Source organism: Rhinopithecus roxellana, chromosome 6 (assembly GCF_007565055.1).
Source record: "Rhinopithecus roxellana isolate Shanxi Qingling chromosome 6, ASM756505v1, whole genome shotgun sequence".
NCBI lineage: Eukaryota > Metazoa > Chordata > Mammalia > Primates > Cercopithecidae > Rhinopithecus > Rhinopithecus roxellana.
Window position 1 is genome coordinate 147,209,371 of NC_044554.1, and position 72,089 is coordinate 147,281,459.

Consider the following 72,089-nt stretch of genomic DNA (forward strand, 5'->3'; position numbering starts at 1 on the left):
TCTCTTGCCCAGATTGGAGTGCAGTGGCACGATCTCGGCTCACTGCAACCTCTGCCTCCTGGGTTCAAGCAATTCTCCTGCCTCAGCTTCCTGAGTAGCTGGGATTACAGATGTACGCCACCACATCCAGCTAATTTTTGTATTTTTAGTAAAGACAGGGTTTCACCATGTTGGCCAAGTTGGTCTTGAATTCCCAACCTCAAGTGATCCGCCTGTGTCGGTCTCCCAAAGTGCTGGGATTACAGGCATGAGCCACGGTTTCCGGCCGATCAATACATTTTTTCTTTTGTACTCCAAAGCAATGTATACTCATTGTTGAAAACTTGCAGTTTAAAAATAAGCAAAAGAAAGAAAATAAAAATCATTCAATAAATGTTTTTCTACTTGCTTATCTATATTTTAAAATTTTCAACATTGAATAGATATATTTTTATAAGAAAAAAGTTATACTTAATTTTACAAAATTTCAGAAATATATACTTCAAAATGTTTATAGTCTTTTTAGCTTTTTTCCCCTTAATTTTGTATAATGATAACTATATTACTTTTATAATTGAGAAAAATAATTTCACAATAAATATTAGTATTAATTCATATAAATACTATTAAAAATTAATTCCACCACTCAGAAAGAAGTATTGCCAATATTTTGGTGTATATCTTTCAAGTCTTCTTAGGAAAGAAGACTCTATGTCTAGCTAGAGTTTTATTTTATTTATTGGCCGGGCGCGGTGGCTCAAGCCTGTAATCCCAGCACTTGGGAGGCCGAGACGGGCGGATCACGAGGTCAGGAGATTGAGACCATCCTGGCTAATACGGTGAAACCCCGTCTCTACTAAAAAAATACAAAAAACTAGCCGGGCGCGGTGGCGGGCGCCTGTAGTCCCAGCTACTCCGGAGGCTGAGGCAGGAGAATGGCGGGAACCCGGGAGGCGGAGCTTGCAGTGAGCTGAGATCCGGCCACTGCACTCCAGCCTGGGCGACAGAGCGAGACTCCCTCTCAAAAAAAAAAAAAAAAAAAAAAAAAAAAACATGTACTCAGTGTTACGATCAGACTGCTAAAATAACCTGCCACAAATACAGTCCTTGAGCTTTTTGGGCGTACACATGAGCATTGTCTAAAACATATCTTCTTTGTAGCAGCTGGGCACTGCCACCACTGTGCTTGGCTGAGTCCACAAATCTGTTGTAACTGGTAGCTGCCCTGTCACCTCTTTGGCTCTCCTCACCTGCCAAGCTTTGTTGGTGTCAGTAATTAAAATCTTCTGCCATTGACATAGTGACTGCTGCTACTAGCAGCACCATACCCACCTTGGTTTCATGATTTGGCAAAGTATTGGCCTCCACCACCATAGGGGCCAAAGCTTCTGCCTCCAAAGTTTCTTCCCTTCATGGGTCCAAATCTGGAGATTGATTATTGTAATTGCCAAAATCACTGTAGCTTCCACCACCTCCAAAATTGCTCCTATCATTACCAAATTCCTTATAGCCATCTCCACTGCCACCATATCCACCACCAGCACGGCTGCTACCAAAGCTACCACAACCACTAATGTTTCCTCCATGACCAAAGTTGCCATGACCACCAAAACCATCTCCACGACCACCACCAAAGTTTCCAGAATGACTTCAACCTCTTTGGCTGGATGAGGCACCAGCCATTTCTTGCTCCAACAGGGCTTTCCTAACATCACAGTGTGGCCACTCCCAGGATAGTATTTCTGAACGACAGTCTTATCTGTGCAGTCATGGTTGTCAAAGGTTACACACACAAAGCCCCTTTTCTTTCCACTGCCTTGGTCAGCCATGATTTCAATATTTCAATTTTCCCATACTGTTCAACATAATCTCTTAGGTGACGCTCTTCAGTGTCTTCTTTAACGCCACCAACAAAGATCTTTTTCACAGTTAAGTGGGCACCTGGTCTTTGAGAACTTTTTCTTGAGACAGCTGTCTTTGGTTCCACAGCTCTTCCATCCACGTTGCGTGATCTTGCATTCATGGCTGCATCCACCTCCTCCACAGTGGCATATGGGACAACCCACAGCCCCTGGAGTGCTTGGTGTTTGGGTCTTTCATTAGCACACGGACTCTGAGTGTTTCCAGTTGCTCAGAATGGCTCCTCATACTCTCATTGGTTGTTCCAAAGATCTTCCCCCACATGAAGAACTTCCATAGCTGTTCAAGCTCTTTAAAGGACTCTGACTTAGACAGGACAGCAGTGGGAAGAGACTTTAGCCATGCTTCCTCGGCTCCTCTGTTACTTAGGGGAGCCCTTGGTTCTCAATCTTTTGTTCAAGTCCTGATTTCGCATTTCACATAAATCCCCAATACTATTCTCATTCATTTGAGAAGGTTGGTGCTGTTAAGAATGCAGTAGAAGGGATTTATGTCCTGGATGGAAGTTTGCACAACATAGTTTTTTAAAACTCAAACTATGTAGGTTTCCAAGTCTTTTTTCATTTAGCGTGGGGACTAGCTGGAATCAGAAGCAGTAAATATAACTGATTGTAGAATACATTAAATATAGAAAAAAGACCCAACTACCTGGTGTGCAATCCAACCATCTCAAATACTAAAACTTTATGTTCAGTCATAATATTTTCCTCTTGGAATGAAAACATCTGAGTGTAATAGTAAAGCAACAGGGACTCACCAAAGAGTGAAGTTATCACTTGCCTGCAAAAGAGGAGACATTTAAAAGCACTCGATTCCCTGTGGCCCTCTGTATTATAAAAGTTTCATGATAAATCCATCCCCAGCTAATGCCTAGGGTGATTTAAATATATAGTAGCAGAGTCTCCAGTGGTCAATTGAGGGATAACGAGTTCTGGAACTGCCAAAGTGAACAGAAATCCTCCTGGTTCAAGCTTTTTGTTCTTTTCTTTTTGAAGTGATGCACTGATCAACAGTAAGAGAGAGGAATACATGAAAAGAAAGGGAGGCTGAGAGGCAGAAGAAAGACAGAGGCTAGGCTTTTGTGATTATGTAATCCAAATATATACCAAGTGGCATGCTGAAAAATCCCTCTCAGCAGGCAGCACGCTCCCATGCTGAACATCCAAATGGAACATTTCTAATATCATCACAGTGTTGTTCACAAACACAGAAGTATATTTGGTATAAGCAAATCCTTGGATACATTTGTAGAAGTGGATAATAGAAAATTCGAAACTAAAATCTGTCTGTTCCAACACACACACACACACACACACACACACACACTCACACTCACACTGTGATGACTTTCCATCTCTCCACACTTGTACGTTTAAAAATATCAAAAGCCTTGTGTTTGGAAATCTTCCTTCCCTTCAGTTTCAGATGTCCCTTCTCCTTCCCTCTTTGAATACAATTACCAACTACAATCAGCTTCAGAACTCCTTTCCCTTCAAAACAGGTTCATAATGAATAAAAAATTATTTTTCACTTGTGAAACTTTATCTGTAAGCAACTTTAAACATGCTATATTTAGGCGTGCTTAGTAATAGGCACCTTCAAGAAAAATAAAATGTAAGTCTAAAAGCTTACATACTAAGTAGTTTTACTAATTTCTAGACTATAACTTTCTTCAAGGCAAGGAGGGCATTTGATTTATGAAAAAGTTATTTGACTAGCATACATCTTTGGAGTTCAAAGAACCAAGGGTCCAAGGTAAAAACATATGTAGCATCTCCTAGACCTCCTAGTCTGAAGGAAAGAAAGAAAAAGAAAAAGAAAAAGAAAGGAAAGGAAAGGAAAAGAAAAATATTTTGAGCACTGGACCATAGTAGGTTCTTTTTTTTTTTTTTTTTTTTTTTTTGAGACGGAGTCCTCACTCTGTTGCCCAGGCCAGAATGCAGTGGCTTGATCTTGGCTCACTGCAACCTCCACCTCCCAGGTTCAAGTGATTCTCCTACCTCAGCCTCCCGAGTAGCTGGGATTACAGGCACACGTCACCACGCCCTGCTAATTTTGGTATTTTTAGTAGAGACGGGGTTTCACCATGTTGGTCAGGCTGGTCTTGAACTCCTGACCTCGGGATCCGCCTGCCTCGGCCTCCCAAAGTGCTGGGATTACAGGCATGAGCCACTGCACCTGGCTCATAGTAGGTTCTTAGTAAATGTCCTGTATATTTACCCATATTTTCTGAATAAGTTGAACATTTTTCTCTTTATTTTAGTATTTTACTTTATCACTGATTTTATGCAATTTGATTGTGATATGACTTAGTGTAGTGTTTTTCACGTTTCTTGTGCTTTGGGTTCATTGAACTTCTTGGATCTGTGGGTAATGAAATTTGAAAAAAAATTTTATCACTTCTTCAAATATTTTTTCAGCCCTCCCTTCTTTCTTCAGAAACTCCAGTTACATGTATATTAGGCTCTTGAAGATGTCATAAAATTCACTGATGCTCTTTTCTTTTAGTTTTTAAAATCTTGGTATTTTATTTCTAATTTTTTTTTTTTTTTTTAAATTTGAGATGGAGTCTTGCTCTTATCACCCAGACTGGAATGCAATGGCACGATCTCGGCTCACTGCAACCTCTGCCTCCTGGGTTCAAGCAACTCTCCTGCCTCAGCCTCCCGAGTACCTGGGTGCATACCACCATGCCAAGTTAATTTTTGTATTTTTAGTAGAGACAGGTTTTCACTATGTCAGGCTGGTCTCGAACTCCTGATCTCAGGTGATCCACCCACCTCAGCCTCTCAAAGTGCTGAGGTTACTGGCGTGAACCACTGCTCCCAGCTCAAATCTTTGTATTTTATTTTAAAGACTGCTGTGTCTTTAAGTTCATGAATTCTTTCTTCAGCAATTACTGTTAATCCCATTCAGCATATTTTTCATGTCAGATATTGCAGTTTTTATTTCTAGAAATTTGATTTAGATATTCTTTTCTTGGCACATGATGCTTTGTTTTGTCACTTTACAAAATTTATTTTGAAATGATTTTAAATTTACAAAAATACAAAGAGCTGAAAAGATAGTAATGAGTGTTCCCAGTTCCCACTCTGTACCCAATTTACTTAAAAGTTAACTTCTTATATTATCATGATGTATTTATCAAAATTAAGAAATTAGCATTGGTATAGTACTATTAAGTACAGACTTTATTCAGACATCCTGGTTTGCAGCTTAAAAAAAAAATCTTTCAAATATATTAGTCTTTCATGCACAGTCTTTCTTCTAGTTTCTTGAACATATGTAATTCAATTATGATACCTTTTTAACTCCTTGTTTACTAATTCTATCAACTGTGTCATTTCTGGGTCAGTTTCAATTGGTTGATCTTTCTCTTCAGTATGGGTCATATTTTCCTGCTTCTTTGTGTGTCTAGTAATCTTTATTTGGATGCCAGGCATTATGAATTTTATCTTATTGGGTGCTAGATATTTTTGTATTCCTATACATGTTCTTCAGCTTTGTTCTGGGAGGGAGTTAAGTCACTTGGAACAGTCTGATTCTTTCAGGTCTTGTTTTTAATTTTTTTTAAGGCAAGACCAGAGCTTTTGCCTCACCACTGACCTTGCCCCACTACTGAGGAAAACTTCTCTTGACAACTCTACCAAATTTCCTTTGAATTATGAGGTTCTTCACTCTGGCTGGTGGAACAGAAACGATTCCTGGCCCCAAATGATTTCTGGAGATTGTTTCCTCGAATCCTCTCAGGTGCTTCTTTTCCTGGCCTCAGGTGATTTCCTCACCTACATGCACTAATCAGTACTTTGCTGAAAACTTGGGGGCAGTTCCTCCGCAAATCTGTGAAGTTCTTCGTGCAGTTTTTTCTTCTCTGGCACTCTGCCCTGTGTTCTTTAGCCACCTTGACCTCCCTGTATTCCAGGCTCTCCCTAGCCTGGGGAGATTTTTGGGCATTTCCTGGGTTTCCCCTCCCTATGCCACAGCCTGGAAACTCTCTGCAGGTAGTAGACTAAGGTAATTGAAAGGCTCGTCTTGTACATTGCCCACCTTTCGGGGTTCACTGTTCTTCATTGACTTATCTCCAATGTCTTAAAGACCATTGTTTCATGTATTTTTTCATATATTTCATACGCTTTCATATATTTGCATTTCTGATTATATGGCCCTCAAATGATTGCTATTTCTTCCTATTCTCAGGAGAATTTATATATATATATATTCTGCTACACATCCTTGGCTCTATTATGAACTTCTAAAAAATGCTCTCATACCTAACATATTTTACCACCAGAGTGGCTGCAAGACAGGGCAAGCCTAGAGGCCCTTGGTCTGGGAAACAGGCCAGGTTGGTGGGTCAAACAGAGAGTATGATGTGAGGGATAAGAGGTTATGAGTGGCAAAGTTCAGAGAGGATAGTTGGAAAGGAGTGTGTGTGTGTGTGTGTGTGTGTGTGTGTGTGTGTGTGTGTGTGTGCTGGAATCCAGAGGGCATGATTAAGATCTAGGCCTGGGTGTCTCTGATACTAAGATTGGCAGACTAGTGAAACACATGTAGGCAGAAACAGACTAAGCATACAGGTACATTCAAACTGAACTTAAGGGAACAAGCAGAGGAGTTACCAAGATGAGGAGCCCCATGCAACACAGTATCCAGTACACACGGGAGACACGTAGCACCATAACTGCTTGTCAATTTTGAGGTTGGCTCATTTGCTCCCCAGTGGCTCATGATTTGAAAACTGATCTTCTGTGGGTTCCTTAGAGTTCTGGCATCCATTATTTCCAACTAGCTTTGTTGATCCTCAATCTTGTTCCTGTGGTGGGACACCTGGATGTCATCGTGCCCTTTGTGGAATCTCATGAAATGCTGATATGACAAAATATGTAATTTTGTCCTAGGTTAGATATCATCTTATTCTTTTCTTCTTTTGAGATGGAGTCTCGCTTTGTCACCAGGCTGGAGTGCAGTGGTGTGATCTCGGCTCACTGCAACCTCCGCCTCCTGGGTTCAAGTGATTCTCCTGCCTCGGCCTCCTGAGTAGCTGGGACTGCAGGTGAGCACCACCACGCCGAGCTAATTTTGGTATTTTTAGTAGAGATGAGGTTTCACCATGTTGGCCAAGATGGTCTCCATCTCTTGACCTCATGATCCGCCCACCTTGGCCTCCCAAAGTGCTGTGATTACAGGCATGAGCCACCGCACCTGGCCTCATCTTATTTTTATACAGACATTCAGTAGTGTGTGTCAAAGATTTAAGAAGAATTTATGAGATAAAAGCTTAGTAAGAAAAGCTTATCATTATCTTAGCTCTTTGTTCTGTGAAAGTGGGAAACAAAATCATCATCTTTCCATTTTTCATTAGTGGAATGCTTTGATTTAATGTGTATAACCCTGGGGTTCTGTGCAAGCAGATGTTGAGAACACCTGGAGTGGTTGGTGCTTTCTGTTTTTTTAAAAGTAAACTTTTAAAGCATAATATCATGTACTTACATATTACGTTATTAATATTTATTTATTTATTTGAGATGGAGTCTCCCTCTGTCACCAGGCTGGAGTGCAGTGGCGCGATCTCAGCTCACTGCAACCTCCGCCTCCCGGGTTCAGGCGATTCCCCGGCTTCAGCCTCCCGAGTAGATGGGATTACAGGTGCGTGCCACCACGCCCAGCTAATCTTTGTACTTTTAGATATCCACAATTCAGTCTCTTGCACTATATGGTGCCCAAATCTCTTTTAAGAAAGAACTAATTGCCCAGCTACAAGGAGTAAGAGTACTTGAGAGCCTCTCACTGTTAGCTACTTTGGGTCCACTTCAGCTTTTGAGCTGAGGACACACCTTGTCAAGGCAGCCCCAGCCAATAACTGAGCAAGACTTTATTATAAGGGCCAGGTCATCTCCACCTACCGCAGAATTCCTCCTATGAGCTGTCTTGACTGTGGAGCTGTTGATGATCTGGCAGAGACTTTGCCCAGTCTTTACAAAGGTCTGACAACTCCTCCTGCCCAGGCCTGTTTCCCCCTTCTCCTTTTCCACAGGTGTTACTATCCAGTGAGATTTTTGCACTTCTAACTCCATCTCAATCTGCTTCTGACCCAACTTTCTGAAAAGTGCCCATATCACAAGGGTACAGCTTAATGAATTTTTATAAACTGAGCACATTTATGAAAGCAGCACATTAAGAAGATGATTATCAACAGCACCTAAAAGCTCCATGTGCTGCCTTCCTTACAACCCCTTCCCAAGGCTAACCACTGTCCCAACTCTTAACATCATGGGTTACTTTGTCCTGTTGTAAATCATATAAATGAAATTTTAGCATATCTTTTGTGTTTGATTGCCTTAGCTCAATATTGTGCATTCTTTTAAATTCCTTTAAATCTGTGGTGTAAGTCTTTAAGTAAGTGCTTCCACTTTTTCATCTTTCCACTCCAGAACTCTCTTTCACACACACATACACACACATGCACACGCACACACACACACAGTGCAAACATAATGAATATTTTTCAGTTTGATTTTCAATCTGATGTACAATGCACATGTAAAAATAGTAAAAATCGCATAGGATGTTCAATACGCTAAATTAGTTGGAATTGTCAGTGCTTCCATTTGTCTCATGCTTACCAAGTTTCCCTGGTTTAACTTCCACTACATCTGAGTTATCAGGGGTAGGTCATCTTTTAATATTATTATGGAGGACAGTGACTGGTTTCAACCAATTACTGACGAATCATCGATAGCTACATCTATATTAAGCAGATCTTTCCTGAGTGTTAATTTAGTCGATTCCCCAGCTCTGCCCTAGAGAAATGAGGATGTTGCTGCACAATCTTCTTTTTCTCAACTCCAAAGACATTTCTTCACTTATTAACTGCCTCATGGTTCAATAGTATCTAGAAAATCTCCTGTTTCTCAGGCTGCTTGATAGTCTAAGATTTCACCCATTAAGCATATGTTTTTAGAGTTTCCCTGCTTTAGCCAGGCACAGTGGCTCATTCCTATAATTGAGGCTGAAGCTAAGGATCCCTTGAGGCCAAGAATTTGAGACTAGCCTGGGCAATATAGTGAAACTCCTGTCTCAAAAAATATTTTTTTTTAAAAATTAGTTGGGCATGGTGCTGCGCATCTGTTGTTCCACCTACTCAGGAGGCTGAGGCTGGTGGATCACTTAAGCCCAGGAGTTGGAGGCTGCAGTGAGCTACGATCATGCCACTGCACTCTGTGTCTAAAAATTAAAAGAGAATTTCCTGGCTTTGATTCTTGCTTCCCTACCCAATTTAGGAGTATTCTTGAAAATAATAAAGGGAAACTTAAAGGCATTTCTCGTACTTGAGCACATGCACTTGTGAATCTTATAAACAGTCCTCTGGTAAGAGGGCATCTTTCAAGATCTTTTCTCTTATAGCTGTACTGCTAGTATGATTTTTTGCAAACCATTTTCAAAAGAGAACTCTCCCTTTATCCCTAGAGAGGGGATCAGCTTACCTCAGATTGCTATGCTTTTGCATTTGATTTTGTTTCAAACTCGAAAACAAAATATTGGTTCAGTATAGTTAGCTTTCTCCTTCTAGCTTTGAAAGCACTCACAAATAATTATGGTAGAAAGGCAAATGACACAAGGCTTTTTGCACTGTCAAAAGTAATTTTTTTTTACTCGATGCAGGGACCTGTCAGTATCATTGACCAGATATAAACTTCTTATTGGCCTTCTTGGGAATCAGATGCTGCACTATTCATTGAGTAAGAGCTTAGTAAACTTGCAGAGAATAAATGAATAAATTGATATAAGAGCCTTTTATGTTTATGTGTTTTTAAATCTAATAGTGATTCTAAAAAGGAGAGGGGTAAATGATGTGTATTTTGCTCTAAGATTTCCAAAGGTTTCTGATTTTATGACTGACACGTAAGAGTAGAGTCTGCTATGAAGCATATTATTAATGGGTAATTTCTTTGCAATCTGATCTGAGAACAACAATGAAGTTTCATAGCCTTTAGCAGAGTTGTAGTTTAATTAAATGTACTTAGAATATAGCATTTCACTATTTTAGAACTAAAAGTAACTTTAAAAATAATCTGCCGGGTGTGCTGGCTCATATCTGTAATCCCAGCACTTTGGGAGGCCGATTATTAAAAGTAACAAAAATTAGCTGGGTGTGGTGGCAGATGCCTGTAATCCCAGCTACTTGGGAGGCTGAGGCAAGAGAATTGCTTGAACCTGGGAGGCGGAGGTTGCAGGGAGCTGAGACCATGCCATTGCACTCCAGCCTGGGCAATAAGAGCCAAACTCCATCTGAAATCATCATCATCATCATCATCATCATCATCATTATCTAAGCTACCTTCCTTGCTACACCTTTACAGACAGGGAAGTTGAAATACAGAACTTGGAAATGACTTATTCTGTTCCCCTGCTCTGGGGCTTTCACTCCATCCCCACATTAAGGACTCTGGCTAGACTTGACCATTGTTCTCCAGAGGTTGTCAGTGTATTGACCTACTTGTATTACTCTACATGTTCTTGGTAGAGAAATCACTGATATCAAAGAGTAGTTCTATTTACCTCAACATTTAGGGTTATTCTAACCTTTTCCAATGAGCTTCTATTTCAACGTTCATAACATACATTTAAAAATTCATCCAACTGGCTAGGTGCGCTGGCTCGCGCCTGTAATCCCAACACTTTGGGAGGCTGAGGTGGGCGGATCACGAGGTCAAGAGATCGAGACCATCCTGACTAACACGGTAAAACCCCGTTTCTACTAAAAATACAAAAATTAGCTGGGTGTGGTGGCATGCGCCTGTAGTCCCAGCTACTCAGGAGGCTGAGACAGGAGAATCACTTGAACCCGGGATGTGGAGGTTGCAGTGAGCCAAGATTGCAACACTGCAATCCAGCCTGGTGAGAGAGTGAGACTCCATCTAAAAAATAAATAAATAAATAAATAAAAAATAAAAAATTTCATTCAACCAACGTGTCTTGGAGGAACCAGATTTAGGACTTCAGGGAGGGCAGTCAAGAGGAGGAGATGACAGTAACAGTGCTGTAGTGAGAATGTGATAATTGAGGTAAGTTAAGAACGGACTCCTAACCCAAACTTGAGAAGGGGATGGTGAAGCCGGGAGTGGGGAAGAGCACTTCAAAGAGAGGGAAGAGCATGCCATGCCCAAGAGTCACACTTGTGAGTCTATAAGAAAAAGTGTTTTTAGATTTACCATGGAGAAAAACAAAAGAAATTCTGGGTTGATGTATTTTGTGTGAATAGAGAACTTGATCTAAGGTTAAGAAAACCAGAAAGTTCTGAAGTTCTGATGGGAAGAACACTGAATGGGAAGTCTGGAAAGCCAGCTTCCTCCAGCACCAGCTTCCTCTTGGCTCTGCAGGTAACTGGCTGCATGACCTGGGCAAGTCACGTCACCCCTCTTGACCCTGGATTCTTCACCCATGAAAGAAGGGATAGGGAGTTATACCCAAAGTCCCTCAGACTCTGGCATCTGCAAATCCTAAGATTCAAGGTAGCTTTATGCACTATGTCTACCACACAGAATATGTATTGAATAAAATTCCTAAGTTCTATCCCATTCTAATTAGAGCTAGGTTACAGGTTAATAAAGCTGATTTCGAGAGGCATAGGCAATGCAGACTTCCCAGTGACCTCCTTTCCTATTAGGAAAATACATATTTATAATTGATTGTGTTTCATGCATTTTATTTGGCTATTAATATAATACTGTAGATAGATATGACTCTTCTCATTTACAGATAACAAGACTGGGGCTCACAGAAGTTAAGTAATTTGCCATCCTGTCACCCATTAAAAGTGGTGGTGGGATTTGAACCTGAGTCTGTGTGAGGCCAATATCTGACTTCTTCCCACTATGCCATTTGAAAGTAAATTTCTGTTAGAGAGAATCCTGACTGTGTAGGAAAATACACTGTGAAGATTACTTCCACTTAGGCAAAGGTCATCTTCCGCATCCACCACCAACCCCCGACTCATTTTATTTCCTGCCCTACTTCCCAGTCTTAGTTCTCCAAACTATACCATTCTCTGCTTTAGGAGCCTCAGCTCAGGTTGCTGAGTGAAAAAACAGGGAACTAGGGCAAGAACTAGTAGAGTTGATAAAGTTTTCTTCAGAAACCACTTTGTCAACCTGACTGCCTTTGCTTTTGTCTGAAAACAGCGTGGAAGCTTCCCACTACTGAGACTAGAAATAGAAATCCCATCTTGTTTCATGAGTTTTCAACAGAAATATCACCCGGCATGCCTTTCTCTCTTCTACCTTTTCTCCCTGGTCTGTCAAAGCCCCTTTCCTGGTCACAGGTATTGCTTGACGATGGACCTGTTAGCAGGCCCTCGTTGACCTCTGATTTACAAAACCTGTTTAGTTGCAAGCAACACTGATCTACTCAAGCAAGCTCAGGAAAGACAGTTTATGTGAGGATTAACAGGAATGTTCACAGAATCCCAAGAGCATAGTGGAAACAGGGCCAGAAATTGGTCCAGAACGGGAGGGTGTTTCTGGATCTAAGGTGGTCCCAATGGCCCAAGGACTGGGAGTGTATGGATCTTTACTCTGGAGTTCCACCAGTGGTATGACTCAGCGACCTGGGTATCTGTTCTTCTTTGTCTCTGATTGAAACTAGCTACAATGCACTTATTCTAATTTTTTTTTTTTTTTTAAGACGGAGTCTCACTCTGTCGCCCAGGCTGGAGTGCTGTGGTGCAATCTTGGCTCACTGCAACCTCCACCCCCTGGGCTCAAGCGATTCTCCTGCCTCAGCCTCCTAAGTAGCTGGGACTACAAGCAGGTGCTACCACATCCAGCTAATTTTTTTTATTTTTTAGGAGAGATGGGATTTCATTATCTTGGCCAGGCTAGTCTTGAACTCCTGACCTCATGATCCACCTGCCTCAGCCTTCCAAAGTGCTGGGATTACAGACATGAGCCACTGCACTTGGCAATGCACTTATTCTTTTTAAAATCTACTTTATCCTTTAAAAATTCATACTTTTTTGGCCGGGCGCAGTGCTTCACGCCTGTAATCCCAGCACTTTGGGAGGCTGAGGTAGGCAGATCACCTGAAGTCAAGAGTTTGAGACCAGCCTGACCAACATGGGGAAACCCTGTCTCTACTGAAAATACAAAATTAACTGGGCGTGGTGGTGCATGCCTGTAATCCCAGCTACTTGGGAGGCTGAGGCAGGAGAATCACTTGAACCCAGGAGGCTGATGTTGCAGTGAGCTGAGATTGCACCATTGCACTCCAGCCTGGGCAACAAGAGTGAAATTCCATCTCAAAAAAAAAAAAAAAAAAAATTAATACCTTTTGCTGAATCATAATTTCAGTTTGCCAAGATCCCTCACAGCCCCTTCTCTCCTTCCCCTCATAACTCCAACACTGCCTCAAGGCTTCTCTTTATGCAACCTTTAAGTTTCTACTCCTCCTGTTAGTTTCCTATATTTCTACATGTTTCCAAAATAAAATTCCCAAAGAATTGTCCCAGATTATCCTTCACGCAAACAATGTTATCCTTCATGCAAACAATGTTAATTGCCCCCAGACTCCAAGTACGCACAGATCAAGGTTGGACGCTGACTGAGAGTAGACCATTTATTGGCTAACCAGCAACTTATGTCATAGCCTGGAATGAAAATATGAGTTGGGCCATCAGCAGGGGAGGAACTGACTCCAACTAGATAGGTCTTGGCATCATCATTGACCTCCTTTGTATGACCACTATTGACCCATTTGGAGCAGCTTTATCCCAGTGTGAAACCTGCCGCTCACTAGTTCTGCTAGATGCATGTTGGAAGTGCTGATTGAGGTTAATCCAACCTGTACAAGTTTCTGAGGCAGGTCTTCTCAGAGCCTTTAATATGGTAAAGTGTATTCTAAATTAGCAAGCAGAGGATAAGGAATGCAGTGTGTTTCGCTCTATGTAGCAGATGCTGTCTGCACCACATCCATGTCCTCTCAGCACATACCTGTACACTTTGAAGGCTGCTTTCTATGAACACCTGCAATTCTTTGCCTGAAGTCTTCTTTTTTTTTTGCTTTTTGATGGTGGTGGGGGGGCCGATGGGAGTCCACTCAACCTGTTAACAGGTAAGCTGAAAGAACAAGATAGTTAACATCCCTCACCTCAAAAGCAGTGTTCAACCAAAGATGGACAGGCAGGTGGCAGATATGTTTCCCAGTTGCCTCTCAGTTATGAAACTAAAGCATGTTCCCTGATGCTTTCCAGAGTTTCGCAGTAGGGCAGAATTCCTCCTACAAGCTGTCTTCACTGTGGAGCTGTCAATGAGCTGGCAGAGACTTTGCCCGCTCTGTCTGATGGTCTGACAGCTCTTCCTGTCCAGGCCTGCTTCCCCCTTCTCCTCTTTCACAGGTCTTACTCTCCAGTGGAACTTTGGCACTTCTAACTCCATCTCAGTCTGATTCTGACCCAACTGACTGAAAAGTGCCTGTATCACAAAAATCAGGGCTGAGTTCCTGCAGCCGAGAGTGGAAACTGACTTGATAAAACTCCCCATACTGGCTCCCTTCCCCTCCTGGCCTCACTTCCCCACTCTTTTATTGGGGTTTCCCGGGATCACCTCCTAAGTAAACTATTTGCACTTCAATCTTTGAGTCAGGTCCTATTTCTAGGGAAACCCACACCAAGACCCTCCCTTTATTGTGGGTGGTGGGGGGAGGTGAGCACGTCTTTTAACATCTAACAGGCCCTGAGAAATATTGACCTAGTATACACAGGAGCTAGGGAAAATTACCTTTATCTCAAACTAGTTAAATTTCCTGAGACTTGTTGATGATAAAATGGAGAGCACACGCATTCCTGATTCAAGGTATTCTTCATTGATAGCATTCCCACACATATAAGGATATGTGGATCTCAGATGTATAACCACTCCATTTTTGTTTTACCTCTTTGTTATTCTCTCCCGAAATATGGTTTACATTGCATCCTTTTATATTACTATATTTCACAAGGAAGACATAGAAGAACATTTTTCTCAGCGCGACTGTAAATCCTAATTATGTTTTTGAGCCTGGCTCATCTTAGGTGTCATTGTGGGGACTCCATGAGTGACCACAAACATCTTTGTGATGTTAACAGATGATACAGCTTGATATATCAGTATAAGAATTTCTCCATCATAAGATTTGGAATTATAAGGGTTTTTCAAGACTATATATATTATCCAAGCTTTCAACTAACAGGTTTCTAACTATTTTATTATGCTGATCTCCAGATTTATAATCATGTATTGTTATTAATATATGAGATGATTTTATATATGGTCTTTTGTGTGCTTTTTATTTGTGAAAATAAAAATAAGTATATTTTTAGGAAAGCTGGAGCACCTAATGGATATAATAGTATAATAGTATAATAGTATTTTCTTCTGTAACAAGAAGTCCCAGGGCATGGTGGCTCCAGGGTTGATGAATGCATCAGCTTTTCATCAAGGACCTGACTTCCCACCATCTCTGTCATTCTCAGCGGATCAGCTTCTTCCTGAGGCTAGCTCTTCTCATGGTCATGAGATGATGCTACCCATTAAAAGAAAAGGGAGGGTCAGCTGGGCATGGTGGCTCACGCCTATAATCCCAGCACTTTGGGAGGCTAAGGCGGGCGGATCACTTAAGGTCAGGAACTCGAGACCAGCCTGGCCAATGTGGTGAAACCCCATCTCTACTAAAAATACAAAAATTAGTCAGGTGTGGTGGTGCGTGCCCATAATCCCAGCTACTCGGGAGGCTGAGGCAGGAGAATCACTTGAACCTGGGAGGTGGAGGTTGCAGTGAGCCAAGATCATGCCACTGCACTCCAGCCTGGGCAACAGAGCAAGACTCTGTCTCAAAAAAAAAAAAAAAAAAAAAAAAAAAAGAAGAGGGAGTGTTTCTTAATGTGCTTCTCTTTAAAACTAAGGAAACTTTCCTGAGAAGGCCTCTGGTAGTTTCTCTTGAGTTTCACTGGCCAGAATTGTGTCGCATGCTCCTTCCTAAACCAGTCACTGACAGAAGACAGCATTACCTTGCTTAGCTTGGTCTATTGAGGCTTTTACTGTGAATTACACAGAGAAAGGGAGGTCTCCAAACAAAATCAGGGTTCTCTCAAGAAAGAAAGGCAGAGGGAATAACTACTGGGCAGACCACCAGTCAGGTTAGCTCCCATCGCCCACACTGTTTGTCTTGGGATAACCAGAGCAAATGAGCAGCGGCTCTTAAAACACTTTCTTCTGTAATGTCTAAAGAAACACAACCCATAAAAGGTTTAGCAATGATAAACTATTATGTTATGACTTTACAATGGCTACTTACTGAGCATCACGCAGTGCTCAAGATTCCTAGTGTGAAGTTTGGTGTGGTAAGGAGAGAAGCAGATTTGGAGAGAGAAGACCTAAATGTGTTCCTGGACTTCAACAATTACCTGTTTGACCTTAAGCAATGAATTAGCTTTTCTGAATCTTAGTTTTATCATCTGTAAAATAGAGATTGTCTACCACAGAATTTGCTGTGAGGGTTCGATACAATTTGATGCAAAGGAAAGTGCTTTGTAAATTACCAAGTGGTTCACACATGAGGGAGATTTAATTAAATTGATGAATTTTAATTGGTAAACAAAAGTTGTATGCATTTGTGGTATGCAACATGACATTCAAAATATGTATACATTGTGGAATGGCTAAGTCAAGTCGATGAACATATCCATGGCCTCACATACTTATTTTTTTGTGATGAGAACACTTAAAATCTATTCTCTTTCTAATTTTCAAGTGTATAGTACATTGTTATTAACTATAGTCACCTTGTGGTATAGAGACATTTTGAAAGAGGAGCAGTAATGTGTCATTTATCCAAGCGAAAATCTCCACACCAGTCTTGGCAGTAGACCTGCAGAGGCTCTAAGGGAAAACAGCTGGAAGGATTACAGCTAATGAGCAGGGTTTTCAAGGAAACAAAGCTGATTTAGTAACAACCCAAACAAAGTTAGTCTCTTCAGGCTTTTTTTTTTTTTTAAGTTAATAAGTTCAGGAGGGAGTTTAGATGTACAAATGTGGTTACCTGGGCTTAAAGGTGATCAGGTGGCCGGGCGCGGTGGCTCAAGCCTGTAATCCCAGCACTTTGGGAGGCCGAGACGGGCGGATCACAAGGTCAGGAGATCGAGACCATCCTGGCTAATACGGTGAAACCCCGTCTCTACTAAAGAATACAAAAAACTAGCCGGGCGACGAGGCGGGCGCCTGTAGTCCCAGCTACTTGGGAGGCGGAGGCAGGAGAATGGCGTGAACCTGGGAGGCGGAGCTTGCAGTGAGCTGAGATCCGGCCACCGCACTCCAGCCTGGGCGACAGAGCCAGACCCCGTCTCAAAAAAAAAAAAAAAGGTGATCAGGTGAACAGGAGTATATTGGTTCTAATTGAGGAGCACTTGACTTGTATTTTAACACAGTTAAAGCTGAAATCCAAAGCGCTTCATTTCTACAGCAGGCTTGCCTCTTCATTATTGCAAAATCTTCAATCAGTTCTGTTACCTCATTAGAAAGCTTAGTCACCTATACAACGTTCTCACTCACTCACACCTGCACATTTCCTATACCTCCAAATGGCCTACCAGGAAAATATCTTTTTTTCCTAATTAATAAGTTACTGTGATCTCAGTTTCTCTTCCCATGCCCTCAGCACTTCAGAGCTTGAATTATTTATTTCTAGCCTCAGTGCTGGGCTCCAGCTGCTCATATTGAAGAAGGCTCTGTTGACCTTGAGCTTGAGAATTTGTATGTGTTATAATATAGATGTCACTAAAATATAACATTTACCTGCTGAGAACAACATTATACTGTTTATGAAACCATATAATTTCAGTAACTAAACTCAGCAAGATTTTATTGCTCTTTCCACCTGGAATCACAGAAATGCTGACTCATCACTTGAGAACCACAGTTCACCAACGTGCGGCTTCACTAAAAATCTGCAATGAGTCTTATTTTTTCATCATCTCTATGTAATCTTTTTTTTTTTGGTGGCAGTTATACAGCCCCCTTCTAAAAGGTTATAATTAATTAAAGACTCAAATTAATACCAGGAAAACTTTCATGTCACAAAATCTTCAGTGCCTCTGTGGTTAGAAAGAGCTATATTTTTAATACCATGATGATAAATTAAAATTCATGAATGTCTTTACATTTTTTATAGGTATTTTAACAGTCAATTTCACCTTCTCTGAAGATAGACTAAAAGGAGCCTTCTTTGATGTACTGAAGTGATTTGTTCCATATTTCCTTATCCCCCACTCTGGCTTACTTATTTTACTTTATGTTATATACAGATACACACACATGCACAATTTTCTTCGTGATATCAGTCCTTTTTGATCAGAATGCTTAAGTAAATTTGCGATTCTCTTAAGGGCCTTTAGATGTAGTCAAATGACCATTTATACTGCATTTCATCTTGATCCCCTCCTCCCAAAAAGTGAGGGGAAATAAAAGCTTGCCTCATGGAAATGGACAAATAATTCACCCAATTGAACCACAGTTGATATCAATATAGTGAAAAGTGAGAGGAAGGTATGAGAACAGCAGAAAACGTTAATTGTATGTACAAGGGATACCGCCCTGTTTATGTGTCACCAGCTTCGCAAAAGCATGGCAACGGCTTGTGAAGTGTCCTCCTGACTCCAATTGCGGTATGAGTGTGTGCACAGAAATGTGAGCCTTGTTAGAGATCAGAATCGCTAATGCCATTCTTATCTGTAGAAGTATTACATCATTTACAAATTTTTACTAAGCTGTTAGCCTCAATCATGCCTCGAAGCAGTTATTTCCACAGGTTAATGATGTGTTATATAAAGAACGATTTCCTTTTTATTCTTGGTGAATTTGCCTTTTAATTTCATTTAGCAATCATTTTGTCTTACATGATGGAATGGTGTAGGCTTAAATTAACTCTGCAAAGATTGATAAAAATCGATGTCTGTTAGCTGCTCTTTGAACTATATACTTCAACCTTACAAATGAAATTTGCTATTTTCTTTTAAAGGGGAGCATTATAAAGAATATTTGATTATTTTGTTAAAAACAGGCTTCCCTTAGTAAAAGAGACAGTATGTTATGAATGACGTTTATAACCTGATGTTATTTAGATAAGGTGGAAAAAAAGCCCCCCAAACTCAGCAGGACCTCAGTGATGGAAGCAAATCTGGAAAATAAGGAAATCTGATAAAACATAAGCCCACCATTTTTTGTCTTGCGGTGTGGGTCTTGTCCTTACCTGCTAGAAAACACTGGCAATTCTGTTCAGTGACAGGCAGCCAGAGAAGGCTAGCAAATGGATTTATTAATCATTTCAGGAAAAATGAAGAATGCCTTCAAAGACAACACCCTCTTCTTGGCTTCACAGAATCATTTTAGGTTTTACTGTTAATAAGATTAAATAGGAGATGAGCAGTAAAGATATTGAAGCAGAGTTTGTTATAAGAAAAAGTACACATTAAGAATCAGGCTCCCCCACCACTTAGCTCAGCACTGTGTCCACATTCTTCTATTCAGACTTTTTTATTGCTGTTTGCTTAGGGGAAAAAGTCTCTGTTGAAAGAATGCTGGCCGGAGTACATTAGTCACCTTTCCAGTGCTCTTTCTGTGGGACGGGGCCACATATCCCTCCCAACTCTGTAGTTCTCTGCTAGTCAAGGCTGGAGACTGCTGCTGGCAGAAACCCAATCTTCTCCTTGCAAATAAAGGAGCCATCTGACAACGCTGTATTTGTTGGGGCCTCTTCTGAGCCAATCAGAGACTGCCCTTGACCGAGGGGAGGAGGAGAAGTTTATAATAGGATCAGTTTTGTTTGCAATTTGTTTCTAATAGATGCCAATAAGCCAGTTAACTAGGCTCCGGTTAATGGATATTTTATTGTTCCCCCCTCCCCCCATGGTGCACATGACCTTTCCTTAGAAGCATTTGTGATGCCTGAAAACGTGTATCTGCTGCCTGGTAGCCAGAGGGCTTGCTCTGCTCTAGAAAACTTGTTCCCTAGCCCCTAGCGAGCGGCAGACCAGACCCAAATACTTTGATCATTCTGTCAGTGGGAAATTTACAGCAACATTCGGGCTTTTGTTCCATGTGTATTTCTCCAAATATAATATCTCCCTCAAGAAATCAATGATAAGCTGTTAAACTAAAGAGCATGGTAACATCCACAGAGCAGTAAATTAATGGTCTTTTGTGGATAGATGGTTACAGATTTCATCATAAAAAATGGATAAAAGATTACATATCACACAGAGCGAAACTTTTAATAACTCAACATGACTTTTCTTAATGGGTTTTATTCATTTTAATCATTATAGTGTCAATGATGATTATAGCCTTATTAGATTGTAGTGATTGAAGGGCCTGTTTATGAGATATTGAAAATCTCAGGCTGCTCAGAATAGCCTGGCGGCCTGTGTGGGTTTGACGTGTAACTTTATCTGAAGGAGCAGGTCTTGTCAGGAGAGTTTCAATTAATACTTTTACTAAATTGCTCCTGTCTTTAGTGACCTAGGTCACAGATGACTTAGGGATTCCACAACATCAGCTTTCCCAAACAGTTGGGCTACAGCAGTGTAAATCAAAAGAGGTTGTGAGTGTGTGTGTTTAAACGAAGGTAGGACTAGGAAAGGCCTCAGACGAAGTGGCTTGAATCCTTCTGTCTCACTTCACAGCCAGGACAGTCCTCTTTCTAACTTATGATACCTCACAAGAAAGGAGTTCTTTTAATAACCGGATAAAAAGTTGGCCACAAGAATCTGAAGTTTCTCCGTTTTTCCCTCCATGTCTGGGCACATGATTAAAATAAAAATCAAGACTCCATTCATGATTAATAAGGTGCTATTTCAAAGAAATGCCCCAAAACACAGTCATCCTAAAAAAGTTACTATAATAAAGGTATCCATGTTCCTAAATTTAAAATAATAATAATAATAAAATCTATAGATGAATACCTTCAGTGGGACCAAGATTATGATGCCATCTATTTGATATCCTGATTTAGTATTGATTCTTCAGAATGTCTATTTCCGTTACAAATAAGTGTTACCTAAAAGTTATTCCAAATGTTTCACTATAATGGATGTCGTCTGTAATAGGTCTTTGAGAAGAAGTGTGGTGTGTCATGGTGTTACATAAATTTGGGCTACTTCCTTTACCAGCAGCATGTTTTGGGACAGGTGACTTGAATTGTCATAGCCTCCATTTCTTCATCAGTAGAAGTGGGACCAATGATAATACCCATTTTACGTCTCTCCTTTGTAGGGTGACTAACAGAATCAAATGAGTTCACATTTGTGCTGAAAAAACTCTGTTTTCAAGTGAATCTTTAGAATGTCACTAAGATCAAGGAGCCAGGTAATGTGGCTTTTAAAAATGCAGTGTTCACTATTAGATAGAAAATATCAAGTGATTTGATGAAAATCTGGAAAAGTCAAATTCAACTGGAGTCTAAGTGATTAGGTCTCAAATATTTGAGAAGAGAATAATAAAAGTCAAAAGGAATCTAGTAGAGCTTTTTAAAAATTTTTTTTATTTTTTATTTATTTTTGCTTTTTTAGTGAGGAGAAGTGGATATTTGAATTTAAAAAGATAGTGCAAGCCAGTAGGAATGGCTTAGGAAATGCCATACTGCTGTATGGACAAGTAGTCTGTCTCCATCTGTCAGATGGGCAGAGCCGAGAATCAGTCTCAGTCCAGACCTTAGCACAGGAGAAGGGAGATAATCGTGGGTGGGGGAGGCCTGGGAATTTAGAAGGGAAGAGAAAGGGAGAGAAATAGGGGTGGGGGAAGGACAGTGGCTTGTGCCTGAGCTGGAGAAAACTCACAAAATTAAAGGGAACCAAGGGTTGGAGAGTGGGGCAGCTGGTAAGTGGGAACTGAATGGAGTGTGTCTATGACAAGGAAGCATGCAGCAGGGAGGAGGTGTGGTTGGGAAAGAACATGACCATGACCTTGGGATCCCACAACCCTGATCCAGTCTTTTTCTACCACCCTCACGATGGCCCCACAGCTGCCAGCCCCACTCAATATCCACTCACCACCAAGGATATGCCCTGTGGACTCAGTTACATTTACATCTGCTTGGGGTAGATATAATCTATGGAGGGGTTGTGGATACTCAAATGATCTCAACATTTAATTCCCTTGGTCCACAGACTTCTATTCTTGATCTACACACTCTCCCTGGGAGAGTCAAGACTAAGCTTCCCTACACAGCCTTTCAGTCCCCCAAATTTCTCCCTGGGTCCAGACATAACTTTCTAAATGCATTGCTGGTCTTCTTTGCTCAGACATGTCCTAAACCTACCTTGTTCTCATCAAACCTGTTCCTCCTCCTGAGTTCCATACCTTGGCTAATTACATTTCCACTGGCCCAGGTCACCAATTTTTGAGTCATCTTCCATTCTGTGTCCTTTGCTTCTCAAATCCAATCAATCACTAAGCCCTGTCAATTCTAATTCCTTACTGCGCTGGTTTTAAAATATATCCACAAATTCTTTGACACTTCTCCTATTTATGGATGGGTCTGCATTTCCTCCCCTGGAAACTAGACTTCTAGGACTGTTTTGACTAATAGAATTTGGTGAAAGTGAAACCATGTAACTTCCAAGACGTGACTTAGCCTCCACCTTGCTCCTTGGAACACTTGTGCCTCAGAGCCATGAGGCTTCCATGTTGTAGAGAAGCCCAAACTAGCACATGTGGTGGAACCACATAGAGAAGCCGCGGGACTACATGAAGAGAGAGAGAGATGCTTGGCTAGCTCCCAGCTGCTCTGCCCCTCTGCTGACTACCTGGCTCCAACCATCATTTGACTACTACTATGATAGACCCTGCCTAGAAAGACCACCTAGCTGAACAGTCCCCAAATTCCTGACCACAGAAATAATGAGATAAGATAAAATGATGGTTAATTGTTTTAAGCCACTAAGTTCTGGGACAAACGTAACATAGCAAAAGTAACTGGAACATTTGCCATCTATCCCCTTCTCCCTACCACCTTAGGTTGGGCACTCATCACCTTGCCCAGCCTGTGGCTGGCACACAGGAGGCCCAATCAGTGTTCTGGCGGAATGAAAGTAAACTCGATGACAGTAGGCTTTGCAGAAGAGATTAGGACCTTAAATCTAGTTGGGTTGGAATTTTGTGGCGATAGATTTCTCCCTGCTGTTGTAAAACTGCTACAGCGACCCAGATGAATTCGAGAACTAGCATGAGATGCATGCCTCCCTCAGAAATAAAACATAAAAGGGAAGAGAAAAGATTTAAAAATAAGCATTATCAAGTGCTATAAGTGATTGGTTTAGAGTTGGTGCAGATCCTTTTCTTTTTTTTCACTCAAATTTATTCTGTCTTGTTAGTTGAAATCAGTTCAGTCATTTGAGTCTTTTTCCCAAAAGGGCAAAACAAAGATTGTCTTATGTTCTTCTTTTCATGACTGGATGTTACCCAGTTTTAGTTGGAGACATTTTGGTTTTAACTTCTCTTAATGCTTGAACAACACTAAAATGATCCAGAGAGCTTCTGATTTATACATTCAGTGAGAAACAGCCTTCCAATTCTTATAGCCTTTTACATGTTCCATTTTTCAATTTTATCTATTGGAATGTAAAATTTCAGCCTTTTATAAATTGCCTATTAATATTTAATTTCTTACATCAGTGTATTGTTACCAGATAACCACAATTGCTACATGGAACAATAACAGAAGATGCATTAACTATCAATTGAGGAGGACACAAATAGATAGCAAAGGTAATATACATGAAAAATAGTCTGTCAAGCAACGTCAGCCTCAATGAGCATGAATTTACAGTCTTGTACAGTAGCCACAATGATTCTCATTGTTGATTCATCCTCTGATTACTCTGTTTGCACTGCAGACAAAATAGCCTAAATGAACACCAAGATAATAAGTGAACTATCTATCATCTCTTTTATTTTTATCCCAAGCTAGGAGAATTGGCAGAAAGAGAACAGTAAATGGAGATTCCTGCTGGTTCTGTGTCATAGGACCCTTTTAAAACACTGAAGGCACTGTGAATTATTTAAGACGGGGAATAGAAAGCAGGACTTTGCAATTTTACTGAAGCTTTATGTCACGTTCTTACCTGCACTCCAACCACAGTAATCTCAGACTACAGGGTTTTTGGGTTATTGTTCAAAAACAATCAGTACAAGCACATTTTATGTTAGTAAAACAGAATGGTGAATTCAGGAATTAGAGAAACGGTCAAGAAACAGACACTGCAGATGAAGATTGAGAACTTAGAGGAATAGTTTCGATTAATCAGAGAATCACAGACAGACCCCTTTAAGTGATTTTGCCTGTTTGACATCTCTGTTGGAGGTCCTACAGGTATCTTCAACTCAACATATTTAAGATAGGACTTACTCTTATAGTCTTCCCTAACACTCTATAACAAGCCTAAACTAACCCTGTTCCTTTCCATCTTGATCTTCTTGTTTGCCTAATGGCACCATAATTTCTCCCCTTACTGGGGTTCAAAACTGACTTCCTGTTTCTCTGTCCACGTACCACAGCCAATCGTTGCTAAGAGATGAATTACCAAGAAGCAGATGAAGCTGAAGCTGTGGAGTCCCTCTAGTGCACCGGCCTTTTCTGGGGTCTGGCAGTAGGGTGGGGTGGGGGGGTTGGGCAGGGAAGGCTGTGGGTGTGTTCACAAGTCCATAGGTTTTGTAAAATTTGGAAAAGATATTTTAGCTGATGTCTCTTTCGACCTCAGCTTTTCCTCTGCCACACTTCCCTTCTTGTCAAATGCCAGTTTGGAGATTGGGCTAAGGGGATGTTGAATTGAGTTTGAGGATGTGTTTATTTGGGTTTAATGGGCCACATTTATATGATTTGAAGACCTTTCTGTTTATATTTGATTAATGTTTGTTGTCCCAGTGCAAGGGATGACTTCCAGTATACTCCTACCACCCACTGTGCTGACTTACGTGGCATCATGCCACAAAGAAACAAGGCTAGAAGTGTATCGTGCTGTGCAGGCATGAAGGGGGAACGAGACGTGTATGTGTGGGGCAGTCTGTGGAAAGTTTTCCTGTTTTCAGGTATGTGAAATTGGAGGCAGAGGATTCACTTTTCATTGACACCTGGTCAACGTACCAGTTCTATCCTATCAGAAATACACCCTAAAATGCAATTTATACAATTGTGAATGTACTATACTTTTTCAAAGGAAAATAATACAAAATAGAATTTATCATCCTGTGTTTGCAGGGCACAAACCTGTAGAAGGACTGTAATTAGTGAGCATGTCTACAACAAGTTGCACAGAAAAGAACTTAATAGAAGAGTTCTTCAATTTGAAAACAATCCGAGGCTCATGTGGTGGATCATGCCTGTAATTCCAGCACTTTGGGAGGCTGAGGCAAAAGGATCGCTTGAGGCCAAGAGTTGGGGACCAGTATGGGCAACATAGTGAGACCTTGTCTCTACTAAAACACTTTTAAAAATTAGCCAAGGGTGGTGGTGTGCATCTGTAGTCCCAGCTACTCAGGAGGCTGAAGTGGGAGGATCGTTTGAGGCCAAGAGGCAGAGGTTGCAGTGAGCTGTGATCATACCAGGGCACTCCAGCCTGGACGACAGAAAAAAAAATTTTTTTCTTTAAAGAGGGCCCCCTAACTATATAAGCCTCATACCTCAGCAAACTGGGGTCCACCCTGGCCCAGCCCTGTGGATTCTTCCTGCATGGTGATTCTTGATTCTATGTTGTTTCCATTTGCCAGCCTCCCCTTTCTTCAGACAGGTAATATGGGCACTCATCTTTACATTGTTGCAATTGTCTCATTGTACATGTAGTTTTCTTATTCCATTTACTGTCATAGACTGACTTTTTCCATACTTCTGCATAGTCAATAATTTCCACATTGAATAGTTACGTGAAATTTTACTTTACTGACAGCTGATTTAAATATTTCTCTGCAGTTAGACTTTTCTGGTTTCAGTTTTTGTTTGTGTTGTTGTTTGCTACTGTTAAAGTCAGCATTGGAGAGAACATTTTTGGAATAGAGAATTATTTCTTCTATGTAATTATTTCCTCTGGACAAAACTAGAAGTGGCATTACTAAATCAAAGTGCATGGACATTTTATTACTCATATAACTCTGTTGCTTTCCAAAGGTTTGCATAATTTACATTGCAACTAATAGTACATAATTGTACCAGTTACATCTTGCAGCATTAGATGATATTATTTAATTTTTCAGTTTTTGCCATCTCTTTGATTTTTTTTTTTTTTTTTTTGAGATTGAGAATCTTTTGATTAGAGCTAGGGGAAAGGAGGAAAACTAGATAAATTATGTGAATAAGATTGCTTTAAAAATTCTAATTTTAAGATGAATGATGAAGGATACATGAAGAGAAAAATCTATGACTAATTTGGTACAAATCGTAAAAATAATTTGATACATAAATGTATCAAAGTCTTCAAACCCATGTAACTATTACCTGACAACAAGGTTTAGTTGGATGATTGGCTGAAGATTTGCAGATGCAAATATTACCACTATGCCAGATGTGTAATTGGACAGTCACTGCCAATTAAATGAGACAGGAAATTAAAAGAGTCCAAGAGATAATTGATTCTCCAAATTAGTAACTCAATTGGTCAAAATTACAATACCTGTTGAAGTTACTTTAAATTATACTCTAATAGTAATTAGAGGCTTTGCCTCATGTTCTATGAAATATTTCCATTTGCTGATGAAGTACTAAGAGACTGGTAATTTAGGCAAATAAATGATGATTGCCTGATCAAAGTCATTAAATTAATACAAAATGTAATAGTAGTAAATTCTCTGATAAAAGAAAACAGTTTAAAATCTATAGGGAGGTAGCCAAAAATATATTCTGCAAATATTTGGATACATTTTCATACAGTCCAGCAACCCATTCCATTTTGCAGATTGACTTGATAGGTTCATAGACCCATCTTTTTTCTTTTACTGTGGCAATAAGTAATTGAGTCTATTCCATGCCTTTGTCATACCTAATTGCCACTTTATTGTTCCCGAAGGGCAACTCGATGAAGACTTTTAAAAAGCTGAAATTAAAATGACTAATAAGGATTAAAAGAAGGAACTCAGAGGTTGCAGAGCCTGTTGAAGCCTGATGCTATTTCCTACAGTTATATTTTAAGGTAGTTAACTATAGGTCTCGTAATCACACGTTTTTGAGAGAGTAATTGTGCTTTCTTGAGATCTAAACTTTAAGAACCATAGATTTGCCTTCATTGTGACATAAGGAACATGTTCTGAGTCTCAGACACCTTTTGCCAAATGTTCAAATCCAACACTGTCATTCATTAGAAAGGAAAAATTGTCCCGATATAGAGCAGGATCCACAAAGGAAAATGAGTCTGAAATAAGACAGTTGCTTTACACACTGGGAATTCCACTTACTATGCAGCACTTAGAATGTGATAAGATTTCTGGCATCTTTTAAATTGTGGCTCCTGGTTGCTTTATAGAAAAGATGATGTCCCAGTCTATGTACCTGTGAACAGAGGTATCTGGGGAGCACTCATTTTTTCACTAAAAAGAAACATTTTAAGTACCTCCTAGTTGCAAGACAGGTTCTGCACCAATGATGCTTTGGGATGGACGAATAATTCGGCTACCTTGAATGAAAGATATAGTCAGGTTTTTTTTGTTTCCAGGCCTCTGGAACATGTAAACGTTGCCTAAAAGTATAACACTCTATTCCTGCAAAAGCAATGTAAAAATTAAACATACTTTTTGGAATTTTTTTTAACAAAGCAAATTTCTCCTGGATGCTGAGTAGGAACACCTAGGAAGGTGGCTGTGAATTTCTGGGTGTAGAACTTACGAAGCGTTAGTGAATCGGAACCATAATCATTGCAATTCCAGTTGATCTGCCTCAGGTAAAACACAAAATCATGTTTTAAAGGGGTGAGTAGATGCTTTAAAAATGTTTTCAAAATAAATGTTTTGAATGTCAGTTTGGTTTCTGAGTTAAATTGCCTCTAAATGACCCAGTTCTAAAGTCACATTTCAAAGCTTTGGGAAACCCTGTCTAGGGTCTGTCTAGACCTCAGAATTGCCCTGGTTTGTTTTAAGGTTTCAGCGAGGGCTGGCCTGCTGGGTTTGCCTATTTCCAGGGCAGAGGCATGTGTGAGACGTGATGCAGATTTCTTTTTTTTTTTTTTTGAGGCGGAGTCTCACTCTGTCGCCCAGGCTGGAGTGCAGTGGCCGGATCTCAGCTCACTGCAAGCTCCGCCCCCCGGGTTCCCGCCATTCTCCTGCCTCAGCCTCCCGAGTAGCTGGGACTACAGGCGCCGCCACCTCGCCCGGCTAGTTTTTGTATTTTTAGTAGAGACGAGGTTTCACCGTGTTAGCCAGGATGGTCTCGATCTCCTGACCTCGTGATCCGCCCGTCTCGGCCTCCCAAAGTGCTGGGATTACAGGCTAGAGCCACCGCGCCCGGCCGTGATGCAGATTTCTAAGGTACTGTTTTGTTTTGTTTTTTCATTATACCCTGTATGAAAAAATAATTTTAAAAAGTGATATCATGGTATACATCATTTATATGTCATGGAAATTGCATTCTTCTTTGGCTTTGGAGCTTCTTAAGTGAAAAGGGTCAAAGTGGTGGATCCCAACCAATGATCCAGTGGCTTTGATCCAGTGGCATCAGAGAGCTGGATTCTACTCTGACACCATAACTAACCCACTGTGAAACTTTGGAAACTCAACCTTTCTGGACTTCACTTCTAAAATGAGGTATTTGGTATATAAACTCTCTATAGTCTCTTTGGTTCTTTGCCTCTATGATATTACAAAGAGTGCTGGCAGGTTTTCTAAATTTTATTGTATGCTGTATATTTGTCTGGAAAACAAACAAAAAATTCAGCACTAATTATATACTGGGCAAAGCTAAAACTTAGAATGAACTTAGCAGCTAGGCAGTCATGAGTTAGTATATAAGGTAAGTTTATGGAGACTCCAAATCTCATGCAATTGGGGCACTGAGTCAGGTCAGGTGGGGTTGTTCATCTGTCTCAATCGGTGTGATGAAATATTCAAACTAAATATACACTTTTAAAACATAGACATGCTTTGGTTTTTTTTTAAAAATAGGATTTTGGAAAATACTAGAAACATTGACCAAATCAATTAGCTCATACCTTAGCAGTTCTGTGTTGCATGCATTTGACAGGGTGGAACATTCCTAAATAGGTATATTTAAGCCCCTGTCAAGGCTGGATTGTGTAATGGTCTGGCATATGTGACTTCTATGTTTCTTTAATTACTACTTCATGCAGCACCTGCATTAAAAGTGGAACACTGTGGGTCTAGTGAGCCTACCTCACACTGAAGGGATGGAGGGGATCAGTCATGTCTGTTGCATGATCCTTTCAAGTTGGACAAAGCAAATGGGTCAGCCACTGGGGGGTTAGAGCAGTGTGCATCATACTGGACCCTGTCATTCCAGCCAACGGAGGTATCCCCTCAACAACAAAAGCCATTCACACAGCAGCGGTAAGCAAAGAGGCTCACTGCACACCATGATGCTACTACTTCTGAGATCTCCATCCTAATGTGCGTGGCTCTCACTGTGTGAGAATATAACCTCATCTAAAGAGAGATAGACTGGCAGTCTTTACTTAGGGAAGATGAGAAGAAGTTTATTCAGGTAATTAAGAAAGGCCACTCTTTCACCTTGAATATTAAACAGACTCATTGGTTAATTGTTAAACTCTCTTCTTATAGACTAATTTGGTGGTATGAATTTTCTCTCAAAATGTATCCTTGAAACTCTGTCTCATCAAAGAATTGACTTAAGGGTGAATGAAATCTGTGAGAATAGTGTTTTTGTAAAAAATTGAGGTGAAGTTCACATAACATAACAACCATTCTAAGGTTTGTAATTCAGTGGAATTCAGTGTATTTACAATGTAGTGCAGTGACCACCTCCCTTTAATTTCAAAACATTGTTATCACACCAAAAGAACACCCCATAACACATTGAGTAGTTACCTCCATTTGCCCCTTCCCCCATTTCCTGGCAACCACAAATTTACTTTCTGTCTCTGTGGACTTGTCTATTCTGGACATGTGTTATATTTTGAGGAGCTACTTTTACTCCAAGGAACTCAACTCCTAAAGGATGTGAAGGAAGAGAGCATGCACCTGCAGCCCCGTGATTATCAAATACCTACCTGTCGGGACCTCCTGCTTCCTTCCCCCTGAGGTACAACCACCTACAGACCACAACAGGCTGTCCACCAGCTCCAGAAAGGCTGCCTGGCAGCCCAGCACAGGAGGGAAGAATGATGTCCATTTAGAGTTCCAGGAAAGACATAAGTAGGGCTGAATAAAATGATTTTAGTTGGAATTTGTCCACATTTAAGGGCTAATTAATGGGGATTATGAACAAAGTGAGGAATGTGCTCTTGGCTGCCACTGAGTTATCAATGTAGTAAAGTATGGCCTGTGAGTTTCCTAACCTCTGTAGAAGGACGCCCTTGTGCTCTGTCCAACATATTGAACTTGTTAAGTGCTGAAGAAAGCTGGACTCTTGGAAAAGGATGTGGAGTCTTTTATTCACTCACTGGACGATTGGTGCTTAAATCTGCGGAACCTGGACATGTGACGCTTGATCTTAAATCTCACAGGGAAATGGTTTGGTTAGTGATCACTGTTAAGATTCCATTCTGAGGCTTCAAAAAGTGATGGAGGAGATCATCTATCTGTTCCCTTTCCTAATTTGGACAGTCACCAATCTTACATTTGAAGTGAAAATATTAATATTTCTAGACACGTGCAAAATGAGAAAAAAATCGTGGATTGAGCAGCTCTGCAGGCTTCTTTCTCTCTCTCTCTCTTTTTTCTTTTTTTTTTTAGGAAACTGAGATCTGAGAGGCTTGTTTCTTCATTAAGTATTCTACAAACCTGGGAACTTTAGAAATGCTAGCTGGGAAGAGAAAGAGAAAATGAGGAAAATAACAAAAAATGGAAAAATCTTTTCCCCCACAGGCATCATTTTTCAGTGAGTAAAAAAAGGTTCCAAATATCTGTCTGTTTCAGAATCCATTTAAGCAGTCTTAATCATCTCACCTCCGTTTCCTTATTATTCTAGAGCCTACTCATTTTTTCCCTTCTAGAGTTAAGTTGCAATGCATATAGAGATGCATGAGTTTTATCCAAAATTTGTGATTTATTTTAGGTGGGCTCTTTCTTTATTCACATAAAGTAGCATTATGCATAAAAATTTAAAAATTTCCACCCCATAATTTTTTAAAAAAGTAACTTGCCTCCCCCACTAAAGTTATATCCAGATAATACAATAAATAAAAACTCTATTCTTTGCCATCTAGCTTTTAAAATTGGGCAAGAGTGAGCGTTTACTGAAATTTGCTCCACTGCATAGAGCATAAATACTGTTTTAAGAGAAAAAGGGGAAGTTCCAAGCAAATGGGGATGTAGTCTGTTTTTCTGCTCTTGACTTGGAGGAGCTATTTTGCATTTCCTCAAAATCTAGAAGTAACTAGGGCAGGTTGGGATGGCTATGTGTTGGGCAAGAGGGTGAGGAAGAGGAGGAGGGAGAGGAAATGAAGAGGAGGAAATGGAAGAAAGAAAAAGGGAGGAAGAGGGAAATGGCTTTCTACAGGGACTTCCCTAAGCAAGGCCAGGGCAGGCAGGTAATAAGTATCTGAATACAGAGGAGCTTATTGGGGGTTTGCGACCAACTCCCTCACTGGGCATCCCTCCAGGTAGGGGTTTGGTGGAAGGCAGACTTCCATGGGTGTGCAACTTGGGCAGTGGCACAGAGTCTGGTGCTCAGAGGGCCCACACTCGGTTTAGGGCTCTGCTGTCACCAACTTGAAATTCTTACTAATCTTATTTTTGAACTTGTGTTCTGTGTATAAAGTCTGATGGGACACGGAGCACATACATGAGCAGAGGAGACATATGCAATATTCATGTTTGCTGTTCCTTATCACCTCATTTGCATAAAGAACCCATGATGCTTAACGAGCACAAAATTTCAGCAGTCTCACAATGCATGAGAATTCAATAAGACTCAAAAAGACTAAGTGTAAAAAACGGGAAGTGTGTGATGCCTACAACTGAGTAAGCGGGGCAGCAGAAAGCCCCAAGAGGCCATGCTTTCCATTAGAAGACGTGCTTTCCAGAATTTACTTCAAATGCAGAAGAAGTAGTGGAATTCTAAGAAACACAGATGAGCTGAGCGTAGTGGCTCATGCCTGTAATCCCAGCACTTTGGGAGGCCAAGGCGGGCAGATCACCTGAGGTCAGGAGTTTGAGACCAGGCCGACATGACGAAACCCCGTCTCTACTAAACATACAAAAATTAGCTAGACGTAGTGGTGCGTGCCTGTAATCCCAGCTACTCGGGAGGCTGAGGCAGGAGAATCACTTGAACCTGGGAGGCAGAGGTTGCAGTGAGCCAAGATCGGGCTATTGCACTCCAGCCTGGGCAATAGAGTGACACTCTGTCTCAAAAAAAAAAAAAAAAGAGAAAAGAAAAAAGAAAAAAGAAACACAAATGACCAAGGAATCTTATCACATCCTTTCTTATTCATGTTGCTTCCCTGTAATAGTCACCACTTATACTGAAAAAGATGACATAAAAGGAGAGGGAAAGATAGGGCAAATCATAGATTCTTTTCCTTTCAGACTCCCCTTACTTATCAGTAAACCGAAGGTAGAGGGTTGATAGACTATGCACTTATCAAGCGGTGAAAGAAGACTAGCCGAGTTTGTTTTGTGCAGAATTTTTACTGTTCTGGTGAGAACAAAGTACATATGCATGTATGAGGTACAAAATGTCAATTGTGCAATTTTGGTGATTCTGCATACAAGTTAAATGTTCCTATATTTGCATTTATAACTGATATTGCACAATATAAAAATGAATGGCGGCCGGGAGCGGTGGCTTACACCTGTAATCCCTGCACTTTGGGAGGCCAAGGTGGGCAGATCACCTGAGGTCAGGAGTTTGAGACCCGCCTGGCAAACATGGCGAAACCTCATTTCTACTAAAAGTACAAAAATTAGCTGAGCTTGGTGGTGGGAGCCCTGTAATCCCAGCTACTTGGGAGGCTGAGGCAGGAGAATTGCTTCAACCCAGGAGGCGGAGGTTGCAGTGAGCTGAGATCGGCCCTGCATTCCAGCCTGGGCGACAAGAGTAAGACTTCATCTTAAAAAAAAAAAAAAAGGCAAAATTCATGCTAATAATTTTAATTTAAAATTTTTCTTTAGTACAACATCACATCATATAGCAAATAAGAACACACCATGACAACTAGGGAAGAAAGGAAAAATCTTTATAATTTAGTATCTGTAACGGTATTTCCCCCTGCTTTTTGAACAAGGGGCCCCAGGCCCCACAAATTCTATAGCTGGCCTAGGGGAAGGTGTGCAGGTGTGATACAGGTGTGGTGCTGGAGCCAGACGGAAGGTGGGGGACTGGAACTGTAAAGCTGATCTGGTTACATTAACAACTCTGAGTACATTGATAAGATATTTCTTTCTTTTTTCTTAATAATTTCTCTTAAAACCAAGTAAGACAGTTTGGCTGTGTCTCCACCCAAATCTCACCTTGAATTCCCACATATTGTGGGTGGGACCCAGTGGGAGGTAATTGAATCACGGAGGCAAGTCTTTCTTGCGCTATTCTCGTGATAGTGAGTAAGTCTCACGAGATCTGACAATTTTAAAAAGAAGAGCTCCCCTGCGCCAGTTCTGTCTCTTTGCCTGCTGTAGTCCATGTGTTCCGCCATGATTGTGAGGCTTCCCCAGCTACACAGAGCTGTAAGTCCAATTAAACCTCTTTCTTTTGTAAATTGCCCAGTCTTGGATATGTCTTTATCAGTAGTGTGAAAACAGACTGATAAACCAAATACCATGCTTCTCCAAAGCACTCCGCCCCTGGTATATTTCCGGGAGATAAGCCCGTTTTTCATATGAGAACAGTGAGCTCCAAGGAGTGGCCTGCCCTTGGCTTCTGTTCCCAGGGCGAGTGTGGAGGCTGAGCTCTTCCGTTCCGTCTTCCATGGAGCTTGGCTGGTTCCTATGAACTGCAAGTTAAGGTTTGTTATTTTATAGTCCATTAAACAATCTTTTATAAAAATTAAAAAAAGTTATAATGTAAATATAAACAAAAAGTTAATGTAAAAAGGTTAAAAAAAATTTGGTGACTTTTTTTCAAGGCCTAAAAGCCACAATCAGATATTGTTATAATTTTGGGTGTCATAGATCATATCTTACATTTGACTCTGTGGGATTTACCAATCTTAGGCCTATAATACTTTTTATAACATAAGTGGAAGCTGTTTCACGGGTTTGATTTGTTAGTCTTCTCTTCTGCCGTTAATTTATTGGTTTGTTCTACGTATTTTACAAAATCCAAACCTTGAGAAACAAGGCTTGACAATTTAGCTCCATATACACTTCAAAACTTAAGAAATGGTGAGATGTGTTTCATTTATATTCTTTATTATTCATTTGACTTACAAAGTATGTAGGCATGGAAATTGCCTGTCAGTTTTACTACTGAAAGCCCCAGCTACTCTTACTTAAGATTAGAGTCATTCTTTTTATAATCACTCACTTTCCTCCAAGAAAATTCTCTTTGTGTGGGGGGAAATTTTCGATGGAGAAGGACTTTGTGTGGACTTCCAACCCTTTAACCTAGGTTATATAGTAGGATGTTAAGTCAGGAAATGACATATCGGGGCAGGAATCAGTTGTGCTCCCTCCCAAGTCTATTTTAAAGCACTTTCCATTTTAAATATAGCAATAAAATATCAGCCTCGAAATGTCTGATAAGGATAAAAGCAATAGATCCAAATCCAATCTAAATCTGACACTGCTAGGAACAAGAATTCACATTGGTAAGTCAGGACTCATTTATGGGGCCATAAATGGGTGGGCTGGCTATAATTTGGGTATTAAACTTGTAAAATATATTGATGGTATGGAAGAGCTAAATAAATAATTTACTACAAAAAAATTGGAAATCTTTACATGGTACTTAATTGACCAGTTGGTCTCCCAGATTCTCAATGCTCCTTGCTTTGCATTTATGTGTTTTTCATAGGCTAGATTTTCCTTTTTCTCACTTGAGTTTAATTTCCCTCTGCAATGAATGATCACAAGTTAGTGCATTTCTGAAAACACACACAGTTTCCATTTAAAATTTTGCCAATCCATTACAGGCCTTTGACAATTTCATTTACCTGTTAGGAGGATAAATGTACCCCCATGTTCTGTCTGTTCCAGGATAAGACAAATTTCTGGCCTCAAAAAGCCTTTTCAGTACCACATCTCAGTACCTGTGCCGAGTACATAATGGGAGGGGCTTCAAGGAGATGCTTTACAAAATTTACTGAATCTTTGTGCTTGGCATTTTGGGAATCAGCTGAATAGAGAGAAAAATGATTTTAGAAAGCTCTGTCATGGCCTTCTACACATCTGTGAGGTGCTAAGTGTGGTTGGGGAAGGGAAAGGAGAATGAAAATATGGAAACTCAAAGTAAGGCAGTGTTATTTATGTATGTATCCAGGAAAACAAGTAGATTTATTGGACGATTTTAAATTTAATAGTAACAGTATCTCACATGTGTATAACAGTTACTTGTTTCAAAAGCCTTTCATATCTTTTATTTTTTCACTGCTTGTGATATTCCCCCAAAGTAAACAATAGAGGCATTACAATGGCCAGTCTTACTGGATGAGAAGACTGAGGTTTGGGTAAATTGGGACTTGCACAAAGCAATTTATACAGCAAATAGGCTGGTGCCTAGAGCCCGATTCTTCAGAATCCCAGGTTGACTCTGCTGTGAAGGATCATTTTGTGGTTCCACTGGCATGTAATAGAAAGGCCAACTCAAGCAAGCTTAAATAATAAAGAGTTGCATTGGCTTGTATAATGAGAAACCCAAACGGGGTGGGCTTCAGGCTTGGTTCCATCTAGGTTTTGACTCTGTTTTTCTGCAGTTCTTTCTGTGCCCTTCTGGGAGCTGACTTTGGCTTCTGGCTGGTCGTTGGTAGCAATTGAGGGAGTATGCCTCCTAATTCATCCCTACTAGGTTGACAGAGTCTGATTTCTCCATTGTTATCTCTTAAAAGCAAGGTAGGACTTTCCTGGAAACTTCCAGCAAGGTTTTTCTTTCTCCAGAATTGGAGTGCGTGACATCCTCAATCAATGACTAGCATGGACCATGGGATTACTTTGATGAGCTTAGTCTAATCAAAGCCAATTCTGAGTGCGGGTTATTCTGAAGAGGGAACCTATCTGAACAAAAGCAGGGTCCTTGTAGGAAGAAGGAGGTGAGAATGGGCGATGGGTAGGCAATCAACAGAGTCCTCTACAGTTACTCTGTATGATTTCAGTAGGCCACACGTTTGAGGAAATCCACGTGTTTGTTACGGAACAAGGTAGCCAAAGAAACCTTTTTGGTTTGGCCAGAGGGGCTGATGAAACAGCTAAATCCTGGTTGTTTCGCAGTCTCTTACGCACCTTCTTACTTTGTTTCCCCAGCAGCATCTGTGCTCTCCCACATGGCTTCTGCTTGGTCTTCTGCCAGACCCTGGGCTTCTCACAGGTACAATGGCTGTGCGTCACCCTCAGGAAACCCAGGGGTTTGCCAGAAGCACTCGCTCCTGGAGTCCCTAACTTCATCCTCTGCCAGACCCCATTTCTGAAGTGAAAGTACACAGAGGAGTTAGTCATAGAGAGTCTTGTGCAATTCTAAGAGGGAAAATGGGTGAGAGTTCATTGTTTTCCCTGAAACAAGGCTTGGCAGTCCAAAATATTCCCCAATGTGCTGAAGTTAGTTTACCAGCAATGTGTTTTTCTCATACCAAACTGCTGTCTGAACCACAACCTTGTTGAAAAGAGTAGGGCCATACAGCTTACACAACTCTATCTATCCTCCCTGACAATTATAGAATAATAATGCACATCGAATACATCAGGTAGTTTTCTTATAGAAGAGTACGCACTAAGAAACTTTAAATTTTTTGTCTGGAGAATCCTTGGTGTTCTAAATATGCAAAGCCTTTATCGCATCAGCCACCGCCTCTTACCCTGAAGACAAGCCACACTCTGACTGTTAATCCAGACCCAGTCAAACACACCAGGACCTGATGGGCCAGATCCCACAATACAGGGGATGTGTACCAGAGAGCACTGCTTAAAATGGAGGTCACTAGAGATGCTGAGGAGGAGGAGGAGGTGCCCAGCTTCCTTTAATACCATCGCGTGTTTTCAAGTGGAAGATTCATTTAAACAAGGGAAAATACCTTCTCCCTAGGCTTCAGGCCCAGGTAGGTAATAAAAAGCAACGAACACAACTCCAAACCCCAAACACTCTGTCTTTTTAAATGAGTTTTGAGGCTTAGTTACTCACGTGTGACTAGCAGGACTAGTGTCATAATTTGCAGGGCTCTGTGCAAAATGAAAATGTGAACTCCTTGTTCAAAAATTATTAAGAATTATACGACAGTGACAGCAAAGCATTAAATCAAGCATGGAGCCCTTTTAAGCACAGGCCCTGTGCAACTGCGCAGGTCTCACACCTACAAAGCCAGACTTGGTGACTGTGCTCTTTAAAGTGACAGCACATTTTCTCTCACTATTTACTGTAGCTATTTCTTAGCTCTAAACAGTCATTTCCTTTCAAAGAGCCCAGAACATGGAAAACTAGTTTGGATATTAATAATTGTTTTAATTTAAGGAGGAGAGCCTAGAGACATAAAATTGTGAGTTTTTGTTCTGGAGCCGCCTTGATTTGCAAGAGTCAAACCTGGTTTGTGCTTTAATTTTTGAATGGCCTTCAGTGAATCGCTTCCGTCTCAAAGTCATTGTCTCATTTACTGTAAAGCAGGGGCAATTCTAGTGCCTACTTTACTGGACTTCTAGAAGAATTAAATGCAATATTGAATTTAAAGTACTTAGCATAATGCCTGGCTCATATTATTGCTCAACAAATATTAGCAATTGCCATGATAATTATGAACTGAGAAAGGGATGGTTGAGGACTGAGACTCCTCCAAGGATATCTTAGGGTTAGGGGGTTTAAGTTGTGTTGGGTTTGCCTGAGCCTAGTTACAACTAGAAAGTTTAAAAATGTTTTCTGATAATGTATTCTTTATTTGTAGAAAATTTTAGAAAAAAAATTAAGTGAAATTTATACGTGGATTAATCATTCAAAGGTAACAACTGTTAGTTTCTTAATGTATTTCCCTCACATTTTCTTTTTTGCCTGTGTGTGTATGAGAATTGTACCTTAGTGTAGTTTTAGTTTTATATTCTGCTTCCTCCCCTTCCTGTAAATATCACTTTATGGCATTAAATTGCTTTCAAAAATTTTCATGATAGCTTAATTCTATATTGTGCAGATGTTCCATAATTTGTGTGTTTCCCTATCTCATGGACTTTTAAGCCGTTTTCAGTTTTTCAGTATTGTAAATTATGCTATGAATGGCCATGCGCATATATCCCTGATCTCCTCTGACTATTCCTCTCCTACAGAAGAGTCCTCTTTTAAAGAAGGGATCTAGAAATGCATGGGTTAAACCTCTTGCCATGTGTGATGCTTCCAAAATGATTGCATCAGTTTCTCTTCCATCAGGTAGGGATAGGGGGATCCTATCTTCCAAGACCTTCTCCAACATCGAGTTATTTGTAAACCTTTGACCATTTGATGGGCATGAAAATTGTCATATCTATAATACTCTGTTGCTTTGATCAGTAGTGAGATTGGGCATATTTTCATGTTTATTGAGTATGTTTACTATTTACTAAGTATTTATGTTTCTTTATGAATCGTAAGTTCATGGCTTTCTGCCAGTTTTTCTATTGGGCGATTTGATTTGTGCCCAATTATTATCTGTTTTTTTTGCCCAATTATATTATTTTTAATAAGGTACCCCAGATTCTTACCTCTCCTAATAATAATGCACATCGAATACATCAGGTAGTTTTCTGTAATAATGTAGTGTTAGTTCTAAAAACGTTTAGGACCAGAACAGAGTATGCAGTGGTGAGATGGTAAGCTATTTGACAAATATGGCTATTGACAGCTTCTTTCACCATCATAGCCATGTTAGGTGGAACTTGTCTTTTAAGAAAAATTATTACAATACTAATAGAGAGCAATTTTTCAATATTTTACGGGGTTATCATCAAATGTTAGTAGTAATTCTTTTTTCTGTGATAGGACTGTGTGATTTTTATTTTATTTCCTTTTATTCCTTGTACTTTTCAAAATTTATGTCCTGAACACATACTGCCTTTTATTATCTGTTTTACAGTTAAACAATAAAAACAAATTCAAAGACCTAGTGATGGTTAGAGTAAGCCTGTAATATTTTTGTTCCATATGATTTAGCAAAACTGAAGTTGCAAATAAAATTATTTGTCAAGTTACAAATGAGCTATTTAATCCTATTACCTTTTTAGCCTTTATACAATCCGATCTTGTAGTTGCCTGCACTCCCCTAAAGGGGATGTAATGCAGTGGGTACCACAATAGGATTTTGGGTCAACTAGATCTGAGGTCACATCCACATAGCCTCATGTTGGGTGTGTTTTTTGTGCCTTAATTTTGTTTCTTTAAGGTGGAGACAATAATATCTTCCTCTTCCTAATAAGGTTGTTCTGAGAAATAAATGAGTTAGAGTATTTAACACAGCCACAGGCACACAGTAAGTGCTCAACAAATAGATTTCATTTTTATTAAACAGAGTTGATGTTAAGCCTATTTGAATGAATACATTGGATTCAGTGACAGCACTGAAAGTCAAGTCTACAGAGGCCTTATTTTATGCCTCTTCTGCCTTCACCCTGAGCAAGTGATGTCAAGTCCACTATGATCCCACCTGCTTGCCAAATAGGGTCTCATGTAGGTCTGGGATGGGGCAGACCACTATTCTCCCAGGAAAGGCCCCGTGTGTCTGTGTGTGTAGACTTCTCTGTCTCTGAGTCTCTCCCTGGCTCGCCCTCTCTCTGTTTCCCACACACCACATGTCCACATACCCACACACTCACAGACTCACACACTACACACTTAAACATCACACACACTCTCATACACCACACACTCAGACTCACACACACCATACACACTTACACCACACATTCACATACCACACATTAATACACTCACACACCACATAGATCACACACCACACATTCACAAACCACACATTAACACATACCACACACACCACACACTCAGACTCTCACACATGCCGCACACTCTCACATACCACATGCTCACACACCCACACATTCAGACACACACACCGCTCACACCACACACACATACACCACATGCTCACACACCATACACAGACTCACACCACACACATAACCACACACTCAGACGCATCACACACTCACACACTACATGCTCACCCACCACACACTCACAGACTCACACACACTACACATACAATCACACACTCACACACCACACACACTACACACTTACCCACTCACCACACGCTCACACACCACACACCCACACAGCACACACTCCCACACTACACATACAACACATTCACAAACCACACATTAACACCCACACACAGACTCACACACTCACACCCCACACACACACCACACACCCATACAGCACACACTCCTATACCACACACATAACATTCACAAACCACACATTAACACCCACACACCACACACACACACCCCACACCCTCTCTGATCTGAGCAAGTCGTTGTGTGCAGGAGAAGAAAAATATATTTTCCTTGTATTCATCCTAGGTTTATTGGCTGGGGCCCTGGTAATAAAGACAGAGAAGAGCACAAACATTTATGTGATCTAAGTATTCGGTCACACGGGAGCCTTCATCAGGAGCGGAAGGAGCAGTTAAACCCAGGTGTTTCTCTGCAGGTTTGAGGAAGAGCGAAGAGTAGTGGAGAATATAACAAGACAAAGGAGGTCTGAATGAAATGTTATGGCCTGGGGACCTTAGTAAGGCCTGCTTGTCCGCATTCCTACCAGCATCCCTGCGTCTTCAGAGGCAACACTGCTTCTTCTCTCTGGGTCTTGGGGGTCACCTCTCCCATGAGGGGCTTATGACCTACTTCAGGGGAAGGTCAGAAGCTCTGTCTTGCACATGCTATTTCTCAAATTCCTTCAGCTTAAGATATTCAATATACCCCATGCCATATTTTGGGGTAGCATGTCCTGAATCCTGTTTTGTGGTGATGGAGGGTATACATTAGTTGATTACTTTCCACTGATTTTCATTGTACATGAGGTTGTAACCACAAATATGGTGGCAGTCAATGAGAGGTTTAAATGACAGAATGTGTTCCCTTTAAATGCAGACATAATACTTTAAAGCACACTCTATGGCCGGAATTAAGCGTTAGAAAGCAGATGTTTTGACAGGACTGCTTGGCTCAACAGACAGACCAACTGTGATTAAGGCAGAGGCCCGTGGGTGTATCCAGGAGGCTGATGTCCTTTCTCCCAAGTAGTTGGGCAGGTGCTATAAATCTTAAACTAAATGTTGTCTATAAATTTGGCAAAGAGTTGCAACAACTCTAACGCTGGTAAGGGGAGACAGGCATTCTCATATCCTACCAGGGCAGTATAACTTGAGACTGTCATCTGGAGGGCAATTCGGCAATGCAAAGTGTGATCATTAAACTGTGTATCATTAGTGAGGATACTTTTAAATGCAAAGAATAGAAAACCAGGCCGGGCACGGTAGCTCAAGCCTGTAATCCCAGCACTTTGGGAGGCCGAGACCATCCTGGCTAACACGGTGAAACCCCATCTCTACTAAAAAATACAAAAAACTAGCCAGGCGAGGTGGTGGGCGCCTGTAGTCCCAGCTACTTGGGAGGCTGAGGCAGGAGAATGGCATGAACCTGGGAGGCGGAGCTTGCAGTGAGCTGAGATCCGGCCACTGCACTCCAGCCTGGGCGACACAGTGAGACTCCGTCTCAAAAAAAAAAAAAACCAGAAAACCTAGACAAAAACAGCTTAGCCAAAGAAGAAATTCATTATCTCACCCAACAAGAATTCTGGAGGTAGGGGAAATCCAGAGCTTGTTAACTAAATACCTCTGTGGTCATCAGGGTCCCGTGTCTTTTCTGCCGTTCTGCTCTGCCACTCTCAACTTACGGGGTTGTCCTCATGGTTAATTCATAATGGTCATAGTATGGCTGCAGCAGCACGAGCCATCACAGACTCATTTGACAGTGTCCAAGGGCTGGAAGAATGTCCCTCTCTTGTGTCACTATTTAAGAGGAAGAAAACTTTCCAGAAGCCCCTCTGTCTGCCTTCACATGGCTAAATGACTAGAATTTTCCCTCTAAAATTTCCCTCTAAATTTTTCCCTCACATGGCTAATTGACTAGAAACATATTACACATCTATTTTAAATTCTATCATTGGCAAAGAGAGTGAAATTGCACAGTTGGCTTGGGGCTGAAGAGAAACTTGGCTTTCTCTGAAGCACAGACCCTCCCAATATCTGAATCAGGTGTGAGTTCGATTAACAAAGAGGAAGTTGGTGGATCCTTGCTGTCTAGGCCATCAATAGAGTCTGCCATCCTCTTTAAAGCAGGGCTTTAGAGAGCTTTCCACAACACAGCACACACAGAAAATTCCAGTACAGTCCGGGCACGGTGGCTCAACAGATAGACCTGTAATCTCAGCACTTTGGGAGGCCAAGGCAGGTGGGTCACTTGAGGTCAGGAGTTCAAGACCAGACTGACAAACATGGTGAAACCCTGTCTCTATTAAAAATACAAAATTAGCTGGGCATGGTAGCGCACACCTGTAAACCCAGCTACTTGGGAGGCTGAGGCAGGAGAATCGCTTGAACCCAGGAGGCAGGGGTTGCAGTGAACGGAGATCACGCCATTGCACTCCAGCCTGGGCATCTCAAAAAAAAAAAGAAATTCTAGTACAATATTTGCATGGCACTCTGAAGTACATTGGGGAGCTTCAATATGGGGCTTGGTGAAAATTACTATCTTTTCTTTATGATACATAATTACAAGAAAAGTAAAATACAAAGTACTAAGAAAGATATTACACATTGAATTTGTATAAAACTTCCAAATAAAACCTTTTCAAGTTTTAACACGAGAAACTTGAGCTTGCTTCTAGAGACACATATTTTTCTATTTCAGGTTTTATGTTGAAATAGCTACACTGAACTCTTGATCAAGACTTTTCTTTGATGATTTCTTCAAATTCTTTATAGTCACCAGAGGAGAACTTTATTCTTAAAATAGTGATAAAAATAATTAAACCGGCCAGGTGTGGTGGCTCACACCTGTAATCTCAGCATCTTGGGAGGCCAAGGCAGGGGGATCACAAGGTCAGGAGTTTGAGACCAGCCTGGCCAACATGGTGAAATCCTGTCTCTACTAAAAATACAAAAATTAGCTAGGTGTAGTGGCACATGCCTATAGTCTCAGCTACTTGGGAGGCTGAGGCAGAGGAATCACTTAAATCTGGGAGGTGGAGGCTGCAGTGAGCCGAGATCTTGCCCTTGCACTCCAGCCTGGGTGACAGAGCGAGACTTTGTCTCAAAAACAGAAACAAACACAAAATTAGCTGGGCGTGGTGGTGTGCACCTGTAATCTCAGTACTTGGGAGGCTGAGGCAGAGGAATTGCTTGACACAGGGAGGTGGAGTTTGCAGTGAGCCGAGATCGCGCCACTGCATTCCAGCCTGGGTGACAGAGTGAGACTCCATCTCAAAGAAAAAAAAAATTAAACCATTTTTACAACCATTTGAACATTTTCTACAGTTGCAAATCTATTAAAAAAATTAATAGGTCTTCTTTTTCTTTCACTGACAAATATAAAAGTGAAATTTCTTTTATTAATGAAAGTGGATTTCAAGCTCATTTGAACTTTTTCATAGCAGGTCTTTCAAAATCATGACACCGTTCTAATGTACATATGAAATGGTAAAGTGGGCATTATTACCTAGGCAAGATGCTGGTACAAAAGCACCTCAGGTACAAATGGACAGAGGGGTATGGTATAGATGAAAAAAATGCCTCCTGCATGAGCCCTTCCAGAGCCCTGTATTCAGTCTCCATTTTGCCCTGCTTAATAATTGCACTTGGGACATAAACTCCCCCAGCAGCTCCATAGGTCCTTGTCTACCAAGGGCGTGGTGTGATCCATAGCCACCTGCTTGGGGAAGCACCCTTTCCCCATGCTTAATAGGTTACTCTAGAACAGTGGTTCTCCGAGTGTAGTCCCCAGACCAGAAGCAAGAGCATCATCTGGGAACTGGTTAGAAATGCAAATTCTGGGGTCTTACCCTAGACCTATTGAATCAGAAACTTCAGGTGGGCCCAGTCTCTGTGTTGCACAAGGCCTCCAGGTGATTCTAATGTGCCCTCAGGTTTGAGGCAGTGAAGACAGATGTTGCTCATCATGCCCAACTATAGGTGCTCTGTTCGTCCTAACTCCAACTGTGGACTGAGAGGATTGCTGTCTTGTAGTTAACCTGTGTCTTAGTCCATTTGTGTTGCTATAAAAGAATACTTGAGGCTGGGTACTTTATTAAGAAATTTTGGCTCACAGTTCTGCAGGCTGTAGGATAATGGTATCAGCATCTGCTTCTGGTGAGGGCCTCAGGAATCTTCCACTCATGGTGGAAGGCGAAAGGGAGCAGGCATTACATGGTGAGGGAGGAAGGAAGATTGAGGGGCAGGGCCAGGATCTTTTAATAATCAGTTCTCACGGGAACTGAGAGAGTGAGAACTCACTCACTACCATGAAGACAGCACCAGGCCATTCATGAAGGATCCTCCTCCATGATCCAAACACCTCCCACTAGGCTCCACCTCCAACATTGGGGATCAGATTTCAACTGGAAGTTTGGAGGGGACAGACATCTAAACTATATCAGACTGTGACTCATCCAAGGCACACAGTCTCTGCTCCAAAGCAAGGGTGCATCTCCACCTCTTCCACCTCTTGCCTTTGGCAGTTTTGAATGAAATAGCTGAAAGCAGAAAGCAGGACAGAACAACAGCCAGGGGAGGAAGGTCTGAGGCAACCACCCATGGGATAGTCAGGGCCCATTGTGTGTTTCCTTGGCTGGGGAAGTCATATTTCCTTTAACGTTGTTTAAAGTTGTTCGAGATTGACAATGGTGACAAGCCTGCCTCTGTCCTCATCAGAACTCCAGAGAGCAGGAGTAGCCGATCTCAGCCATTGGTGCCACCCACACAGGAAATGAGAGCACTTCCTATTTTACACACACACACACACACACACACACACACACACACGCACTTCATTAGCAGTTATGGTTGGGCACTGTCTCACAATATCTGACCTCCTATGGGGCTTGTCCCTTTGCTCATGAGGAAAGATGGGACCAGAATGCTGTGGGATACAAAATCACTTCATTAGATCACAGGGTGCTTGGAAAGTGATGTTAGATTTTTGACTTTAGAGAGAGGGTCTAGCAGACACTCAACCACTTCCCCGATGTCCCTGAGTCTGCTGCTCAAAGTCAAGACAGGTTTTCCTTTCAGGGTAACACTTCCTGGTAGTCAATAAAATGTGCATAACAGCAGAGGGTGGCACTGGCCCTAAGGAAGAATTTACATTGGGCTTTGCCTCTCCCCTCTGGTGTGGTTTTTTTTCTTACCCTTGGAGGGTGATTTAGGATGGAGAACTAAGAGGGTACCTGAGCGTCAAGGGGCGTCATTTTCCATTCCATTCCTCACCAGCTGAACAAAAGAGTACTATGCCTTGATATTGTGATACTGACTACCCTATAGCATTTGATGCTTAAAAAGCATTTTCACATACTGGATCTTTGGAGCGTCCCTAGGACAGTAGTATGAAGGAGAATTTGAACCTCAAGGGGAATATGTTTGATTTGTGCAAGTGGAGATGTGAACACAAAGTATCTAGATCTAAGAAGCACCATCCTCTTCTTGCCCCAAAACAAGACCTCTTTGCCACCTCACCTTGCTCATCGTCAGCAGGTCAGGGTCAGTTTCTTTCCTACAGATTTTAATGATGAAACTTTCTGAGACTTGCTTTGTCCAAGAAAACTACCTCATGTTGTTAAACATCTTCACACTTGGGAAATTCTTTCCTATATTGGACTAACATCCTTGCTTTAAAAATGGTAACTAAGCCCATTTTTTCTCTTTCTTTTCTGGTAAAAAGTAGGGTATAGTAATAACAATAACTAAATTTATTGAGCATCACTATATTCTAGGCATGCTTCCTCAACTTCATGAGGAAAGTACTATTATAACCCCATTTTACAGATAAGGAAAAACGAGGCACAAGATGTTAAGAACTGGTATAACTGGCCCAAGATGGAAAAAAACAGAGGCATAGGATGTTAAATAACTGGTCAGAGTTAAAATGGCTAATGAGTGGTTATGAAGGGATTTGAGCCCAGGTGGTTTGACTCCAGAATCTATGTGCCTGATTCCAGGACCACATTGACTTTAAGTAAAAAAGGAGATCCCCAATAACTTGCTTTGTGTATCTCAGTGTAATTCCTTCATTCTCTCTCAAAATAAATCCAGCTGCTTTTGTAGCTTTCCCCAGGTGTTACTTACCATTCAGTTAATCTCTTTTTTTCACCCCTGTTAGCTGCTCTTCAGCAGTAAACACATTAGGGAGGCTGTTCTAACATTCTTTTACTCCTGGGTTATTACTTCCACTGTGGCAAAACTGTTATACCGAATTTGAGTATAGATCTCCCTTAGGAAGTTTTTCCAGGTCCTGCTTCTACATGACCAGCAGGAATCTCCACTCGTTTCCTCCGGGCAACACACTTCAAAGTTCATATTAGACAGACTCAACTATTATTCTTGAGGCTGCTATAAAATTTCTCAGTGTAATCAGTACAAAAGACTTTCTATTGTTTTGCATAATTTTAGGTTAATTTACATGAAGTAATTAAAGACAAACTGAAGTCTAAACTGTCAGTTGAACCTGTTTTGTTGTTTTGATTTGTTTTTTGAGAAAGGGTCTTACTGTGTATCTCAGGCTGCAGGCTGGAGTGCACTGGTGCAATTATGGCTCACTGCAGCCTCCACTTCCCAGGCTCAAGCAATCGTCCCACCTAAACCTCCAGCAAAGTTGGGACCACAGGCGTGTGCCACCACACCTAGATTATTTATTTATTTATTTATTTATTTATTATGTTTTGTGGAGATCGGGGTCTCCCTATGTTGCCCAGGCTGGTCTTGAACTTCTGAGCTCAAGCAATCCCCCTGCCTCAGCCTCACAAAGTGGTGGAATTATAGGCATGAGACACTGCACCTAGCCTGAACCTGTTTTAAAAGCTTGGAATTCAGAAACACTGAAAGGAGTGTATATTAAAAGAACTACCTGAGACTGGGTAATTTATAAAGAAAAGAGGTTTAATTGGCTCTCAGTTCTGCAGACTGTATAGGAAGCATAGCTGGGGAGGCCTCAGGAAACTTACAGTCATGGTGAAGACAAGGGGAAGCAGGCACATCTTACGTGGCTGGAGGAGGAGGAAGAGAGAGAAGGGGGAGGAGCTACACACTTTTAAACAACCGGATCTTGTGAGAACTCACTCTCAGGAGAACAGCAAGGGGGATATCCACCCCCATGATCCAATAACCTCCCACCAGGCCCCTCTTCCAACTTTGGGGATTACAATTTGACATTAAGTTTGGGTAGAGACACAAATCCAAGCCATATCAGAATGGGATTAAGTCCAGACTATAAAGCTAAGAAAAACTGCTTTCATTATTACTCCTAAAAAATCTGGGGACATTTCTGGGCGTGAGACTGGGGAGCTGAGACAAGGATTACCCCATCAAACAGTATACCAGCTATTCCCTTGTTCTGAAACTTCTTCCTTCTTTGTTCCAAACTGTCCTTGACTATCATCGCAGTTAGATGTCCACTTAGACATCTCCACTCTGGGGAGCTCCTCCCTGATTCCAAATTCAGTTAGGTGCTCCCCCCAACCCCAGAGCCCTCCCGTTGTCTTGTCCTTGCTCATTCTGCTAAATGGCTTGGCTTCCATCCTGCCCCAGGTTGCAGGTCATTGCCTGCGGGCAGTGACCTTGCCTCACCCTTCATTGGCTCCTAGTTCTACCCTGTAAAGGGACTGGTTCATAGATACTCAAATATTTAGTAAATGAATGAATGAGACCTTATTAGTGCAGATACTTTTTTTGTTTGTTTACTTTTTCATCTCTGTAAAAGAGGCGACCTTACTTTTCTATGTCAGTGAACATAATGAGAGCCTTTTTTTTTCCCCTGACTTCTCTCCTTTAATTAGGTGGATCATGAAAAATCACAAAGTACTTTAAAAAATGAACTGGTTCAGAACATCCTTCCCAATTATTAGCAGCTCCCAAGGATTCTACAAGGCGCTTTTCAAGGTACTCCCTCTTTTTCCTCACTGACGTTTCCAGAGCCTGCTGGTGTGGAAAGAATGTCTGAGAAGGAAAAAGAGCCGTGGAGACTGCTTTTTCAAGCCAGGCTCCCAACCAGGACATTTTCTTCTGCAGTTTCCCGGAGATCAAGCCAGCAGCTGCTTCCTGCCCCTTGCTGAGCTGTACCTGGGGGGCTGATGATTTTACTGTTCTTTGGTAACCATGTAGATTCAGAGCTGCATGTTCAGTAGCTAGAGGGCTCCCTTAAATGGACAAGGTTGGAGCCTCACATTCCACGAGCCATTGGAAACTCTCAGCCTTTGGTTCCTTATTATGAGAATGTTATTGTGGCTCTGGGCTAGACAATGAATCTAGCATTGGTTTTGATGTCTTTTGTTTCATGCAGCCCATAAAAAAGCAGCTGGGCCCTCCTGTCTGCACTTGGTTTGGGCAGATAGACCCTCTGCTATGGCAGCCTTTAACTCTCACTCTAACCTGCCCTCATTAACTTACCAACAACAGGAAATCTTGCATATCACGTTTCATTTTGTAGTGACCTGTAGCACCCTCAAGGTGCCCATCCCACCTATTCTCTTTGAAACCCTGACTGGGGAAGCTAAAATGCGTTGTCCCCATTTGGTGATTCTTAGAACCATACATAGGTCACTTTTGTTCACTGGCCCATTCCCATCTTCCCTCCGTTAAGTAGCTGCAACTGAATTTTGCGATAGCCTTTTCTTTTCTGCCTCTGAGGTGATTTTAGGGAATGTGTGGAAATCTAAATCTCCTGCTGGTCAACAGGCGAGAGCTGGGTACGAGAGGCTGAGCTGCTGATAGGGTATTTGATTCTTTTTCATTCTGATTAAGCCTCTGGGGACTCATAGTCCAAACATGAAGGACAAATGGATTTTAAATTAGTTCTTAGGATCCAAAAACTCTGGCTGCAAGTACAAAGAGGTTAATGGTCTTGTAGGCATTTTTACTTGCTTCTCAGTTTTACAGCTTTCAATCCTTATGTGAGCTGATAGGAGCTTCTCATTGGCAAGAGATGTTAGACAACTAAACCCAGGAAGAATAGAAATAGTGCCAGGAAAGACAGATAACCTGCAGAAAGGCTATAAGGCTGTTTTGGCTTCTCCCAACCTGTGCAAGCCTGCCATCAGGAGGGTAGGGATAGACAGGTGACAGCCCACTCTTTAACTACAAAAGTGCCTGGAGGTAGCATAAAGAACCATCAGGGCAGTGTCACACTTTCTTCCTCCCTATTATATGTGCCACCCAGAAGGTATGGTCCTGTTGCTTTTCAGTTTAATTTTCTGAGCAGTGGACATATATTAAATGAGGAACAAGTCCTTTTGCAGATCTTTGTACAGTATGCAAGTATTCATTCAACACCCAAAATGTTGGAAAGTCAGATGTAAGTCAACATTAATAACAGCTAAGCCTGCAGGAAGTATGATTTCCTCAACTGCTACCAAAGGAAGTGACAGAGTATCAGATACATGTTTTTGATGTTTTACTTTTTAATTTTTGTGGGTACAGAGTAGTTGTATGTATATATAGGGTACATGAGATGTTTTAATACAGACATGCAATGGGTAATAATCACATCATGGAAAATGGGGCATCCATCCCCTCAAGCATTTATCTTTTAAATACCAGTTATTTGATTAAGAAAAATTGGGATGGAGAAGATAAGTAACTGCAGCGGAAGTTGTAATGGTCTTCAACTGTCTATATCATCATCAGTCTTCTAGCTCAAATGATGGCTTGAATACACTGCCACCAGAAGTATTTTCTGGTTCAAAAATAGGAAGCAAATTTTCAAGTGCCAGGATGAAATCCACTGCAATAACGTAAAATGTAATCGCCCCATTTATTATTACAGAGATTATCAAAGGTCTGATGGTGTTTTTAATGGCGGTGTGTTTTAATGACAGTGGGTTTCATTTCTGTGGTGGAAAAAAGGGTTATGCTCCAGCAACCTAAAATAGCCCCACTGAACATATTTCGCACCTCCACACAAGGCACTTGGGGATTTGTATGGGAAGAGTCCATTTTCCTGGGTTGAAAGAGATGTGATTTGGAAAGGGAAAAGGTTGCTGAGGGCAGGAAGTACCTTCCGTTCAACTAAGGGCATAGGTAGCTGTTGTCCTTCTGGTACCTTCCTCTGGCCCATGGGGGCAGCAGTGGGCGAGATGGTGTTATTTAGTTGATGGAGGTAAGGAAAAAATAAAGTGTATGAAGTCGAAGATTGAGCACTATGTGGAAAAGTTTTATTGTTAAGCAGGGAACCTGTGTCTAGGCTCTGGCGATGAGATGTCTAGACTTGGGATGGGGTGTGGGGAGAACTAGGGTGGGTCCTTCAAACCAAGACACTGCAAACTCTATTTGTGTCCTTAGGATAGCAAAGTCTCCGATGGTTGCTCTTGGGCTGGTGATGTGTGAACTGTTCCTGGGAGGGGCTCCAGCTTGGGATATGGTGGTATAAGATGTGGTGCCCAGCTGCCCCTGCTATACACAGGTCATGCGGGTCAGGATTGGGTGGCCCAGTCCATTCTGCACCAGTATCAGCCGGCTCATTGCCAGGTCAGGGTTTATCAGTGGCCACAGTGGTGGGAGGTGAAGACAGTGTCCTTCTCATATATTCTTTTTATTTGTTATACTCCCCTGCTCATTTCTACCATCTATGTCATATGGCACTTGGGAACATGCAGTTTGACACTACCCTCAGCATCTCTGAGCCTCAGCCTGCTCACGTCTGAGGAAGGGGGATAAATGCCCAGCACAGAACGAGCTTAACATCAGACGTCCTGAACCACTGGCTGTGGACCACCCCGACCCTGCAACCTCACAATGGGATTTTTTATTCTTGCGTCTCTTCCCAAATACTATGAATTCCTCCAGACACTGCATTCCTTATTAAACTGGACATATATGTCTAACTTAAAAGGTAATTAACTAAAAAGTCAAGGTATAGATCAGGGAACCAGGTCCCCCAGCAGCCCCCAAACTTGTTGGTGTCTTCACACTGGAAAACAAGCCATTTGATCTCTTTTAGTTGAAGAAAAAATGCATTAAACTTTGTAACTAAGAACATTTATGATCCATCTGACCCAAAATCTCAAAACCCATTGAAAATGGCATTTAAATCTCCCAGCGCCCTGAGATCCTGCCAACACCGGTGGGGAACATAGCTAAGCGATTGTATTACATCTTTGACCTGAGCTTTTTTTTTTCTTTTAAATATGGTCTTGATAAATGATTTCCCATTTACCTTTTTCCTTTCTGTATTGTCTGTAACCTTGAAACTTGATTTGCTATCCACCAAGCAACACTGATTTGCAACTTCACTAGATAGGATGGGGGAGGGGGGCTTACAGCCTCAAAACAACCCTGCTTTCCCTATCACGGGGCCAGAGGGAGTGGAGCTGCTTCTGAATGCTTGCTCTGAATTCAGCCTTGCTGAGTGCTACTCAAGGTAAGGGTGCGGTGGGTGGTGTCCCCAGTTCCTAATCTGGGGCATTATCCCAGGGTACTTTGGTCAGCAAATTTCTGATGCAAAAAGGTGGTGTTTGTACTGCAGAGCTGCGGTCATAACATTTACACAAAGTCACAAAGTTTAATCTCAAAGTCGCCAAACCTCTGTGTGCCTCAGTTTCCCCATGTATACAGAGGAATAATAACCCTCACTATCAGTAGGGTGTTGTAGCAGCAAATAACAGAAAATCCAAATCAAATTGGCCTCAACAATAAGAACATTTACTGACTCCCAGAACCAGAACTGTGGTGGTACGGTATGGCTGCCTCTCCCGTCATCTCCTGCCCCCATCCTGTTTTGTTCTCATAACAACTAAATCCTTAGGCTGATAGGAAAGTGGAAGCAGCAGTCTACAAACTGACATGGGCCAAGGTTTCAAGGATTTTATTTAAGGTAGTATCCTAACAGGAGATTTTTGAACCACAAAGGTTCCAGCCCTTGATGGTGAGAGTTAATGCCCAGGTTTCAAGGATTTTGTTTAAGGTAACATCCTAACAGGAGATTTTTGAACCACAAAGGTTCCAGCCCTTGATGGTGAGAGTTAATGCCCAGGTTTCAAGGATTTTGTTTAAGGTAACATCCTAACAGGAGATTTTTGAACCACAAAGGTTCCAGCCCTTGATGGTGAGAGTTAATGCCTTACAGTCACTGGCATATACTTGGGATGCTAGGTATTATTGTAGCTAGCATAAGACCATAGGGTCAACTTTGCTTCCCTTGACATTCTAGAATGTGTCCACACCAGGCACAGGAGCCGGAATGGCAGTGCCTTCTGTGAGTTCACCAGTATCATCAGAGGATGTTCCTTTTAGGGGATGCAGGTAGCCAATGAACAGCCAGAGCTGAAGACGAACCATGAAGCTGAAAGGTCACCTTGGGTTCCCTTGAAGGGAAGGATACGGAGTCCAGCCAGTGCTCATTCCTGCTGGTGGTCCTCTTCCAGAAGCCTAAAGCAGTGGTTCTCAAACTTGAGCACTGGCTTTGTTTGAGAGCTTCTCAAGGTACAGATTGCCGGGCCACACCTCAGGAGTCTCTAATCCAGCAGTTCTGGAGAAGGTCCTGATCATTTGCACTGCTGACAAGTTTCCAGATGATGCTGATGCTCCTGTTCCAGGGACCAGAATTTGAGAAGCACTGACCAAGAGGATGAATGATGGAGTACGCTTTGCAGCAGAGACCAACAGCAGCGACCTGGACTCAGTTGACTTTCTGCTTACTCTGGCTTATTTATTCTCCATATGCTCCCCCTCATTGTCGAAGTATCCTGGATCATTCATTTATGGAGGGAACCACATTTTTACCTTTAGGCTAGAGCTCTCTGTGGGAGAGCGGTGGGGTTTTATGATTTGTCAACTATGAGGAGCTCAAGATTTCGTCCCCATGGCTGTTTAGAATGCTTGAGAGAACATAGAAGCTCCCTGAGATGTGGCCTTTTTTGCACTGAATCTCCAACACTGGAAGCAAAAGGAAGTCCCAAACAGAAACCCTATGCAGTGCTGAGTCTACAGTGGCTCTGAGAACTTTTAACTAATGGGCACTTGTAAATCTCACATTTCCTACTGGCATGAATGCCTTGGGTAAAATGCTCATTAAACTGTCAGCCAGCAGAGAGGTGTCGTTCCTGGAAAGAGAGTCCCAGCATCCAGGGGTGGAAAGAGGCCTCCCTTGGCCACCAGGGTCCTTCCCTCCCCCCGTCACCCACCACCGACCCCAGACTCAAACCCTCCTTTCAAAGTCTTTCAGAGGATGTTACAGCGCTCCTTCACCAGGAAATGACTCTTTTTCTCCAGTCCAAATATATATATATTCATGTTTAATCTACTATTTCTTTTTGTTGGAGAGGATATCTTCTGTGAGAATTGAGAATGGCTAGCCACTGGCCGTGGTGAACAGTCTTTCATGTACTTAGAATCCCTTATAAAATCACTCCTGAGTCCTTATCTTTTTTATTTTTGTTTCATCATTTTAAACATTACCATTTAGTGGCTGGGTATGGTGGCTCATGCCTGTTATCCCAGCACTTTGGGAGGCTGAGGCGGGTGGATCACAGGGTCAGGAGTTCGAGACCAGCCTGCCCAACATGGTGAAACCCCATCTCAACTAAAAATACAAAAATTAGCTGGGCGTGGTGGTGGGCACCTGTAATCCCAGCTATTTGGGAGACTGAGATAGGAGAATTGTTTGAACCCGGGAGGTGGAGGTCGTAGTGATCCAAGATCGCGCTATTGCACTCCAGCCTGGGCGACAGGGCGAGACTCCATCAAAAAAATAAAAATTAAAAAAAAAATTACTATTTAGTATTATGTAACAATTACACAGTAAAAAAAATTACATAGCACAAAATAGCGTATAACAATTCTTTCCTGTAATAAACCTCCAACAATAGTTTCATATGTACCTTTCAGAGATTTTCCAAACATATATTTGTACACACACACACACACACGTTTTTTAACTTAAGGACATATCTTGGGGTTTCTTCATATCAGCACATACACTTCTTTATAAGGATATACCATAAATTATTTCATCACTTCTCTGTTTATAGTTTTTTGACTATTTCCAGTTTTGTACTTTGGGCAGTGTGGTAGATACATCTTTCATTATTTTGGCAAATATAAGATTTCCTAGAAGTGAGGTTACCAGGTCAAAGTTTGCATATATATTTTTTTCTTTTGGGATAGAGTCTCACTCTGTCACCCAGGCTGGAGTGCAGTGGCACAATCTCAGCTCTGCAACCTCTGCCTCCCAGGTTCGAGTGATTCTCCTGCCTCAGTCTCCCAAGTAGCTAGGATTACAAGTGCGTACCACCACACCCAGCTAATTTTTTATATTTTTGGTAGAGACAGGGTTTCACCATGTTGGCCAGGCTGGTCTCGAACTCCTGACCTCAAGTGATCCGCCCGCCTTGGCCTCCCAAAGTGCTGGGATTACAGGCGTGAGCCATTGTGACGGCCCAGGCTTGTATATTTTTAATTTTGACAGATTGCATTCTAGAGATTGCACCAATTCTCACTCCTATCAACCATGTTCAAGAGTGCCAATGACTCCCCACATATGCTTGCCTGTATAGTGTGTTGACAAGTTTTGAAATTTTTGCCTTATAGGCAAAGATAATGCTATAATCTTCAGACCTTTAATTCCCACTTCTCTTCTTACGATTGAGCACCTTTTTTTTTGAGACGGAGTCTTTCTCTGTTGCCCTGGCTGGAGTGCAATGGTGCCATCTCAGCTCACTGCAACCTCCACCTCCCAAGTTCAAGCGATTCTCCTGCCTCAGCCTCCTGAGTAGCTGGATTACAGGTGCGTACCACCATGCTCAGCTAATTTTTGTATTTCAAAGACGGGGTTTCACCATGTTGGTCAGACTGGTCTCGAACTCCTGACCTCGTGATCTGCTGCCTCGGCCTCCAAAAGTGCTGGGATTGCAGGTGTGAGCCACTGTGCCCGGCCGTGCACCTTTTCATATGTGTAAGTACCATTTGTGTTTCTTTGAAGTTTGTTTATATATCCTTTGACCCATTTTTCTATTGGTTGTTGAACTTTTTTTGTAGGTTATTTTTATATATCAGGAATTAGCTTTTGTCTATCACACATGTATATTCTGTTGTGAGAATTTAAGTATTTTTCCCCATTTTGTCATTTCTGTTGATTCAGTTTTAAGTGTTTTATACCATGGAGCCGTTTTTTATTTTTATATAGTTAAGTATAATCATGCATTTTCTTAGGGACTTCTGGGTTCTATGTCAATTCAAGATTATTAAAAATGAAAAAAAATATTCCTTGCTTTCTTCTAGTACTTTTGTGGTTTATAGTCTTGTGGTTCCTTTCTAACATTTAATTTGGTATAAGGAGACAGGTACTGATACAGCTTTGTTTTACTTCCCAATGGCTCTCCGCTTGTCTCAGCACTGCTTACTGATGGCCCATTTACTCTTTACTGATACACAGTGTCACCATTGTAAACTAAATTCTCATTTGAACTTGAGTGTGTTATTTGTGGAATCTGTACTCATTCCATTGATTGGTCTATTCATTTGCCAAAATCTCATTATAAGAAATAGAGCAAATTTATCATGCGTTTTAGCATCTGCTAGGACAAGTATGCTCCATTACTCTTCTTTTTCAGAATTTTCTAGACACACTGGCATGTTTACTTTTGTGTAGAAAATTGAAAATCTGCCTGGAATTGAAAATTACCATGTTGGTACTTCTATTGAGATTGCATTAAATGATCTATTTAGATTGATTTAAGAAGAATTGACTTATGATTATTGTCTTTCTATCCAATAACAAGGTTAGCATTTCCATTTATTCAGGTTTTCTTTTGTGTCTCTTAGTAGCATCTTAAAGTTTCTTCATGCACAACTTCAATATTTCCTGTTAAGTTCATTCCTGGATATTTTTCAGTTTCTTATTATGAATTTTTTTTTTTCATTTTGTTTTCTAACCTGTGTATATTTTGCATCTTATTTTCATACCCATCAATTTTCTGAGTTCTTTTACCTGCTATAGTAAATTTTCAATTGATTATCTTTTTGTACTCTCTGCAAGTAGTAATTTTGCCCACCTTCTTCCCATGCTTCCATTTATTTCTTTCACCTGTTCTATTGTAATGGCTACTGCATCTAGAACACTGTGAAATAATAGCGGGAAGAATGGATGTCTTGGTCTTGCTCCTGAGTTGAATCAGGAAGGCTTCTAGGGCTTCCTCATTCTGTATGGTTCAGGCTTTGGTGAATGATCTTGTTATTTTATTGAGTTAATATGTTATGAAGACATCCTCAATAATATTTTGTTAAAAGTTGGATAAAAATTTTACAATGAATGTTAGATAATTAAATGACTTTTCAGCATCCAGGGAAGCAATTAGGATTTTTCTCTTGATCTATTAGTATGTTAAACTGTAGTCCTAGCTTTTTCCAGTGTTGGAAAATAAATAGGTAATGTTTATTCTATGTTTACTTTGTGCCAGGCCCTATTCTAAGCACTTTACATGTGTTAATTCATGGAATCCTCTGAATATACTATAATGAACCCCACCTGAAAAATCAGAAAACTAAAGCACAGAGAAGTTAAATAATTATGTGTCCAAGGTCCTATACCTGACGAGTACCAGATCCGGGATCTGAACACAGGCAGTCTGACTCCCGAATCTACACTCTTACCAGATACTTTGAGCAATGGTCTTTGAAATTCTCATCAAGAGGTAGCATTCTCGTAAAGTGTACTGGATTCTGTCTGCTAACACTTTATCTAAATGGGTTTTTTGCCTTGATATTATAGATAGCTTTGGACTATAGTTTTTCTGTGTGTATACTATCATTGTGGAGTTTTGGAATTGATATCGCGTTAGCTTCAAAAACCAATTTGAAAGTTTTTCTTCTTTTATTGTGGCCTGGAACAGTTTAAGTAGTCCTGGAATGATCTTTAAGACATTCTTTGCACCTGTGAAGTGTCTGATTCTGGTGCTTTTGAGCGAGTTGGATTTTTGATAATATATGCTATTTTTTTTCTCTAATCATTGGTTATTTAGATTTTCTGTAATTTCTATGATTGGTTTTTGTAGTTTATGTTTTTCTAGAAAGCCATCCATTTCATCCAGGTTTTCAGCTTTATTTTAGTAGAGCTGAGCAAAGAAATATCTGAAAATTATTTTGTGTGTACATACAAAACAGTTCCCAGTGTACTATTTTGATTTCGTATTAGCCTATGTTCATATTTTTTTCTTAATTATTTTAGCCAGCAGTTTTTCTGTTTTGTTCTGTTTTCAGAGAAGTAGCTCATGGATTTATTTGTTGGTTTTCTATTTTAACATTTTACTCTATCTGTGGTTACTTCCCTTACCCATTTCTAATTTTGTATATGTTGTTTCATCTTTTTACTTGACTAGGTTGGCTAATGGTTTGTTATCTATTTTATTGTTTTCTTTGTTTATTTATCCCTAGTACCATCGTTTGGATCCATTTTTAGTTCCATTTAAAAAACTAATTCCTTTTGCCATATTTAGTTATATTTATTATTATTTTTATAACTTGCCAGAATGACTGCTCCTATTAATTATTTTCATTCTCTTCTGTTTCACAACACTAGTTAGAACCGTGCGGTGAGAGACAAGATCCCAAAGACTGTGATGCACAATGCTTGCATTATCAATATTTTCTAGATACTGCATTTTAAATTTTGTTTTTAATTTCTTCTGTGGACCAAGAGTTAAAGAGAGAACTTCTAAGTTTCCAGGTGGTTGAGATTTTTTTGTGTCTTGTAAATAGGGTTATTTTGATCAATATTTCAAGGACAATTATATAAAGGGCATATTCTTTATATTCAGGGTTTAGAGGTATAGATATGTACAGATATAGATATACACACGTGTGTGTGCACACACTCCACCCTATTAAATATGGGATTTAAGTTGTCAGTAGAATTCTTTTTTGTCTACTTGATCTGTCATGGCCTGAAAAAGTGCTCACCACAGTTGCCTTTTTGTCTGTTTCTCTTTGTTTTTATTGCAGTTTTTCTTTTATGCATTTTGAAATAATGCTATTTGCTACATGAACATTCACTAAATTGTATATTTACCATTATAAATTGTCCATCTTTGATTTGTATAGTGTGTTTTTTGTCTTGAATTTAATATCATGATCCTTGCTATTTTTTTGCTTGCACCTGATTTCCATGTCTTTACCTTTTGCTAGCAACCTTTCCGAGTAATTTTATTGTAAATGTATTTCTTGAATGTGTAGTGTGGCTGATTTATATGTTATTTCAGGTGAGATATATATTTCAGATATCTTATTTCAGATTTTTATCAATCTGAAAGTGTTTTGTTTTTTTTTTTAAAAAGAGTTTCCCATTTACATGTACTGTAAACTATTTTTGAACTTAGTTCTATCATCTAGCTACTTACTATTTTACTCTTCCTTTTTTATTGTTTGCTCTGTGGCTTAGGTTTTATTGCTTTATGCTCTGAGTAAATGTATTTATCTTCTACTAGTTTTTAAGATTGACATTTTGGTTTTTATTATTCTAATGATACCCCAGTACCTTTTTTTTTTTTTTTTTTTTGAGACGGAGTCTCACTCTTGTCGCCCAGGCTGGAGTGCAGAGGCATGATCTCGGCTCACTGCAACCTCCACCTCCTGGATTCAAGAGATTCTCCTGCCTCAGCCCTGGAGTAGCTGGGATTACAGGCGTGTGCCATCATGCATGGCTAATTTTTGTATTTTCAATAGAGATGGGGTTTCACTATGTTGGCCAGCTGGTCTTGAACTCCTGACCACGAGTGATCCGCCCGCCTCGGTCTCCCAAAGTGCTAGGATTACAGGTGTGAGCCACTGTGCCTGGCCCCTAGTAACTTTTAATATATTGAAAACTTCTTGCTTTGTCAAGTTCAAGCAATATTTTTCGACACCCTGCTATGAAAAACGAGGCAAATTAGCAAGACTCTCTCTTGTCCTCTGCACCTTCCTGCCCTTATTATCCCTGACACCTCTGTACTCCATCACCACATGAGTCCAGTTCTTCATGGCACTTATCACAATGTGTAATGATGCTACTCATTCATTTGTATACTTCTTTGTTCTTTAACTCCCCCTCTGGACTATAAAATACTTGAGACCAAGGGCTTTGCATGTTGTGTAATCAGAAGGAAGTGACACAATTACAGGATAAGGGAAGGGTTATAAGGGGCCTTTAAGATTATCTCACCCAAGCTCACTTCACGTAAGGAAACCGACCCCTGGCGGGTGGAGACACTGGCCCTACATCACAGAGATACTGAATGACATCGCAGAGCTGATGAATTTCGATCACTTCACCCAAGCTTGTTCAGAACTCCAGGCTCCCTCAAACATATCTTAACCACAAGGGAGGCTTCACATTTACATAGAATCAATGTGGATAATATTTTTTAGCAATTTCAGTTGCTGTCACTTGCATCTTTTAAATGACATATTTGAAAATAGCTCCATTATAATGTACAATTTAAAAAAATCATTGTTTCATATGTTCATAATACTCTCATAACTTTTTTTGTTGTTGTTGTTGAGATGGTGTCTCGCTCTGTTGCCCAGGCTGGAGTGCAGTGGTGGGATCTCAGCTCACTGCAACCTCCGCCTCCTGGGTTCAAGTGATTCTTCTGCCTCAACCTCTTGAGTAGCTGAGACTACAGGCGCACATCACCATGCCCAGCTAATTTTTGTATTTTTAGTAGAGATGGGATTTCACCATATTGGCTGGTCTTGAACTCCTGACCTCGTGATCCGCCCACCTTGGCCTCCCAAAGTGCTGGGATTACAGGTCTGAGCCACCATGCCTAGCCATAATCTTGTAACTCTTTACAGATATGTTCTGAATCTAATCTTTTGAGGTTTCTTGGTGGAGGAAGCCTGAGAGGAAGAACACCCCCATTGTGAGTTGGGAACCAAGATTCTAGTAAGTGACACACTGTAAGTCACTTAGAATGGCAAGAAATGATTCCAGAAAAGAATCTCTGTTTCCTGGCAACCAGCTCAGTAGTCCCTGAAGGGCACTTGGAAGGAAAGTTTAATCAATGAAAGGGTCAAATGTTTTCTTTTTCAAACGGCCATTTTGCATGTAATGGCTGCTCTGTGCAGACATTGTGGGCTGTTCTTCTCTTGTTCATAAGATCTAGGGTCCTTCTGTGCAAATGCATGTCCTGTGGGTAAGAAATTACTTCAACTGAGTTTATTGGCATTTCTTAGCACATATGAGTTCCAAGAAAATTATTACAGGTAAGAGCTCTGTTTGTTAAAACACCACTGTATAGATTACATAGTGATATGTTTGGTCAGAGAGACATCCAAGAAATGCTCAGGACAGATCTTGCTAATTCCAAAGACCAGCCTTTCCAAAGGGTCTGTAAATCTTTCTCCCGACCCCAAAGCCACCTGCTTGGCCCTCGTTATGTTTTCAATTTGACTGAATTCCCGCTTATGGGAATGTATGGAGTGTAGGAAGGGTGCTGGAGTCAGACTGAACCCTTGGTTTGAACCTGAACTTCTGCATGCTTTTGAGAAAGGTCTTATCATTGCCAAGCCTTCAATACTTTAGATGTGGACAGAGAATAATAACATTATTTTAGAAGGTTGTTGTGCTGCTTCAATAGGATTATGTGTGAGTATCTGTTGCTTGGTATATTTAAGCCTTCTCCTGATCACAACACATTACTAGCTGTCAAAGATTGGCAGGGAGATCTGGACCAAATTGAAAACAGTACTGATCAATGCTATATCATCATTTGTGCTCAAACTGACTTTGGTCGGTTTCTCTGCCAGCTCTCGAAACTGTGTTAACTGTATTTAAGGAGTACGTAATAACTCCCTAGGACTTAGTAACACAGACTTCGGTTAACAAGAAAAAATGGAGTCATCGAAAAATAAGGTAATGAACCTAAAGCTACACGAGTCACTGGCCAGCTCTGTGGATGAGCAGCTCTCACAAGGGCCACTGTGGCACCCTGGGGGCCGCCTGTGTGTGGTAGGGGACGGGTGCCACAGATCCCTGGAGCTGTGATCTCTGGAGGGCTCTCTGTTTCTGACTGATAGGAGATACTTTCTTAAATTTCAGTTGTCACACTGCAGACATTTCTTCCCCTATTAATAACCATTTGTGCTCTAGAAATCATGAGTTAGAGGGAATAGGATAGTCTTTTGTAAAGACAGGCCATTGAGGAGTAACCCCAAATAGAAAGAGTGAGTTGCAATTTCTCATTCAACAAAAATGTTGCTGAGCACTTCAGCTGTGCTGGGCTAGGCAAGTGCTGGCTGATGGCAGGGACACCATCGGCGAATCAGACCCGACCTGTCTAGTGGGAGAGCTACAAATAATTAGAAAAGACTGTGTGGTGTTCACCTTGGCCAATTTAACCTGGACCTCGGTTCCTAAAATATAGAAAAAGGAGACCTGGGCCAGGTGATTCCCCAAGGTCCATTTTACTTCTTCAATTCATGTTTATATGAAACTTCACCCTCAGTTTCTTAAAAAAAAAAAAAACAAAAAAACCCACTAAAGGATAGAGAAACATAATAAGAAACATTTTAAATGATTTTACAACATCTTAATTTCCTCTATAAAAAGGTTTAAACTGAACTGGTAATGATGACTTCATCCAAGCAGCCAATTTTAGCTCAACATTTAGGAATTGCTGTGGAAGAGTCCCAAGAGCCTCGGCTGTTCTTTCTTTTTTTTCCCTCCCTTTGCTCTTTCTTGCTTGCTGCTGCTCAAAGTTTTCCATGTCAATTTTTTTCCATCTCTCACTGCCTGCTGGTTCCTCCACATCATTTACTGCTTGTGTTAATTCACTTTTATTTGACCCATAGCATCATCCGTCAAATTCTCGCATGTTCACTAGCATACCATTGTTGTAGTAGTGGCTCTGCAGCTTTAGTCAACCTCTGGCCACAATTCCTCTAACTGTTGCTGCTGTTTCTTCTTCCTTCCTCATCTGGCTAACTAGAAATGGGTGACATTAGCATTGAAAGGTCTATTCCCGTCCACCCCTATTTTCCCAAAATTTCAGCTTTTGAAACTGAACAAAGTGATACTTTAGTAAACACGCCTGTGCTAAGAGAACTGGGACTTTCCTTTAAAAAAAGAAAGGAGTTTCCACTCATAGGTGGGAATTGAACAATGAGAACACTTGGACACAGGAAGGGGAGCATCACACACCGGTGCCTGTCGTGGGTTGGGCGGGGAGGGGAGAGGGATAGTATTAGAAGATATACCTAAAGTAAATGACGAGTTAACGGGTGCAGCACACCAACATGGCACATGTATACATATGTAACAAACCTGCACATTGTGCATATGTACCCTAGAACTTAAAGTATAATTTTAAAAAAACAGAGTTTCAAATGATAATGAATTTGAATTTTTCCTTTGAAAACATATTACATTCAATTATGCTGTATTGCAAGCTGGGCTGACAGTCTGTGATTTATATTGTTATAATTAGCAGATGAAATAAAGATTATAAAATATACTGAACAGGGAAATGCAACTTGAGAATATGCTAGAAGTGTTCATTCTAAACATTGCAGTGTTTCTTTCCATCACACTGTTTCTAATTAGAAGCACAAGCACAAAATAAAGCTAAAGGGTAGGATAAGAAATGGAGGCTATTTTAGGCCAGATGCAGTGGCTCATGCCTGTAATACCAGTATTTTGGGAGACTGAGGCAGGAGGATCACTTGAGGCCAGCAGTTTGAGACCAGCTTCAACAATACAATGAGACTCCACACTCTACAAAAATAAAAATAATAATTAAAAAAAGCTTGGGTGTGGTGGCTTGTGTCCATGATCACAGCTCGTTGGGTAGCTGAGGCAGGAGGATCATTTGAGCCAGGAAGTCGAGGCTGCAGTGAGCCATGACCACACCTCTGCACTCCAGCCTGGATGACAGAACAAGACCCTGTGTCAAGAAAGACCCAATTTAAGGTAAATATCAGACTTTCTCAGGTTTGCCCTAAGTCACTCAATATTTTTGTCCTTTCTTGATATATATATTTCAGTCATTATTTTGTTTATTGTCCATCCCTCCCTCCTCTAGAATGTAAGCTCCATGAGGGTAGGGAGTTCTGTTGTTTTGGTTTAGTGCTGTATCTTTAGGGTATAGAATAATGCCTGGCATATAGTAGGTGCTCTCTCTGTATTTGGGCAAATGAAAGAGTAGAGGAATTGTCATATTTGCAGGACTAAATTCCAGTATTATAAAAGGAAACTACTATACTGCAGGTATACTATATGGTAAATGGAACGTGTTTATCTCCGTTCCCTCCAGAAATGCCTCTAAAAATAATATAAAAGGCATAAACTCTAAAAGACTAAAAGAACTAGAGAGAAGACAGTAGCAGACAAGATATTTCAACAAAATTTTGATGGCTGATCACCTTGATGATTTTGTCAGGCTGGAAAAAGCTGACACCTAAGCCCATGGGGAAGAAGCCAATTAGAAACAAGCTATTTGTACCACAGCTCCCTAGAAAGGCTCAGGATTTGGAGGCACCTTGTACCTCTCATGTACCCTTCTCAGGAAGTTACTGGAGGATGTACTCCACTGAAACAGGGTAGAGGTCAAGGAAGAAAAAGATGTAGGGTTGGGAAAACAGGGATCCAACACAGAAGAGAGATAAAGGACATTTCCAGGATGAGAGTAAAGAGAAGTCTCAGCCTGACAGGTTAACAGGCCTAGGGAGCAACCAGTCCAGTTGGTGGCACGGGAACAAAAGAGTCCAAAGGTAATGTATTAAAGAAATGGAAAACATGATACTTTCAGGAACCATTTCTCTAGGTGTTAAAGAAGTAGAAGCAGCAGCAACAACCTGGTGTACTTGAACATACTCGGAGATTTTACAGTTCTGTCAGAGGATTTAGGGTCTCATTAATTATACAAATGCAAAAACAAAGCAATTATAATCTCCAGGGAAAACAAACAGCTATACAAAAAAGGAAATGGAATTACATTTTACTTCTAAGTTTTAACTGTGATTAATATTTACTTATTCATCATAATGCTATATATATTGGGATGTTCAAGGGGAGGGCAAGTGTTTGGTGTGTGTGGGGAGGAGACAGCTTAAGAAAATAAAACCAGTATCTTCCATAACTGAGAATCAGTGAATGCTATCTAAAACTGAAAAATCATGACTGGGCACAGTGTCTCATGCTTGTAATTCCAGCACTTCGGGAGGCCGAGGTGGGCAGACCACCTGAGGTCAGTAGTTGGAGACCAGCCTGGCCAACATGGTAAAACCCTGTCTCTACTAAAAGTACAAAAATTAGCCAGGCGTGGTGGCACATGCCTGTAATCCCAGCTAATTGGGAGGCTGAGGCAAGAGAATCGCTTGAACCCAGGAGGTGGAAGTTGCAGTGAGCTGAGATCGCGCCACTGCACTCTAGCCTGGGTGACAGCGCGCCACTGCACTCTAGCCTGGGTGACAGAGCAAGACTTTGTCTGAAAAAAATAAAATAAAACAAAACTGAAAAATCAAAAAATAGCAGTAGAAACATAGTATTCAAAGCCATGAAGTTGTAAAAGCTCAAATAAATGGCTAAAATTTAAAAGTGCTGGACTTTGAAAAACTTACAAAGCTATGTGCACATGTGTTATATTTTTATATAAGTAAAAATAAAATTAACAAGAAGAAATTAGGCTTTCATTATTCACCTCAAGAGAAGGATCTTGAAGTCAGATGTGTTCATCTTTTAATCTCTATACATAGAAGATATTTGATAAATGATGAATGAATGAGTGAATGGAGAGCTGTCATGAACTTAATTTAGAGTTCATAGCATACCCCTGGCAGCTGGTGGAATGATGAGAAGTTCTGCATCAGAAAATGATTTAAGGAAGCTCAGAAAAGATACGCAATTGTGTACCCTACTACAGTGGAGCCCTGAGGTTTCTGCTCAGTTTAACCTATTACACAGTGTAAGGCTGGCAAAAATTGCTCATTTCCATACAGCTGACTTTGCAGATTTAAAAAGTCCTGAATGGGAAATAAATATGCTGCTCTTAATAAATGTCTGGTTAAGGTATAGTTAATATAGTTCAATGTGAAAGTGTATAAATGATGTATTTTAATAGCACCCAGAGCACATTTCAGGACTGAGATAAATGCAAACTTTTAAAAACTCTAACATCCTCTAAACACATTGCCTTATCATAGTAAATGATAAATTACTAAAGAAAAATGTTATTCTGCAATGTTTTGAAGATTAAGTAGCATATGAGTAAAATTAACATTGTGTGTAAGTGAAGCTGTGACTATATCATGTCAGGTTGGTAATAAAATTGCAAAGGAGAGAGAATTAGAGTTTTATGCCACAGAAATGGAAGTAGTTTTCATTTTAATTGTTTTTCTTTAAATGGATTGTTTCTGTAATATACTATATTCTTTCCAGTTCACAGATGTTCGGGAGGGATAAAAGAGTTATAAAATATTCTAATGTGAACTTTTAAAATTGCTTTTTTTTTGGAACAGGAAAAGAGCAGTCTAAAGAATTCAGAATTTTTAGAGTACAATAAAGCATTCATATTGCAAATTTAGTAATTTGCATTTTGTGATATGGAAAAACAAATGGCCTTTTAACATTGACGCTACTGCTGGCCTGTTAGTCACATACATTCACTTTATGATTTTATTTTTAATGTCAGAGATCTCTACAGTTCACTTTCTTTCTTCCTTGCCTCCTCTCTTGCTAGCAGTTCTTTATTCCTGGCCTTAGGAAAGTCACCCTTTTCTCTAGCATCTAAATGTGGCCCTGGACTTTGCCTGGGCTGACCTGGATGGATGAATTTGTTGTGCTAATATCAGAGGCTTCCAGCTGTCCCTCTGCCCCTGGCCAGAGTTCCTTCCCCCTGCACCCTTGCAGGAGGCCCCACCCAGGGCCTCCTCAGAGGCCCTCCGATGGCACAGAGCCAGGGTGCTATGTTCCTTATACTTGCTGCACTTAGTATTTCTTGTCACCTTCTCCCCATCTTCATATCTTTCCATGATTCTTTCTAAAACTACGTTTATCCTTTGTGCTGTGTACAAAGGCTCCTGTTTATCTCAGGGCTGTGATCTTCTATTACAATCACAGCTGCTTTTTCCCTGCTGTGCACGTGGTCAGAGCCTAAGATGTATCCTGAGAAATGGGTACCACTGTGGAAACCAACATTGGGATCAAAATGCCCCTTAATTTATTTGTTTATTCAACAACAACGGCAACAGATATTTACTGAGTGCTTATTATGCACGAGGTTCTGGGCTGTTTTTATAATGCTGAGCAAGAGAAACATGGGCTCTGCTCTTATACAGCTTACAATCTGGTGAGCAAAATATACGTTGAAATGAATTCACCCATGAATCCATTAATTTCCAATATCATAAGCACTGGGAGATAGATGTACAGGGTGATATATGTACATAAAGCAGGGGTATCTGACAAAATTTGGGGGATTAGGGAAAGTTTTCTTCAGGAAGTGACAGTTAAACTGGAATCAGCTGGAAAAGAACAAGCTTTCTCCACAGAAGCTCAGGAGTGAAAGCCTTGAGGCAGGGGAGAGAGTGGAGAATTTGAGAAACTGCGAGAAGGATCCTTGCCCTTCATTGATGAGGAGGCATTGAAGGATGAGGCTGAATGGGCAGGAGATGTTATGGAGGGCTGGCACGTGAGGGGCAACAGAGGCTTGAATGGGAACAGGATGGCATCGACCTGCACTCTGACAGAATGGATTGGAGGGTGTATGTGTGGATGGGGGACATCTGCTCCAATTCTCCCTCATATCTGAGGTAAGCTGGTACCCCAGGGCTCCCTGGGTTTAACCATCACTTCCTGTCGTCCTGCCACAGGTTCACACACAAGCGAGTGAGGGAGCCGGAGGGAGAGGAGTGGTACACACCAGCCTTGAGAAGTAGATGTGAGAGATGCATACTACTTTGATTAGAAGACTTTCTAGATTTTTCTTTGGGCATTTCTCTTATTTCTCAAAGTACAGTCAATGCTTGTTTTTTAACCTTGCTTCTGCCTGATCCTTTGATACCTCTTGGAGGTAGAAGAGGAAACACTAACGTAGCAAAGGCAAAGGGAAGTACTCTGTTGTTTCGTATAAGGGCTGTATCATCAACCAAAAAGATGAAGCTACACTTGAGATAGGGGAAAGTATGTCATTTCAAATGGAAAATTTAGTCATTAACTACATTTTAAAAATTATTAACAAGAAAAGGACCAATGATAGAAGAACACAGATATCAGAGTTTCTGTTTCCCACACTGCAAAGTTGAATTCCATCAGTCATGCCAGAAGGTTAGGATGACCCTGCTCTTCTAGCCTCCTCTCTGCAATCCAATACGAACATTGTGGAAAGCAACACTGTTTGGTGATATTTTCTGTTATGTAAGCTATTTAGAGAATAAATTATTCTACTCATCACTCCATGTATAGTTTTCCACCACAGGGTATTTTCCAATTTTTTCCTTGTAATGCAATGCAACACTTGGTTTCATGGGCAAAAATGTTTTCTGAGTATAGGAACAAATTCCTTCCTCCCCTCCTCTCTCCACCCTCCTGTCCTTCTTTCCACCCTTTCTTTCTTCCTTTTTCCTTCCCTTTCCCTCCTTCCATCAATAAGTATTGTTTATGACATTCAAAGCACTAACTTCAAAATCAAATTTGTGTGAAGTGGCAGTTTTGATCATCATCCCAGCATTGTCCTGAAATGACTCCCATTGACTGATGACCTAATTCTGCCTGGTCAAGTCAGAGGAAGTCTTGGCCACATGGACTTTGTGGCCACAAATCCTGTCTAGCACATTTATTTTGATTCAGCTGGGTCTTCCCTTTTGGGCACCTTTTTTGGAGATGTTTGAGGAAAGATGGAATTTGGAGAAGGGGGTTTTCTTTTTTTCTCCAAAAAAAAAGGGGGTTTCTTCTTTTCTCCAAAAAAAAAAAAAAAAAAAAAAAAGAGAAGGTGACAATACCACTGTACACAATAGAAAAGGAAAACCCAGGCCCCTGATTGAGAGCCAGCAAGCACTGCAGAAACTGAAGCTTGTGCCCACAGGTAAACAACAGCAGCACCCCTACCTAGGAGCAGGGCCAATGCTGTGGAGTCCAGCAGGGAGAGAAGGGGACAGGCAGGAGAAGCCGGGGGAGATTTGCTTACCCAGCTCTCAACAGTACTCGACTAGGGTAATGTGGCCTCCCTAACCAGGTGGTGGAGGCACTGAGGACATCCCACATCTCCCTTAGGCACCATTCCTTTGCATACCTGCCCACCCATCATGCGCTCAGCAAGCATTTATTGAGCACCTTGTATGGACATAACATTGAGATGCTCACATTGTCTCACTCCTCAAGGAGCATAAAGTCTAGTGGGAGGAAGATAAATAGGCCACAGAACACAATCTGTGGCGGAGCAAATAAAGAAGATGCTCTAACAGAGGGACATTAGCAAATAAAGAAGGTGCTGTCACAGAGGGACATTTTCAGGCACACAGGGAGAAGGGGAGAATTTATTATGGCTGAGTCTGAGATTTAAATATGAGAATATTTAAAATATAGATACTTAAAGTGACAAGATCATGCAATGTACGTGTGAGGTGTCTGATAAACCTTCATGTCAAAGAAGCTTAGTGTATGAAAATTTAATCTCGGAAAAGTTAGGTGGGGCTGTTACGTTACAAATAGGTGCTTTACAACAAAAGATTCTTAAAATAATAAGTATGTCTTATGTTAATGACATAAAATATTAACAGAAGGCATAGACTTAACAGGCTTTTGAAATGTTAATATAGCTATGAAAATGTGGTTCAAGCTACTAACGTGTCATTGCATATTATTTTTCATAAATATTTCTGTTGCATAAGCTAAAACATACCTGTAATTGGGATCATAAGTGCAAACACCTCTAGGAATAGGACTCAGGCATCAGGAGTTTTTAAAGCTCCCTGGATTGTTCCGCTGTATGGCCAACACTGAGGACCACTGCTATGGAGCGGCACCCCTCAAACTTGGATGTGCAGAGGAAGCTCAGGGGTTCTCTTAAATGGAGGTTCTGACTCAGTAGGTCTGGGGTGGGGTCAGAGAGTCTGCATATCTAATGAAAACTCAGGTAGTGGTGATGTTGCCAACCCAAGACCACATGGTGGAAATGATGTTGGTTTTAAACCTTGTGCACGGTGCATCCTGGGGAGCATCTCATTGGACACTGGGGACTTGATATTTCCGGGGCTCCTCATCCTGGAGTACAAATTGAATTACACAACAATTGCAACTCAAATACCACCAGCTCTCATTTGAGCCAGTTCTCACAGGTGTACCACACTCCCGTCCCCACTCATGGAAAGAGAGTGCTATAAATATGTCCAATAGTCCTGTCATAGTTCTTAGGGGTATGTCACGTGGGCTCACAAGCATGTCCAGTTAACTGCCCCATGGTCATTTCATTTCTCCCTCTTCTCTTGATTAGCTTTGTTACCTTATACTGTGACCCCAAACCGCAGCCCTACACCAGACCCACAACGATTCCAAAGGGGGACAACCAGGAGATATTCTAGCTAAAAGACACCACCTTGTCCTCAGAATCGCTGGTCCCAAGCAGTTCTTATAACTCAGGGTGTTAGGTTTCATCGTCTCTTATAATGAGTTCTCTCTGGAAGGTCTTCATGGCTCACAATAAAAAAAAAATTCAGGGGTCCCACCCCACCAAGGCAACAGCCTTGTTTGAATCCGTGCTCATTTTCTAGTAGGAACCACAGCCATACCAAGCTTTGTTTTGTTGCTAGAAAGAACAGGGCAAGCCTGGTAGAAAAAGGAGTATGTGGAGACAGGAGGAAAAGAATTCTCAGAGGGCATTCATGCCAGGGACCTCTGTAGCCACAGTCTCCTCAGCAGTGGGAACACTGCCTGCGACTCTCATCAGTGGGCTATATCTATGCAGGGAGGGCTGGACTCACTTGCAGTATGTTAGTACAGGGCCTTAGAACCTTCTCAGATGGCTTCACAGATGGGGTGTCTCATCCTACAATGGACATGATGTGACTGGGCGATGTTAGGTACAGAAACCTCATCAGTAAAGATTTCTGTGGTTAAGGGAGCACCCCACCTCCGTCTGTTGAACCAATCTCTCTATAAATTCTTCTCATCATGTTTCCAGGTTCTCTGTTTCCTCTCTCCATTTTTTCCATTCCCATCATATGTGTGTAAGATGTACACATAGATGTGGCATGTGTCTACACCCTATGTTATTGGTAAACACATAATTATCTTTTTCTTTGCCAAAATGCACATTTTTTGTTGTGTTATTTGAGAAGCTACTAACGGTTAAAGTGGCCCTCATAATGATTTAAAATGTCCATATGCAGTAATATACAACCTTCAGAAAACACTGGCACAGTGTCTATTAACATACTGCAGTGTGTGTGTGTGTATTTTAAGACAGGATCTTGCTCTGTCACTCAGACTAGAGTGTAGTGGTATGGTCATGGCTCACTGCAGCCTCAGACTCCTGGGCTCAAGCAATACTCCCACCTCAGCCTCCATAGTAGCTGGGCCTACAGGTAGGTGCCACCATGCCTGGCTAATTTTTTTTTTTCCCTGTAAAGATGAGATCTCACTATGTTTCCCAGGTTGGTCTTGAACTCAAGGAATTCTAGCCTTAAGGAATTCTCTTGCCTTGGCTTCCCAAAGTGCTAGGATTACAGGCATAAGCCACTGCACCCAGCTCTACAGTATAAAATAGTAAATTCCAGGAAAATTTAAATGAGACCAGAATTTCCAAACCATTCTGCTGCGATTTATAACAAATGGGCCTCCCATATTATCTATTTCACTCTTTTATGTGTATTTCTATTGCTTCATAAACACAACTCTCTCGACTAAGTATTGCATGCTTTTGGGGTAGAATGGAGATGCCAGGTTGTTCACATTCTTAGAGGTCTTGTTTAAAGAGACAAACAGCTTAAGCATCACCCCAGTTGGTAAGTTTAGCACAGTTTAGATGCAGAAAAGCAGAGATGTGCCTTACTGCAAATCACCGCCTCCACATTGCTAATATGTAAAAACCCAAACTTCCCAAACACACAAATTAAATTAATGCTGGATGTTTCATTTTACAAAGCTTTCATCAGATAGCAGGTTCCTAGAATGCATTCACGTGAAGGTAGCTCTTCAGAAGTTAATCTCCTGCGCAGTATGAAGCAGGCATGCATGCCTCTCATTCTGCATGAAACATTCCAACTATTTTTAAATCATGAGGTCTAGATTTAACAGCTTTTCAAGGAAAAAATTATCTAGGTTTTTACATATGTAATGAGAGGATACAGCAAGACCAAAAACCATCTTGAGCCAAGAAAATTTAGTCTTGGAGCAAACAAAGTGCACAAGGATTTCCAGTGTTACAGCAGCCCCTGGCAGAGTTGCAAGGAAAAGCCAAGAGGTCTCCATTCAAGTTATAGTCTGGGCCCAGCTTGAGCACGTGGGTGCCACTACTGCTGGGGCTTCCGGTAGATCAGTGAGGAAGTCACTGGCTGAGGAACACTATCATGTCCACTATATGGGCAGACATCACTAGGCATTGGCTCACTGTTCAGTATTATTTTCCTACACCTGGTGGGTACATCCAACTAGACTTAATTGGTTTATTAACAAAGTATTTCTGGACTGGAGAAATCTTAGAAA

General features: G+C 41.0%; 1 pseudogene; it reads right to left on the bottom strand.

Moving 5' to 3' along the window:
* Positions 1-1,255: 1,255 nt before the first annotated feature.
* Positions 1,256-52,759, bottom strand: LOC104681900 (annotated as a pseudogene).
* Between the last annotated feature and the right edge of the window lie 19,330 nt (positions 52,760-72,089).